At 35.3% G+C, this 72089-nt stretch overlaps 2 protein-coding genes across 2 annotated transcripts; one reads left to right on the forward strand and one right to left on the reverse strand.

The window, feature by feature from the left end:
* Positions 1–16737: 16737 nt before the first annotated feature.
* On the forward strand, positions 16738–26674 carry LOC145108808 (uncharacterized). The gene is made up of 15 exons (XM_079045899.1): positions 16738–17045; positions 17163–17280; positions 20757–20829; positions 21090–21211; positions 21293–21346; positions 21591–21710; positions 23554–23673; positions 23784–23919; positions 24012–24182; positions 24387–24542; positions 24645–24830; positions 25525–25666; positions 25752–25911; positions 25994–26237; positions 26316–26674. Exons 2-15 carry the CDS (start codon positions 17177–17179, stop codon positions 26559–26561), a joined length of 2034 nt encoding a protein of 677 aa, XP_078902025.1. The 5' UTR covers positions 16738–17045; positions 17163–17176; the 3' UTR covers positions 26562–26674.
* Positions 26675–54627: 27953 nt separating this feature from the next.
* On the reverse strand, positions 54628–55490 carry LOC145106389 (uncharacterized). The gene is made up of 2 exons (XM_079043383.1): positions 54836–55490; positions 54628–54686 (listed from the first exon to the last, which is right to left on the reverse strand). The coding sequence occupies exons 1-2, from the start codon at positions 55488–55490 to the stop codon at positions 54628–54630; spliced, it is 714 nt and encodes a 237-aa protein (XP_078899509.1).
* Positions 55491–72089: the final 16599 nt, after the last annotated feature.

A 72089-nucleotide genomic window follows, 5' to 3' on the forward strand; every position in this document is an offset into this window, starting at 1 on the left:
AGAATAAAACATAAGGCAGCATAACATAATACTCAATGTAAGCACATAAGACCCTCCGGTCACACATAAGTACCACTCTAGGTAAAGTATAGTGAGAAGACTCACCTCGCAAGCAAGTGAGCAAATAACCTCGCGCTCGGATCTCGAACTAGCCTCCGCCTAACACAAGGATGAACATCTCTAATTAATAATCTTTTCACGAATCAGATAACCGAAGGCTATTCTTTCTCTCTCTAAATCTTTGAAGTGGGTAAAAGACCATTTTACCCATCCATGGTCTCTATTACTCATGTTGACCAAAACCCCAAAGTCAACAGAAGTCAAACTCGAGTCAACAGCCCATGTTTGACCCGACTCGCCGAGTGCACCCTTGTGACTCGTCGAGTCCCATCGTTTTCCATATAAATCTCGTGAAGGTTGACTCATCTCGTCGAGTTGACTCCCAACTCCCCAAGTGATCGCATGATTCAGCTCTACGGGACAAAACCCTAATCGACTCGTCGAGTCGGCTCATTGACTCGACGAGTTCATTCAGACCCAAAGCTCACTCAGACGATTTAAAACAGATCTATCACTCCAAACACTAGATCTGTCCTCTCAAGGCTCAATAGTCACGTAAAGCTTCAATCTTTACGTTCATGCATGATGTTATTGCTCCAAAATGCTAATACATGACCTTCATGAATGATTAAGCCCAAAAACCCTCATGTGGATGAATAAAGCTGGGACACCTAGACTCTAAGGACCTCAGAAGGTCCATATCTGAGGTCTAGACTTCTTAATAACTCATGCTACTCAAAAACCCAAACAAAAGATGGCAAAAAGCCCTAAAACTCCATAGATATGAAATCTATCCAAAATAAGAAGAAAGGTAAAGACTTCTTACCTTTCTCAGGAGCTCTGGACAGGAAATCATTGGATCCAACAGCCTCACCTCCAGCTCCCTGCTTGATAACCTCCTCCTCTTCCTCAAATGATGCACAATAACCACAATATGAACTTCTCTCTCACTCTCTAGCTCCATTAGCAATTAGGGTTTGATCTCAGGGGAAGGTAGCCGCAAATGAGGCTATAAGTGCCTTTAAATAGGTCCCAAACCCGGGAAATTAGGGTTTCTCTGCCCAGCACCTACTCGGCGAGTCCCTCCTCTGACTCGTCAAGTCCACTCATTAAATCCACGCGAGCAACTCGACTCGACTCGGCGATTTCGACCCTCAACTCGTCGAGTCTCTCCTTCAACCTCAAGATTAACATTCACAATAATATCCCTGAAAAATCCGGATGTTACAATTCTCCCCCACTTGAATTAGATTTCGCCCTCGAAATCGCTCCTCAACAAAATATAGATCTAATCCAATAACCGAACAGTACCATTAAAAGGATCTCATACCACACAACTATTTTCCTCTCTGGACACCTGAATCCAAACAGGAACTCCTCCCTAGAAAAAGGACAGACCCATCTGCCACTACGCTACCCCTTCTAACTCTCTAGAATCTGGAAACTCTAGTGGCCTGTCACACAGCCAGACCTCCCGCTCAAGATGCTCCTCGAATAACAAACCCTGATAACTCACTGCCCCTCTGATTCTCTAGTTGGGACCGATAAAACAAGTCCATGCCCAAAACTGGCTACCGATCACTCATCCCAAACATGATAACCAATCCAGATCATATACCAAGGAATGAAAGGGTCACATCACACCATGGACCCATCCACTGTACTGCAATCAAGACCCATCTGAATAAAGAATCCTCAACACCCTGACCTCAGACACGGAAAATGATCATGCTTGTTCATAAGCGTCCTCTGTCATCTAACAAACATAAACCTCAGCTCCCTTCTCAAAACTGAGCACTGGGTCATCTCCCGACCCAACAGTTGAACCTACAAAGGTTACCCATTGCATGTCCCAAAACGTCTCGCCGACTTCCTTTCATAACAACTATCTCGGCCCAGTGTGACACACACAAGTCACGAAGTTCACTTTATCCCAAGTGAATACTACAATCCCAACTAAAATCGTCTCACCCTCGACCTCTGTCGTCTACTACTCATTAGTTCCATGCATCTTGCGGTCTGTCCCATACAATCGAACTGACCCACTCAGGTCTAAGACATCATAAGACACACAATACCCCGAAAAATGAAACCCTTCTCTGAATCTGGAATCTCATTCGCCTACTCAATACACCACCAAAGCCAAATACTCGAGAGTCTGGTCCGATACAGAATTAGAACCACTCGTCCCAATGGAGCACCCAACTCATGACCCATGACCCGGAACTCACGCGTACATCATTTCTCCAAGTCCTTTCGATTGCGATAACCACAACTTAACTAAGAATATAACGATTCCCGACACATATGGAGACCCCAGTCTCGCCCCTGGTCCGACCACCAGGTCCCCGAACTTAAAGATTAAGGCTACCCAAGCCTAAAATCTCTTCTGCATCATGCTCTGACTAGCGAATAATACGGTTCCCCGTAGCACCACGACACTCTCTCGCTGTCTAGTGAATACTACGGCTCCCTGCAGTATCACAGCACTCCCCCAATGACTGGTGAGTACTACGGCTCCTCGCAGTATCACAACACTCCCCCAATGGCTGGTGAGTACTACGGCTCCCCGCAGTATCACAACACCCTCTCTCTGACTAGTGAGTATTACGGCTCCCCGCAGTATCACAACACCCTCTCTCTGAATAGTGAGTACTACGGCTCCCCGCAGTATCACAACACCCTCTCACTGACTAGTGAGTACTACGGCTTCCCGCAGTATCACAACACCCTCTCTCTGACTAGTGAGTACTACGGCTCCCCGCAGTATCACAACACCCTCACTTATCGCCCCACAATCTCATCCTCAGGTCATTACCTCACTGCGTTGACTAACTCACGCTTCGCGGCCCAACATAGATAGGTGCACACACCCACCCAAGCTAAGCATCACTACTCCTGACGACCGCCGTCGACAAAAACACTTTTTCTCGCTGCAATTCACATTCTCAGATAATCCCGCTTGATGTCAATTAGCTGAAAGGGCTCCCACCGGAACCATAGACACCTGATACACCACTCGCCATCTCATAACTCAAGTCTCACAATGATCTGAAATTTAGGACATCATACTCGGATACCTCGGTACATCTTCACAGAACCTCATAACGTCTTCCCTCATCCACTGATCTTCCACTAGCACAGCTCGCAACCTCAAAATACTCCAACTCACAACTTGAAACACGGAGGAATCGTCAATGTCAAGAACACGTTGACGACCATCCGAAACCCCATCCTCTATGGCTCAAACCCATGCGAGAATACTCGTACCGACTCAGAAATTAACTGCCAACAACTGTTGCCCTTCCCAAAGTGAACATAACAACCCATACATCAAACTGGAAACTCTCCACCGTCGAAACTATCCTTACGAGCCAACCACCTCGAATTCGACCATTACAACCTCGAAGAGTTTCTCATCGCCCTAAGGCGCCTGCCCAACGGCTACTCGTTGTGGAAACAATCCTCCTTCCCTGAGCACGTACAACACGCATTATCTCGCCCTACACCTCGCCTTGATCACCAATAACAATTATCTTATTCTCTCAGTAAATAATCTAGTTCTCCCCCACTCAGGGTTTGAACCATCACCATTTGGTATACCACAGTCTACTCCACAGACTGGCTCGCCAGATGCACCCATTTCCACCTCATGGGATATACCACACCGCGCTCGATGATCTTCCGGATAATAACCACATAACTCCAATTATCCCGAAATCCACCAATCTCATAAACCTCCTCACGTGACTGCCTCCAGCCATCTCGAAATCTCAGACCAACACACCGCCGGATATCCCATCTGTCCCTAATTAGTCTCGTCTCTCAATCTGGAAATAATCCACTATCACACCTCTCGTCTCCAATCCTTCCCCCAACGTCCCATCGTGTGGATTATCATAGAAACAAGAGACTCCGCTCTCACAACGATACACAACATAAGCAACGAGGGCCACTGCCCCGGTATACTCCTCGAAATCTCCTCGAACTGCTGCCAAAAAGTATGCCTCACCCAGAAAGCTACTTCCTTGTTCTCCTACATCTCAGTCCCCACTAATAACTCTCTCATGGAATGGGACATACTTCGCAGTAGACATGCTGCTCAAATACTCTGGTGAAAAGATCACAACCATATGCTACCCCACAGGGTTTACCTCCAACTCTGAAACCGGAAGCTCAATATCTCTTCTGCCCATCACAAGAAACCGAAATAGCACAACTCTGATCACAGAAAGTGACATCTCCTCTATCGGTCGACTGCTCGATTCAGACCGTAACCCTCCATAAATTACCATCTTCTACTCATCCCTGAGTCTTGCGACTCCAACTGGCATTTCACCAAAAATCCCTTGGAAACTAACTCGGTTTTTTTTTCTCAAGGTATGCTCCATTGAAACTCGTTCCACATGGCCCTCTGGCCCCATACTCTTTCACATCTGATCTCATTTTAACCAATCACAACGGAATAACTGGTAAAACCAGAAGCACTAACCGTCACGAGTCATGGTACTCGAACCATGTGGCCACCTCTCGATCCGCTATGAATCATGGTACTCGAACCATGTTATCTCTTCTCAATCCGCTACGAATCATGGTACTCGAACCATGTTCTCTCTTCTCAATCAGCTATGAATCATGGTACTCGAACCATGTTCTCTCTTCTCAATCCGCTACTTAGAACTTCTGGAATTCTCCCTGTTTCGAGTATGGGTCCTCTGCTTTCAGTAGTACGGGCCCATACTGTTGGGTTTTAGGTATAATACAACATCCTATGGTGCACATACAACCCTAAATACCTTGGATTTATGTTTTCACTAATTATACATGCAAATGGTTTCCAAGGAATTAAACCTATAACTAGCATACATTTGTCATAAACCATATAAGATACTAGTTAGGATAACATACCTTTTGATGGAGCTTGAAGTCTTGGTGTATTTGGCCTTAAAGAGCTTAGCCCCAATAGTGTGGAAGCCTCAAATGAAGTCACAACACATCATGGAAAAAGGTAGAACTTGAGAGAGAATTCCATGCACCCAAAAACACCCATGAACTCCAAGAATGACTCAAGTGGCGTTTTTTAGGCTAAGAGAATGTATTTATATGTGTGGATTCCAAGGGTCATGTGTATACCCAAATCCATACCTATGGGTTTTATGATCCATGGTTCATGTGGCCCAACTCTTTATGTATCCATACATAAACTTGGTCCAAGATGGATCATAAGCCCAACACATATAAATATAACTAATTATCATAATTAGTCCCCATAGATTTAATTAGTCTCTTTTGATCACTAAATTAATTCCAAATTAATTTTTGATCAATACTAATTAAAACATATGATTTCATATTAATATATTATAACTTATAATATATTAATAAACCATAAATTACCTTCTCTCAAAAGTCCATCCTAACAAATTGTCCTAATGATATGCAACCCAAATGGACCATGCTACACTCGGGTCGAGTACATACCAATAATAGTTATGGGCTTAGACATCTAATTCAACAATATCCCACTTGGATAAGTCTAAAACTATTATTGCAAGTACGACTTCATAACCCGACTAGCAATCGTAGCTCTTAAAGCCGCTGTCGAACTCTGAACAAATCAATGACGCGTCCATTAGATAAGGGATCATATATTCCTCCATTCTAGATATCATATGGATTGAGACATGGATTATAATCATTCTCTCTGTCCATTTGTTGTTTCCCGATTTCCGATTTATGACGACAGACTAATTGAACAAATCACATTAGTCCTGGCTTGGCCAAGCACTTCGGGGTGTCATCACTAAATCATCGAGGGGCCCACAGATATCGCTTTTATCCCTTCAAGGGTAAAAGGAATGGATAAACTTCGACTCATATGGCTTGTTCTACTACTTGTTGAATCATACACAAAGGCACGTTTTATAACATCGAGTTACCAATGCGTTTTCGTGCAATCAATGTATAACCAACTCATAGTAACAACTCATATCTCTAGGTTTGAAGAATATAGGATATTATCGTCTCATGATCACTCGTGATAAAATCCATGAAGTGATTCCAATGAGCGTGGGTTGAATCCATTACTCAGAACTTATGAGCACTCATGAGTGTTGTAGCACCACTTTTTCCAACATCTTAGACCTCTACAAGCTAACCCATGACAGTCTTGATTCATATCTACTTCCAACATATGACCAACTGTGGATGGTTTGAATAACTTAGTTATTCGGGAAGAACGACCTAGTTATTCTGGAAGTCAAAACATGCAAAGTGAAACACAAGAATAATCGAATCCAATATGGTCTCAGAACTTATGAATATAAATAAAACACCTTTTATTTATCACCATATTGATTACACATTATTCATTGCATACTGTTTCAAACTATCAACTTTATACTTGAATTAAAACAATAGTTGTCCCATGCTCCAAGCATGTACACTATGTTTTCTAAACACTAGTCATGCCATACACCAAGTATGCATACTAAGTTTTTCTATGATCTTTACTTTGTGAAATAGATCGATTGAACATGATTCCAATGATTCTCATTTCACAGTCCTAAATCCTTACTGTAAATGCAAGAATTCCAAATTCCTGCCATTTACCGAAATCCTTTTAGATATTAAACATATATGCACTGATGCTCTTATAATGATTATGCACAAAGTCACAAAGACTTGTCAACAGACATTACAGAGTATTCCAATGGAAACATCCTTCTTGCATTAAGTTTTTCTAATCTTACACAAATTGAATAACTTCCACCAATGGAAACATTTCCATATTCCCATTTTGACTATCACTTCTGAACAAGAGTTGCCTCTTTTCAGAATATGTCAATATGGTCTTTCCAAAATTAACACTATACTTCCAACTGTCCCTGAGCGACCAATCTTTGGTAAACCTTAGATTGTCCTCGACAATTGCTTAATCATTTTAGTCATATCCAATTCTAGACTTTTCCTCTCTTAATGCCCTGAGCATTTGGAAAATTTAGAAAGGATGAATATTATAGCACATGCAATCGATCCTATATTCGAAGCATATTGGACACGATTCATGATGTCTCACATAAAGACATGATACTAGACCAATCTCTTGCTATAATATTTTTATTTCTATTTGCCATGTTCTCAAAATTCAGATTATGAAAAGGGATGCCGTAATCATAATCGAATTTTAGAACGCAAATATTGTTCCCATATATAGAATTTCCTTATGTTGAACCATTCCAACATAACATTCATATATATACTTGACTAAATTTGATTAAAAACTCACGATCTAAGCTTTTAGATTTGAAATGAAGTATAATTTCCTCTCCCTTAATTATAGCAAAACAATCTTTCCCAATTGAACTTTTTTTGTTTTTCTATAATTAACACTTATCATAATTATCATGCTCCCACTAACATGATGATTATTAGCATAACACTTATGCTCCCACTAGCTTTGACATGTACTCAGAAATCAGCTGGACTTCTAGAAATCAATACTTTACTGACTTTCTTACCAAAGTTCAGACTTCTGATACGAGATGCTTTGATAAAATTTTATCAAAATCATACACCTTTCCTTAGATAGCACACATGTGTGTCTAAACAATTTCAGAACTATGAAAAGGGATGCCATAATCATAGTCTCAATTGTTTAGACCTTTGCCATTTCTCACAAGTCTATGTTAGTGTGCCGGTTAACCACACACGCTCCACCAACGACTTTGAGAATGCAAATATCACAATTTCTATCTACTTAAAATCTACTTAGTGAAAGCGTTTCCTCACCATCATTTTCATGAATCGGAGAGAAACCTTATGACACTTAGATTTTATGGTGTATGAGTTCCTATCCATATGAATTTGTCAAAACCATAATCACAAGACAAGGTTAGTGACAAATCCAAACTCATATGGATTGAACTTGTGCAATCTTAAATTCTTTCCACCTGACAGCACAAGGGCCTGCCATTGCTTCCAAGTAGTTGTGCAAACAATTGAGAACTCTCAGAACTCATATGCAAAGCCAACTTTAACTGGAATAGGCACAAAAATGTCAACAAGGTAGGTTATAAACTATACGTTTTATTCTTGATTAGATCTTGAAACTCTTTCAGGATCTTTTAGACTCCCACTGTCCTCTTGACATATAAGACTCTCTTGCCAAATAGTCAAGAGTTAGTGCGGATTCTTTATCAAGACAAACACTTCACACAATTGGCCTAGTTGGTCTCTGTTTTATCCAAAACATCACAACTTACCAATTTCAAATGTACAAGAGTAGAAAACATTTTACTCTTACATTTGATAAGTGTTATAAACCTTCTTAAGATGTGTCACTCAAGTTACAATCTAAGACTTGCTTTGGAACGAAGTATGACTCATCTTCTTGATTTAACCATTTCAACAATTCATGACTCCTCTTCTTAGCCATAAGAATGCACTAAGGTGTCCTTAGAGAATGAATTGTGATATGGTCTCACAATCATTAAGATGATCATAAAACATGATACTAAAGTACTCTCCCATCTTTTCAGATTTGAGAAAATTTTATCTTCCTGCCTAATTTGATTCTTCTTATTCGTTCTGCCTTACATTGAAACTTTTCCAATGTTTCAGAATTACACTTAAACTTGTAAGCATAACCATATTTACTAAACTTTAGTAAATCATGACGAATAGTCTTTGTGGTGGATCTGATCAGTGCACACCCAAGTGTACCCGATCCCTTTGTCCTTCACTTGACTCACATATACATGTGAACAAGGAATTAGTCTTAATTTTCCAAAGATGGAAGTTCTCATTCTTCATACAACTTGCATGATTCCAAGTTTCGGTCCAATTGAAACTTGGGTGATGAGAATCTTTCCTTATTTGCAAATTATGACTCTACCACAAACGAAAGAATCAAATCAATTTTCCAATATTGTTATCAATGGAATCATATAAACAACCATTTTTCACAAATGCCACTGTAAGGATATTTAAAATAAATAAAATTAAAACGCTTTTTTTTATTTTAAAACTTGCGGAAAAACTTATCCTTACAATGCAAATGCATATGAAAACTTGTTGTTATCTATTCCCAAGCAATATATCATAACTCTTAAGCAACTGCTCAAAATTCTTATCACCGAACCATGCGATCGAAAACCATCTTCACGATCAGAATCAACATATACTTCCTTTAAGCTTCCTCTTTTCTTTGATTCTTAAAATATCAACATGTGAACTAGTCACATCATGTATAAGAATCTCAAATAGGAACTTAATAGAGTTAGATTAATAGAGTTAGATAGTGGACTTTACCCGAAGTAGAGTCAAACTCTTTGACTTTACCAACCTTATGATCCTTCAGGTAAATATGGCAGCTTCGCAAACAATGCCCCTTTTGGGAAGTTGATCTTCTAATAAAATTTGCTTTACTAGTCCTCCAAATCGTTTTTGATTTAGCAGCACCAAGCAACTAGATAAGATCATTAAGGGTCATGTCATAGTCTGTTTCATAGTAGTCCTAAAGGGACTCACTATGTGACTTAGAAAGTGATTGAACGTCCAACTTTCTCAAGACTTTGACACCCAACTCTCCCGGCTTGTCAATATGTGACTTCATCTCCAAGATGTGATCACACATAGACCTTGCTTGCCAATAGGGCTTGAGTGACCTTGAACTTGTGGGTTAGGGAGAATAATTTGAGGAGGTGGTGGAAGTGAAGTTCCAAGAGATTTTGGAAGATCATAGATGTCTGAACTAGACATTTTTTGGGAGATATTCAAGATAGTTGATCTAAAGTCCTTAATATAACACCCAATATGAAATATTAAGGCTAGGACCCAACGCAATACTTTTATAACTTGGAAGAGGGATGCCGTAATCCAAGCTATAAAATATTTGAAGATAGGCGAATGCCGATTCACCAATTTCGACCATGAAAACGAAATAATTTAATTAGGTTTTACTTGGATTTGAAACTCCTAGATCTTTTGAGATTCATTGAACTGTTCAATGGCATGTTTCAATCTCGATTGTGCCCTCTCAAATTTTGTGACTGGGAAGCCGAGGATCACAAAACAAGGTGTGAATAACCATGCAAATATACTTGGTACCCTTAATATTTATCCCTCAATCGATGTACCGGTTAACCACACGCGCTCCAACGATACTATGATAAACATTAAGTTACCCTTTGCCTACCTTGTTAAATCCAGGTTAGTGTGCCGGTTACCCACACGTGCTCCACTAACGACTTAAGCAAAGTGCAAAGTGTAATTTCATGGGTTAGCACCAAATTAACATTTTCCTAAGTAACTAGGATTGGTAATTTATAAAAAGTTTAGTTACTTAGTATTTATCATTAATACTTTTAATGAAGGGAGAATTATAGTCCTTGTCCTACCCGTTCGGCTAACGACCCTCCACCAGTCAAGGAAACGGTGGGTGAGAGTGGACACCCATTAAGCTGCCATTTTATAGGCAGTAACCTTATACCCCCTTATAGACTGGCTTCGTGAATGAGGCCTACTAACGGTAAGACGACTTGCTCTTATACATATAATATATTAAACTTTTAATATTATAATAGTATAAGGGTGTATTTTAGACATTTAACATACTTGGTGGTTTAATCTATTAATTAAACTAAACTTTTAATTAAATTAAACTCAAACCATATCTTTATTTATGGATTTAATAATACTCTTTTAATTAAACGCTTTAATTAACTATTAATAAAGTCCATAAGAGTTAATTTGAACTATTCAACAAAACATCATAATTCCAATTATTAAATTCAAAATTAAAACCATTTAATTAATTGTTTAAGTTATGAACCCAAGAGTCTTAGAATTCAATTCTTTTTTTTTCATAAAAAACTTTATTCAAATTCGAAAACTTGAGGGCAAGTTTTGTAACTCTTGAAAACCTTTGGATTCCATAACTTATGGAATTAATGGTGTTTTATGATGAAACTTTCCATGTTCCATAACTTAAGAACAAGTTATGGAATTCTTTAAAACATTAACACCAAGTTTTGTAACTCCATAAAAACTTTGAATCAATTTTTTTTATTAAAAAAAAACTTTCATATCCATAACTTATGGAAGTTTCAAAACTCTTAAGATCACAACTTTAAAAAAGAAAACTTTTGAGCTCCAAAATTTTATGAAAAAATTTGTAACTCCTTAAAACATTTAGATCAAACTTTTAAAACTAATAAAATAATCATATCATTTTATCTTTTACTAAATTTGACATAATTCAACTCATATAGCAAATGATTCAAATTTTACAAATAATTAGTTTTTCACAAAACAAGTAATTATCTTAAAATTTGACAAACTTCATGTTTTTTTCTCCTTTTTTTTCAACTTTCACATTCAAACATTTGCATGAATATGATAGAAAACAACCCATGACTCTGATACCACTGTTGGGTTTTAGGTATAATACAACATCCTATGGTGCACATACAACCCTAAATACCTTGGATCTATGTTTTCACTAATTATACATGCAAATGGTTTCCAAGGAATTAAACCTATAACTAGCATACATTTGTCATAAACCATATAAGATACTAGTTAGGATAACATACCTTTTGATGGAGCTTGAAGTCTTGGTGTATTTGGCCTTAAAGAGCTTAGCCCCAATAGTGTGGAAGCCTCAAATGAAGTCACAACACATCATGGAAAAAGGTAGAAGTTGAGAGAGAATTCCATGCACCCAAAAACACCCATGAACTCCAAGAATGACTTAAGTGGCGTTTTTTAGGCTAAGAGAATGTATTTATATGTGTGGATTCCAAGGGTCATGGGTATAACCCAAATCCATACCCATGGGTTTTATGATCCATGGTTCATGTGGCCCAACTCTTTATGTATCCATACATAAACTTGGTCCAAGATGGATCATAAGCCCAACACATATAAATATAACGAATTATCATAATTAGTCCCCATATATTTAATTAGTCTCTTTTGATCACTAAATTAATTCCAAATTAATTTTTGATCAATACTAATTAAAACATATGATTTCATATTAATATATTATAACTTATAATATATTAATAAACCATAAATTACCTTCTCTCAAAAGTCCATCCTAACAAATTGTCCTAATGATATGCAACCCAAATGGACCATGCTACACTCGGGTCGAGTACATACCAATAATAGTTATGGGCTTAGACATCTAATTCAACACATACTACCTGCCACATCTACCCATACTTTCCACACGGATCGTCCCAGATTTCCTAAGTAGCTGTTCAACCTTCTCGATCACCAATCCTGTTACGCAAGTTCTCCCTCCAGCAAATACTCTCCTCCGTCAGCGTACTCATCTGACTAAGTTCACTCCCTAGGCTCTTCCTAGGTTCTCACACTTCTCTGCCATCAGCTGCTGAAGAACTCCTCATGATGCCAACCATCTACCTCCTAAATATCGTCATATTCACTTAGTAGTTGTCTCCCATCATCAAGAGTTCAACAAAGCACGAAGCAAGTAGCATTCGGGCATCGAATGATCCCCACTAAGACATAAAGCCACTCTGGCATATACTTCCTCTTGCTCTATTCCCAACTCAAAAGATATTGCCGACTTAGGCGATCCTACCTTTCGAGGTATCTACTACTCTACTCAGCACATACTCAAAAGCACATCACAGATAGCACAATTCCTAGGCTAAGGCATCACAAATCAGGCCACTCTAGTCCTAAATTATGAAATACCTAGCCTATCTCTAGCATGCATAATATTCCATAAAATATCTCATAAATATCTCATAAATATCTCATAACACAAAAGTAAGGGTATTTTGGGAAATCACCGTTCGGGCTCTGGCTGATTGTACACACTGCTCCAACTCGTTTTCTCTTAAACAATCTCTCATTTTTAGAAAAATTTATCTCTTTTGAAAATCTTTCTCAAATCCTCAGTTTGAGTTCAAAAACACCCGAAGGTGCATCCGAATCCCTCAAACCAAGGCTCTGATACCAACTTGTAACGACGTAAATTTTCAACCAAATTTTCATTTTTAAAAACACAATAAACCACATGTCACATTTTCTTAAAACTCACAAGTAACAAATTATCAACACATTTTAAAAATCGTTTATCACAAATCCAGGATCCTCCAAAGACATATCTCTAACTCGGATGTGTGTACAATCAAGCCAGCGCCTTCCCGCGATCCTGATAAGAACTTGAAACACATAACACATAACACGGTAAGCACGAAGCTTAGTGAGTTCCCCAAAATACCACACACAAAATAATTAGCCATTCGAGGCTACAGCTCTGTAAGACCCTCCGGTCAATGTGTCTCACTAGGACCCTCCAGTCCCACGGCTCGTTGGACCCTCTTGCCCGGTCTATGTGAGGACCCTCTGGTCTCACTGCTCGTTGGACCCTTCGGTCCGGTCTTAGTGAGGACCTTCCGGTCTCATGGCTCGTTGGACCCTCTGGTCCGGTCTGTAAAGCTCCGCATAGCATAAATCACAAAGACATAATGCACATCATAAAACATAAGGCAGGATAACATAATACTCAATGTAAGCACATAAGACCCTCCGGTCACACATAAGTACCACTCTAGGTAAAGTATAGTGAGAAGACTCACCTCGCAAGCAGGTGAGAAAATAACCTCGCGCTCGGATCTTGAACTAGCCTCCGCCTAACACAAGGATGAACATCTCTAATTAATACTCTTTTCACGACTCAGATAACCGAATGCTATTCTTTCTCTTTCTAAATCTTTGAAGTGGGTAAAAGACCATTTTACCCATCCATGGTCTCTATTACTCATGTTGACCAAAACCCCAAAGTCAACAGAAGTCAAACTCGAGTCAACAGTCCATGTTTGACCCGACTCGCCGAGTGCACCCTTGTGACTCGTCGAGTCCCATTGTTTTCCACATAAATCTCGTGAAGGTTGACTCAGCTCGTCGATTTGACTCCCAACTCCCCGAGTGATCGCATGATTCAGCTCTATGGGACAAAACCCTAATCGACTCGTCGGGTCGGCTCATTGACTCGGCGAGTTCATTCAGACCCAAAGCTCATTCAGACGATTTAAAACAGATCTATCACTCCAAACACTAGATCTGTCCTCTCAAGGCTCAATAGTTACGTAAAGCTTCAATCTTTACGTTCATGCATGATGTTATTGCTCCAAAATGCTAATACATGACCTTCATGAATGATTAAGCCCAAAAACCCTCATGTGGATGAATAAAGCTGGGACACCTAGACTCTAAGGACCTCACAAGGTCCATATCTGAGGTCTAGACTTCTTAATAACTCATGCTACTCAAAAACCCAAACAAAAGATGGCAAAAGCCCTAAAACTCCATAGATATGAGATCTATCCAAACTAAGAAGAAAGGTAAAGACTTCTTACCTTTCTCAGGAGCTCTGGACAGGAAATCATTGGATCCAACAGCCTCACCTCCAGCTCCCTGCTTGATAACCTCCTCCTCTTCCTCAAATGATGCACAAGAACCGCATTATGAGCTTCTCTCTCACTCTCTAGCTCCATTAGCAATTAGGGTTTGCTCTCAGGGGAAGGTAGCACAAATGAGGCTATAAGTGCCTTTAAATAGGTCCCAAACCCGGGAAATTAGGGTTTCTATGCCCAGCACCTACTCGGCGAGTCCCTCCTCTGACTCGTCGAGTCCACTCATTAAATCCACGCGAGCAACTCGACTCAACTCTGCGAGTTCGACCCTCAACTCGTCGAGTCTCTCCTTCAACCTTAAGATTAACATTCACAATAATATCCCTGAAAAATCCGGATGTTACACTAACATTGCTCAACGACAGAAAACTTCAAATGGCCTCTCAACCTTTGGCTACAATCTTCTTTTTTTTTTTTTTTTAATATTTTTTTACCTATAAATACATAACATTCTCCTCATTTTTATTCATACCATTCTTTTTCTTTCTCTATATTTTATACAATTTCAATACCTCTTTAACAAACAAATGGAACAAAACCCAAAACACTCCTCCATTAAAACCAAACCTACAATTGAACACAACCTCCCCTGTCAGATTTACCTTATACAAGAACTATATTAACCTACTAAACTCCCAACGTTTGTTGCAAATACCATACCAAAAAACATATTTTAATCCTACTTCACCTCCAGTGCAATTACGATTCCCACCCTACTTCCAACAAAATGTTTTTGGACAACACCCAAATTTACGAAAAAATCTTTTTGGTGCTTCATCTTCGATACCAAATCTTCAAACCAAACAACCTTGGAACCACCACCTACACAACCACTATCCTACACAACCATTGGTTGTATTCGTAAACAAAACACAAACCGGAAGTAATAGGATATGGAAAGGGAAATGGAAAGGAAAACAATTACCATAGAAAATAAACACATTTCACAATGGTGGACACTAGAGGAGTACGCTTTAGTGGTAGTATAGTGTGGGACATCAATAAATGATACTTAAGGAAATGATTTGAAGAAACAAGATTTTTGGGAAACGACACTCGTCAAATTTCACACTTTCTTGAAAAAACCTATACTACAATGTCGATATGTTAAGTAGTAAATAACGAGAATTGAATAAGAGGTGCATCAAATTCAACCTGGTCTACAATAAGCTTTAATCGGAAAATGAGAACGATTTTAACGACTTTGATTTGTTTAAAGCCGCAAAAGCACAATATGGAGTCAAGTTGGGTTATACGTTCGAGTTTGAGAGATCATGAGAGATGCTGAGTTCGGTCGACGTTTCCGACGGATAGGCTCACATTGACCTTAACATTGAAACCGATGAGATTTCGGACGACATCGAAGAGATCTCCCCTCCACGAAGACTGGTATGACGCCACGAAACAAAGCGTGCGATAAAACATGCAGATGTAGTTGACCGAAAAACAAAGCATGTGATGAAAATTGAAGCGAAGTGCCAACATCACATACAACTGCAACAAGAAAAAATGATTTGCTACATGAACATTTGAAAATACTTTGTAGATAAGAAGGGCTGATAAGGAGCGATGCGAGCAGAAAAATATTTACGAACAACTTAACAATTCTTAGGAGTAGCACCGAATGTATGATGCCCGAAGATGAGGAATTGATACGAGTGCTAAAGTCAAAAATATGAGACAAACTTAAGAACAAAAATTAAATTTTATGATCGTTTTATGGTTTTTAATTTGTTGTATCTTTTTTGTGATATTGTAATTTTTTATTTTAAATATAAATATTATGGTTTTATTTAAACAGTATGTTTTATAAATTATACTTATTTTTATAATTATTAAAAAAACTCCAAAAAAAATGATGACATCAAAATTATATTAGTGTTGATGTAAATGATGTGTGGAAATGATGTGACATATAAGACTACAAAAAAATAATATTATAAAATAAACTTATTAGTCATTATATTTTTTATAACTATCAAACAATTTCTACATTTTTTTAAGACATCCGAATACAAGAAACGGTCTGAATAAGAAAAAGAATGTTAAATACTAATAATGTAAAGTCACCCCAACAATAAAGAATGTAATTTACTCCAATTTTTTCATATCGAATAGATAGTCTCATCCAAAAAGTTAAACCTTCAATTGCGCGTTTACCAAAACATTTTCCATTTTTTAGTCCTCAGTCAACCTTGAAAATTGGATTTTTCATTTTTGTAAAGGCAGCATACCTAATAAATAAAAACCTACCTAAACTCACCATAATACATTTCATTATAAATATACAAAACCCTTTGAGGGAATAAAGTGTTATTGGGATTATAATCATACCAAGTTTATTTGTAACGCTTGGTATTTACTGTCTCTCCTTTCACCCACCCACCCTTCCGACCCACAGAATACGCTTTGGTCTGCTCTCTCGCTAGATTCGCAAACAGGTTTTGTGTTCTTTTACAACTGCTACAGAAGAAGCTGAAACGACATTAAGACAATAATCTTCTTTCCTATTCACTAATCAAGGTTATTGTTGTCATTAACTATATACATATATATCATCCAGTCATTCTACATTTTCTTTATTGTTGTTTTATAAATATTGTATTCATTTATTGAATCCAACACTGTATAGTGGGATAGGTTGCAGGTTTTAAATGGGAAAGAAGAAGGAAATGTTGTTAGCAACAACAATATTAGTTTTTGCTGTTCTTCAGTTCTTCATCTATACTGCTGACTGCAAACGCTCAGTCACTACAAAGTTAGTTTCTTTCTTTCTTTCTCTTTCTCGAATTCACAACAACAGTAAGACCACCATCGATCTTTTTTTGTTTTTGTTTTTATTCCATTGTTTTTATCCTGTGTTTTGTTATTGATCGAAAATAAAGGCACTGAGAACCGATTCCCGAAATTCCATGAATTTTGATCTGAGGGCTTACCGGAAGCTAAGAAATTGCGATTTCTAATGCATGCAATAAAATAAATGAAAGATATTAGTTTCTATATCTATTTAATTATATAGTATATATTCTTTTCTTATTATTGTTATTTATGTGTCATATATTTTAAATATTTTATTTTTTCTTGGATTTTGTTTCCTTTGTAAATGGCAATCTTTTTTACATGGGTAACTTTAAAAATTGAGCACTCATAATTCATGAATTTATTAAAAAAATTATAAATTATCTTCCTTTTTTCTCGAGAAGGCAAACATATTTAAAAGGAAGAAAATCGGGATATATAATCTATTTAATTAAATCATTAAATTTTTACAAATTATGGTTTCAAGTACAGATTGTTATTTGGACGTGTGTATCATCTTTGTTTGATTTTATTTCATTCAATTAAAGCTTTGGATTCCTTTTACCGTCTTCTTTATTAAATGATCGATACTCATAGTTTTGATTTTTATATGATAAGTATATATTATTGAATTTAACCCGTTTTGATAGTTATAAGAATTTAATTTATTAAACAAAAAACTTGATATCTTTGTATTAATTAAAAAATATCCAAAAAGAAAAAACTACTTAAACAAAGACAATCATATACATCTATGTTTTGGAGTTTTCTTCCTTTGTACTCATACCCTCACAGATTTCTTTTGACTTTTTATTGCTTTTTAATTTGTTGGATTTGTTGACCTATTATTTTGACTTTATGACTTATACTACAAGTCATTAACTTGACATATTTACAACTACTAACAAAATAATTCATCTCATAAGTATTAAATACATATGAGTTTTTTTTGGTATGATTTGGTATGAGAACATTGAAATGGTTAAAATATATACATTTTGTTAACAATAAGTTTTAAACACATAGTTAGTGCTTTAAAATAGACACTAGTTACGATAAGAAAGCCAAAAAATTTGAATTATATAAAGAACAAAATTTAATTAACTTATAGCTTAAAAGAAGTGCCTATGTTTGGTGGTAAATGACTTATTTATATATACCATTTTCTACTAAATTCTTTATCAGTGTACGCATTTATTTTCCAAGTTCTACGAATCTTAACTATTCCAATGTTTTTTAAGGGGAAATCTAATTTACTTTAAAACTATTAATAATTATATATATATATTTTAAAATAAATATCAATAATATATATTTTTCTTTTGAAGTTATTTATTTTTTAAATGTATTTAATAGACCAAAATAAATAATTTTGGTTATTATTACATCATAAGAGTGTTAACATCTTTTTGTCATAAAAGAACACCAAAATGGTTCTAGTCCATCCTTATTAGGTGTTGTCTCCCTCCTTGAGGTCGAAGATTCAAATGTCGTCGTCGACATTGATGAAATTAAAAAGTAGTTTATAAGTAACTTCGATTTGTTGTTAAAAAACCAAATAAATATTAGTGAAGAAATAAACGAAGAAATAAACGGGTTTATATATATACACACACGATGATTGTATTTTGGTGGTGGAAGGAATAATTTTTTTTTCCAATTGAAATTATTTTATTCTTTTAATAGGAAACCACTTTTTTAGATATCCTTATTAACATACAGCACTTCCTTTGGTCGGTCGAATTTTTCCTATTTTTTCCACTAATACTATTGAGTTGATAATATAACTATTTGTGCATGATAATGTAGAAAACAATTTCATAAAATGTTTTAATATATAAGCTGTTATATATATATATATATATATATATATATATATATATATATATATATATATTAAACAATGTTTAACATTCAAATATTAAGAAACATGTTTAACATGCGTTAAACAATGTTTCAATAAACATTTACTTATAATTATATTAATAAAATATTTTCTAATAACTGAATGATGCAAGTAACCCATAACATAACTTGTTAGTACTTAGTAACCAATACCTTTAAACATGAAAATTTTATTTTATGAGAAAGAATGATGTAATAATTACTGAGAATAATTTTACTGTGAGCATGTCATTTCGTGAGTATTCTCAATGTAACCTTTTCACATGTCTCAACACAATCTTGTGATCTTTCTTTTGTCCGTTCTTTAATCATCTCCTGCGGTGTGTTCTTCCTTAAGTTTACGTGGACCACTTTTCTGTTATTTTAATGTCATGCCCTTCTTCTTTAACATATTTAATATAAAGCCCCCCTTATTTCAATTTTTTTTATAAAGATGCTAAAAGTTAATTCACTTAATTTTTTTTAATCTATTGGTTTTAGTTAGATAATAAATTTGGATTTTATTATGGTCCACTACTCCACTAGTTTTCTTTAAATTCTTTTTTTCATAAAAGCCTATTTTTAATATTTGATTGATCATTTTTTTTTTGTTGAATCTGATGTCATATTGTATTGTTATACAAGAACAATATTAGTTGAATCCCATATAAATAAGATAAATGAGAGGTAGGATATCCATGCATATATATACTTTATTTTGTTATTAATTTATTACTTAATTTTTATCAATTCTTATAAACATACATATTATTTTTTATATTTTTTACAAGAAAATTGAATGTACTAAAAATATAAAGTAGTATTCAATGAATATTCATGTAATCTTATTTTAATATTCTAGTATTTATATAGCAATATTGAATTTTAATTAATTCATTTTTAATACTATTTTAAATTTTTAGCTTATAATAGACTAGTCATAACCTATTTACGGGTTTGTCAAATATTAAAATATAATAAAATTAATCAAAAAGCTAGTGACAGACAAACATAATATTAATTTCTTTAGAGCAATGATTTTCCTCTTTTTTCTTGTAATTTTACTATTATTCTATCTTTTTGCCTGTGTTTTTTAATATATTTATTATTCTTGTAAAAAGTATGTTTTTATATGGAATTAATGAAAATTTATTAATAAACTAATAAAAAAATTAAAATCTATATACATAAAACGCTTTGTTGAACCAAATAAACTAATATATTAGAGGGGGGTTCTCATTGTTTTGAGTTAAAGCTTGAGGGTCTTCCATTTACATGCCAAAAGTATTTTACTTCTTTCTAGAGAATTGACAAAAGCAAAACAAAACCTGTGTTATGTTGTCACAAAAAGTCAAAATTCTATATATACTTGTGTAATCTCCCCGTGATGTTTCCACTCACCTTGTTCTTCACCAACACACAAAAAATTATATTATCATTGGTCGTATTATTTTTGTAAGTGTTTGTTTTTTAACATGCAAAAAGATAAGTAGTTACTTGAAACTAAATTAGTGTTTAATTCACGTCTTTTATGGTATTGTATATTTGCAGAAAGGCTTTAAGGAGCAATTCAGAAGGTTCGGTATTATATCCTCCGGTGCAATTGCATATCAACGATGATCAAGTAAACATTTTACATAAGTATTGTTATTTATAATTGTTTATATATTTATACTTTTCTTTTTATTATGATAATATAAGAGCTGATTTGCACACAACAATGTTTATCTATATAAACAACAATTTATATTTTAAAATATTGTAGTGTAAAATCCTATAAGATATACATTGTTGTGTATGGAAGAAACTGTTGTTTGCGAAGCACTACAAAAATTGTTCATATACAAACTACTAATTAGATATAAAAATTTATGATGGTTTTAGGTGGTTGTTGACAATGGCATTTTTAGCATCACCATTTTGAGTCCTCAAGGCACAGTCACCGGTATAAACTATAATGGAATTGACAATATCTTAAATGATCACAATGGAGTCAATGATCGAGGGTATGAAAAAAATCTACTATAATAACTCAAATTACAACAAAATTATTGAATATAGTTGTGTAATTTTGTCTGATATTACAGATATTGGGATGTGAATTGGAGTGATCCATTTGATTCGAAGGATAATTTGGACAAGTAAGTTGTGTCACAATCCTTTTGTTATCTATCTCATTTGTAAAAATATTCGTTGTTATTTGTTGTATTATTTTTTTGTACAAGATTGATGTTTTAACATTCAATTTGCATGATTCCTACAAATGGTTTGTAATAGTTTTTGTAGTTTTTCTACCAAATGACAAGAAAGCCAAAAGATTGTTGATGAATAATATTTGGAGTCATGCTGATTGTGTTTTTATTCATTGGTACGAATGTTTTGTAGACTTGCAGGCGATGAGTTAGATGTTGTAGTGAACAACGAGAATCAAGTGGAACTATCATTCAAACGACATTGGATGTTTTCTCGGAAAAACAGCCATGTTTCCTTGAATGTTGACAAAAGGTGTGTTGCACGTTTCACTATTCGCTACCAACTTGAGAATGTTAATTTTATCAATAATAGCAATGTACTTTTTCTTGATATATATATATATATATATATATATATATATATATATATATATATATATATATATATATATATATATATCATAAAATAGAGCATAAATCTATGTCCGCGAAGAAAAAAAATTGAATAAAAAAATTTTGCATCATTAAAATTGATCCATGATTCAATTTTAATTTTTTATTTTGCATCATTATAGTCCATGATTCTATTTTAATAATCCAATTTTTTTTTCTTCCGGACATAGATCTATGCTCGATTTTATGATTTGTATTATTTTTTAGATTTTGTTTCAATTTTTCATAAGGTGTCCTCACGAGTCTTCATTTTAAAATCAGTACTCACCCGATCATGTATATATATATATATATATATATATATATATATATATATATATATATATATATATATATATATATATATATATAGGGTTAGGTTCATGTGAGACGACCTAATTTTGTGAGATCGTGAGACGCAATCCTAGCCACTCATTTAGTAGATAAAAAAACATTTTTAAAACGCAAAATAAATGAAAATTTTCGAAATTTTTTTTTTCAAATATTATTTTCGGAATTCATATTTTCCAAAAAAAAAAATACCAAAAAAAATAAAAAAAATACATTTTTTTACATATTCTAGTAGAATATTAGAATATTCTACATATCTGAAAAATCTAATACAATATTCTAAAATTTTAAAAATCACATTAGAATATTTACAATGTAATATTATATTAGAATATTTCACGTATTTTTCAAAAAAAAAAACGTTACTTTTTTTATTATTTTTATTATTTTTTATTTTTTTTAGATAATTAAAGTTCCGAAAATAATACTAATTAAAAAAAGATTTTTTTGATTTTTCCTTTTATTTTGCACTTTAAAATTATTTTTAGATTTGGTCTCACGGTCTCACAAAATTAACATGGTCTCAAATGAACCTGAACGTGTGTGTGTGTGTGTGTGTGTATATATATATATATATATATATATATATATATATATATATATATATATATATATATACACACACACACACAAGTTCAGGTTCATTTGAAACCATGTTTTATATATATATATATATATATATATATATATATATATATATATATATATATATATATATATATATATATTGAAAGTGTTTAACCATAACTAGACTGTTTGGTGCTGTAATGTGTTCCTTGTCTTTTTGGCATTCTAGTTTTGTTTCGATAACATTTGTTACAGCTAGGGAAAAAAAATCTTTATTATTATATTATAGGTAAATCGATATAAAGTTATATTTGACATACCACAACTAATTTATAAGTTAATTTATTTTTCTAATTTTTTTAGGTTGCTATCCATAGACCAACGTTTCATTGAACTTAGTGATTTTTTAAAATTCTTCAAAATATATTAATTCTTAATAATAAAAAATTCAATTTTCTAAATCCCTTTTTAAATCATTTTACATATTCTAACTATCATTTTTTATCATCTACTTTTTCAATCACTTAGGATTTTTTTTTTTTTTTAAATGTCTCAAAAACATCCTAAATTTCAAGAAATCGAAAGTATATATTGCTACTCTGCATAAAGAAATATAAGTACATTCATAATTCATATTACATATTTCTATAATCATGCAACTACTTTGCTATCATGGATAATAAAATAGTACATTTTATAGAAAAAAAATATATAGTGCTCTTTCTTGCAATTTATCTACCAAACAATTGATTTCCCATTACTTTTTTTTTTTTTTCGGATTTGATTGAAATTTATGACGTTTTTAGGTTTATTATCCTACGAGGAACAAGCGGCTTCTACTCTTATGGGATTTTCGATCGTCCAAAAGGATGGCCCGATGTCGATGTCTACCAAGGTCGGATCGTATTCAAGCTTCAAGAAATATTGTAAGAAGAAATAATAATTCAATTCCGCTCTATTATTATTCAAATCTTAGAATATAAAACGTTACAAAATAACCACTTATTTGATTTATTGAATTGTTGGATAAAAAAAGGTTTCGATATATGGCTGTTTCGGATGAAAGGCAAAGGGTTATGCCTACATCTGAAGATCGAAAGAGGGGTGAACCTCTAGACTACCCTGAAGCTGTACTTTTGACCCATCCTTCTAATTCTCTTCTCAAGGGAGAGGTAGGTTTCCCATTATTTTTTTTTGATATATTATCAAAAAAATTAAGACAAATAATAATTATGGGTTCAATATTCTAAAACAAAAAATACAGGTGGACGACAAATACCAATACTCAACTGAAAATAAAGACAACCGGGTTCACGGTTGGATGTGTTCCGACCCGCCTGTTGGGTTTTGGATGATCACTCCAAGTAATGAGTTCCGTACAGCTGGCCCGGTCAAGCAAGATCTCACATCTCATGCGGGGCCCGTTACTCTATCGGTAAGTACCCACATTTTTTACCTCATATACTCCATAAAGATGCATCATGTTCTTAATTGAATTGTTTGGTGTTGTCTTAGTAAAACTTTTATAGAAAAGAGTTAATTAGAAGCTTCAATAGTATTTGATACCCAGATTTTTTTTATTTTTTATTTTTTGCGTTATGTGGGGTTCTTAATTAGTTCATGTTATATCTTATTGTAGATGTTTTTTAGCACACATTATGCCGGGATTGATTTAGGAATGAAATTTCGAGAGGGTGAGCCATGGAAAAAGGTTTTTGGACCGGTGTTTATATATCTCAACTCGGTAACAACGGAAGATAACCCCCTTTCACTTTGGTCTGATGCTAAAGAAGAGGTAACAGTCTTGTTCTTTATATGATTATACCTTTGCAAAGGTAATTATTCGATTATTAATTAACTAGTTATTTAATATCATAATTTGTATGCATTATATTAGATGCTCATACAAACCGAGAGTTGGCCATATGAATTCCCAAACTCTTTGGATTTTCTTCGTGCACAGCAACGTGGTCTAGTAACTGGAAGACTATTCGTCCGTGATGTAGAGTTGGCTCGTGCTAGCTTTGCCTACATTGGTTTGGCTCCACCTGGTACTCTAGGATCATGGCAACAAGAAAACAAGGTAGTGTTTGCTCACAACTCATCATAATTGTTAATGTAATTTTTGATATGTGATAGAAACATAGAATCGGGTATAGTTTATTAACATTTGTTAAAGATAAAGGTGTTTTTGTTCACTTTATCATAGAATTATTTGAAAACTTGCGTAACCCAATTTTATATTTGTAATCTTAATGACAGAAATCTTCTTTTTATAACATCTACAAATTTAGTTTACTTACGCAACATATATTGTTGCCATTTTAAACAAAAGTTCAATTACGTTTTATATTATTAGAATAAGTAGAAAATATATATTTTTATCATATATACCTTTTACCCATAGAAGTTTTTCTCGTGCAATTTTGGCCTTTGTTCCTAGTTAATGACTAATTTTTATATGTGGGTATGGATGTTTTTCACTTTTTTTGTCCCAAAAATATAGTAACTTTACTTGAATATGGACAAAAAATGTTAAAAACCTAAAATAATGATTAAATTTATACAAAAACACTTTTTAAATTTGAAAACATCTAAGTGCTCAAGAACCAATATTGTAACTATTTTATATGTATATGCACATGATTCTTTCATATTGGGTAAGACAAAATTCTTTCATCATAGTCGAATAATATATAAAGTATAAAATCAATCATTGTGAAAAAAACTTGTAACCATTTCTTGAGCTTAATATTGTTTCTCTTTTTCATAAATAGGGTTATCAGTTTTGGACTCAAACTGACAGCGAAGGTTACTTTGAAATCAAAAATGTCCGCCCTGGTTCCTATCACTTGTATGCTTGGGTTCCTGGGTATATCGGGGATTACATGTACAACTCCATCGTCAATGTCTTGGAAGGTTGTTTCCCTATTCAGTCTAGCTTCATCTTCACATTTCTATTTAAAGAAAGATTAACAAGATTAGGGTTTTCAACTATGCGCAGGAAGTAGAATCAGAATGGGTATACTTGTATACGAACCACCAAGAAATGGTCCTACAATCTGGGAAATTGGTGTCCCAGATCGAACAGCAGCTGAGTTCTACGTGCCTGAACCAAACCCAACCCTTATGAACAACTTATATGCGAACCAAAGAACAGAATCGTTAGTTCTTTTCTCTTGATCTACTTTAATTTCATTTTCAACACAGAAAACCCTAATGTGGATTGAACTTGATTTACTTCAGGTTTAGGCAATATGGCTTATGGGAACGTTACACGGAGCTCTACCCTTATCGGGATTTGGTCTACAGGGTTGGTGTTAACGAATATCAAACAGATTGGTTTTTTGCTCATGTAACTAGAAACGTAGGAAATAAGACCTACCTTCCGACTACTTGGACCATTTTCTTTGATCTTGAAGATGTTGGATCGACTGGGAACTATACAATTCAACTAGCATTAGCATCAGCTACAGTTTCAGAACTGCAAGTACGTAGTTATGTATTTCCTGAACCATATTGGACATTAATTACTCATACTTAATCTTTCTTTTTTGCTGTTTTTCAGGTTCGGATCAATGACCCAAGAGGGGTCTTGCCTTTCTTTACAACAGGGCTTATTGGGAAGGATAATGCGATTGCACGACATGGGATTCATGGGCTATATTGGCTGTATAGTATCAATGTTTTGCCTTCTCAACTTCGAGTAGGCAGGAACGCATTGTATTTAACACAAGCGAGAGGCTTGGGTCCTTTTAGAGGAGTCATGTATGATTATATTCGTTTAGAAGGGCCCCCTCAGTCATACAACTGAAAATATATATAGTTATTTATATATAGTTGGAGTATATATATTGCATAGTTGTTCATGTTGATCTCATTAGAATGGAAATGCAATGTTCAGTTCGTTTATGAATACATCTTCAATACATAGATAGGACGTGTAGTTTACAATGTCTGTGTAAATAATTGTTTTAAATATTGAATCAATCATTTTATTCCCTTTTTAAATAATAGACAACTTCTTAGACAGACCAATATAAATCTCGAGACTAAAGTATAATAGAAGAGTAAAATTAAAGTAGATTGCCTAAACTCGCAAGAACTTTTATTGAAGAAATATTACTCAAAACTCCAATAATATTATGGTGTTTACAGGATCCCTACATAGCATTTATGTATTAACCAAACACATTAGCATACAAGGATTCTAAACTGTAAATGCCTAAACATTTCTTATTAACCTCGCCTTATTACTCAAGGAAACTTAAATGACTTGGACACCACTCCAAGCTAGGGATGAAAGTGGGTCCGTGTCACAACCCGAAATTTCTATTTTGTAAAGTCAAATACATCAACGGAAGGTTAAACTTATAGGTTTCTACGCCTAGTATACGTAAGCGTTGTATGTGTCACACCCTCAAACCAAGGATGACGGACTTCATGTATAGTATCATAACAACGAGTATAGTAGTGACCAAAGCAAAAACAACCATCATAAATATAATTGAAAAAGTTACACCATAGTATGAGTTTATATGTTTCAAAATCAATTACACTATGATGACAAAATGAAATGTTTGACGCCTTAGCGTCCCATCCTCAAAAGCTGCGGGTTACATGTTTTACTGATTTCCTGAGAATACAAGTAGTTTCGAAAAAAAGTGTCAACAATTAAGTTGGTGAGTTCATAAGCTTTTGGATGTAGAGTTTGAAAACCTTTGTTTGTAAATGTAACGTATACTCAAGAAAAATCCAATATTTTCCTTATAAAATGTTATGTAGTCTTAAATCCCAAGACCGAATGTATGTGTGTGTTTCGTACTTGTAACGTGTTTGTAAATGTAATGTATACTCAAGAAAAATCCAATGTTTTCCTTATAAGATGTTATGTAGTCTTAAATCCCATGACCGAATGTATGTGTGTGTTTCGTACTTGTAACGTGTTCGTAAATATAATGTATACTTAAGAAAAATCCAATGTTTCCTTATAAAATGTTATGTAGTCTTAAATCCCAAGACCGAATGTATGTGTGTGTTTCGTACTTGTAATGTGTTTGTAAATGTAATGTATACTCAAGAAAAATCCAATATTTTCCTTATAAAATGTTATGTAGTCTTAAATCCTAAGACTGAATGTATGTGTGTGTTTCGTACTTGTAAAGATGTATACAGTTTTAAATAGATAAAACCCCCTTTTTCAGACGTCAGAATGTTATGACATTTGTCACCCGTAGACCTGCAGGTCCCACTGTAGCTAGCAGCAAGGTGTGGGGTGTCAATCCCAGTACAGATCTATATACAATTATCACGCTCTCCCTACAAGAGACTCTGGTTATAACTTACAGGAATTTTAACCCGTACTCTAAGAGTACAATTGAAGAATTGTCTCACAAGTCACGTTAATGAGTTTACATGTGGTTTGAATGTAAAACCTTTTCTGTGGTGGAAGTAAATCCCCTTTTATGTAGTATGTTTGAAATGTAAAATCCATAAACTATACCTATTATAGTTTATTGTACGTGTTCGAATTGAATGAAAACCCTTATCATGAATGACTAATTTCTGTTTATGATGTTAAACTAACAAGAAATACATTCAACATTTAGAAACTTATTGTTATACACTTTGCTCAACATGTTACAAAGTGTTGTTATTATTGTAAGCTGTTTAACTAGTTTTTAACTTATCAGCACTGTTTTAGAAAAATCACAGGAAAATCATACGAAGTTGAAAACTAAATTCGTAAACTCTAAGAGTTTATAAAATGTTTCTAGTTTGTTCCTAATTTTTGTTTTGATTTTTAGAAGTCTCTAACTTGTGTGAAAATGTTCAACTTCACAGACTCGTCGAAGTTGTTTCTGAAATGATAGGCATTTTTGTAAAAATCGACATAAATTGTAGAAAAATCGTATGAACATGTGCAAGTAGTCATTAGAAAGGTATAAACCTGAACTATTTGTACCTTGTACTATTTTGAAAACTAAAAAGTTTAAGATGTTCAAAACAGTCCGTGAATGGAACTAAACTTTCCTGATGAAAGCTGATGTTTGACTTAAGTTTTTGGTGTTATAACTTGTATTCCCCCCCCCCCCCCCCTTAAACTTGAAGAAAACATGAAAATATAGGGGTATGAACTCACCTTGAGTGATTTTCTAAGATGGATGTGGAAGAAAAGAGATTTCCAAGTCAAGAACAGTTGGAAGATGCTTGAAGATTTGAAGATCCTAAGAACAAATATGACGATATTTGTATGAGAGATCCACGATTCGAGTGAAGGAGAGTAGAATTTTCAAGAGTGGGATGATGATACTTACCAAAAGTGGAGGAGAAACTCAAGATCTTCCTGGGAATTTCGAGTTTTTAGAGAGAGAATGTGAGAGAGAAATGAGTTTGCTTTTTGGTGGAAGTGAATGAGATCTAAAGGATGTGAGGAGTATTGACACTTTGTGTGTGTGGGATTAAGGAAACTTGTTGAAAAAGGGTGAGATTACAATGAGTAGACTAAGGCTGATGTGAATAGTGACATAAAGCGTGAACAGTAATCTGAAAGTGTCATAACTTTATAGGAAAAGTCAAAAGCACCTTTATGTACCTTGCACTTTATCTTAATCAATAATATGAGTTATATCTTAGAAATTGCTAAGATATGGATACATTATGATTTTAGAAGGTTGAAAATAGTAAAATATGGTTTTGGGTGAAAATCCCACGTTAAAATCATGAAAAACGGGCTCAAAACGTGAATGTGGTCGAAAACCGGAAGTGAGGAGCGAACCAGCGAGGGTTCGGTTCATGTTGCTGAGGACCGAAAGTAGTTTCGGTCCGAGAAATATCGCGTGCGAAATTGTTCGAGTGGGAACCGAAGGCGGATTGAACCGAAAGCGAAATGGACCGAGAAGGCTGGAGCCGAACCGAAGAGCTTGGAGCCGAACCGAAATGCAAGGAGCCGAAACCGAAGGTGGCTTCGGTCTTAAGAGTAGGTTCAGTTCTAATGGAGGGGTTTCGGTTCTGTAAGAGGCTTCGGTCCTTAAGGGTTGTTTTTCAAATAAACTTCTTGTTTTGAGTGGTTTTTTAACTAAGTTAAAGGTCGGGATGCACCGGGTGATTATAAAAATTTGAAAGAGGTTTTGAGAGAGATTTGGGAGAGACTTTGTTTGCTACCTTTGTTAGTTTTTAGACTCTTAATGCAAGTTTATTAAACCCCGTTATGCCTCGTTATGTGTGTTATATGCCCCCGTAAGGTATGTAGTTGTGTTTTATCGAGTCGTTACATAACTTATTATGATTAGGGCTTTGATTTCCTGAACACTTGAAACCTCAAATCGATACTTTGTATTAAGATGGTGCGTTGTACAATAGAAAACATATTGTAAACCCTAATATACAAGGGTTAGATGAGTTGACCGGTTTGACTTGTTGACTTTATTTGACTTTGTCTTGACCAAAAATTAACGGCTGTCACATCATCCCCCCGTTAGAAAGAATTTCGTCCCGAAATTAAAATTTCGACTGGGACTTCATGCGTTGGGGACAAGATATGGGTATTTTTGTTTTATCTGCTCTTCGCGTTCCCAGGTGTACTCGGGTCCTCGTTTAACGTTCCAATGGACCTTCACGATGGGAATGCGACTTTGTTTCGTTCTTTTGATCTCTTGATCCATGATTTCAACTGGTTCTTCTATGAAGTGGAGGCTCTCGTTGATTTCGATTTCGTCGAGTGGTATCACAAGAGTCTCGTCAGACAGACGCTTCTTTAAATTTAACACGTGGAAGGTCGGATGTACATTATTAAGTTCTTGTGGTAGTCGAAGTTTGTATGCCACTAGACCAATCCTGGCAAGGATTTCGAATGACCCGATGTACCTTGGATTTAATTTTCCACGTTTACCAAAACGTATCATTCCTTTCTATGGTGAGACCTTCAGTAGTACCCGGTCACCAACCCGAAATTCCGAGGGTTTGTGTCGCTTATCTGTGTAGCTCTTTTGTCGATCTCGAGATGCTTTCAGTCTTTCTCGAATTTGTATGATCTTTTCCGTAGTCTCCCTTATGATTTCAGGGTCAATGAGGGTGCTGTTAGGGACTTGCCCTTTTGCTAGCTGTGTATCTCCTACTTCAGCCCAGCGCAGCGGTGATTTGCACTTGCAGCTATAGAGAGCTTCGATTGGAGCGACCTTGATGTTAGGGTGCTAGCTGTTGTATGAAAATTCAATGAGCGGTAAGTGGGTATCCCATGCTTTACCGAAGTCAATCACACAAGCTCTTTGCATATCTTCCCAGGTTTGAACAGTTCCTTCGCTCTGTCCGTTGGTTTGTAGGTGTAGGCCGTACTCATGTCTAGCCTAGTCCCTATAAGGACTGCCAGAATCGTAAAATGAATCTACTATCTCTGTCAGAGATAATGGATATTGACACACCATGCAGTCGTACAATGTCTTTGATGTACGTTCTAGTCAATTTCTCCAGCTTGTCGGTTTCTTTGATTGGTAGGAAGTGCGCGGATTTGGTCAACGTATCAACTATTACCCAAATGGTATCGAGACCACCCATTGTCTTGGGTACCTTGGTCATGAAGTCCATGGTTATCCGCTTCCACTTCCCTTCGGGTATCATTGGTTGTTGTAGGAAAATCGAAGGCTTCTGTTATTCTCCCTTGACCTTGACACAAGTCAAATACTTGCCCACTTATGTAGCGATGTCAGCTTTCCTATTCGGCCACCGATATCACTTTTTGAGGCCCAGATACATCTTGTCTGATCCTGGATGAATGGAGTAGTGAGTTTTGTGCGTTTCGTTTGTGACGACGTCTCTGAATCCACCAACTTCGGTGTCCAAATCCGGTTCATGGGATAACGTGCCCCGCCGCCCTTGCCTTCTAGGTTCTTATGATTGGTGATGATTGTACATTTCGTGTCGTAGAGATAGTGCCTCAGATCTCTAGGGCGAATACTAATGCTCCTAGTTCGAGGTCATGAGTAACCTAGCCGACCCCGTACGTCTTTAGCCGTCTAGAGGCATAAGTAATGACTTCTCCTCGGAGTGCTGCATAGAGCCTGCTTTAGTGTTTGGAAGGCGGTTTCTTGCTTCTCTCTCTAAGTGATTTTTGATTCTTGTTTGTCGTTCCAGCGGATTTTCACCATCTCGTCTGCTGTTTAGATCGGTAAGGAGCATATGGGTTTTGGTTTTCGCGACTAGACTAATTCGAATGGTAGAACATCCACTCGCACTCCTGGGTTGCCTTGTCCCGAAGCTCATAGTAGGACTCATACCTGGTCCATCTATCATTAAATCGTGCATATAGGTCGTATATAATTGAGATTGGTAAGAAAGTCGGGTGGGTGACCCTGCCCCATGTCCACAACCAGACAAGGAACAGGAAATAGGGCGGAAACACACATCCCACGTTTGTAAAATCTTAATTATATATCGTCCTCGCGTATACACTTAGTAGTGATAGGTTGACTGTATTCGTCCCAAGCCTCTGTGCTTGAACTTTATTTGCTGCATGCGTGATATTCCCAAAGGGTCTGCTGGGAATACTTCAGAAAGGTTTCGGATAGCATAATACTCCTCTCTTGAGTACTTCGAGGTTTCGTAATGAGAGATGACCTGGAGGTCCGTGTCTGTTAACACGTTGTCGCGCACGTATTAAACAAATAAATTTATCACTGCTGGTTGCACTAAAAATATAGCACAGGGAAGCAGGGTCGAATCCTCAGGGACACAGCCTAAAAGTCAATGCCTTTTTGCATCAGACACATCTAGTCAAGAAACAAAATATAAAAGGGGGGATTTTAAATTTAACTAAAAACTAAAATTTGCAGTGATGTTAAATTGAATGAAAGTCAATAATAAAAAAAACAATTCCAGTTCTGCTGCGACTTTCCTAATCTTGCAACTGATCCAGATCTGATTATTTGAGATGCGTTCTATCTAAGCTGGTACTGAGAAAAACTAACAAGCTCTAGTAATTTCTCTTTTACCTTATTTAGTTAATCAAAACAAGATCTTCAATTAACCCTAACTTTTTACTGTCTAACAAACAAGCTCTTAATTAAGATCAGAAAAGTTGCATTAAGTTCTTTGTAAAATTCCCAGCAATACCCAATACTTCTCACAAGCTCGGAAGCGTAAAGGTATGATTTTTACAGTTTATAATAAAGTCAAATCCCAAACACGGAACCGATTTATTACTTGTTACTTATTACCAATTAATTAGAACAATTACGGATTCTATAACTGATTAACTAGAATGATAAAACCCTAGCTAGGTGATCAGACTAACAAGAATTCAAATCAAACATTCATTAAGCTCAAAACTGAAGAATCTAGATAGAAACAAAAATCAAAAACCAGATCTAATGATCAATCACATGAAAAGTACTTGTCTTTGCAAAACTGAAAACTAGGGTTTAGCCAGACATGGCTAAAATCTGATCTAAAACAATAAAAAGAAACATTAAACTACTAAATCTTACTAAACTAAACGTAGGAGATGATCCACAGTCTTCAGATCTTCATAAATCATTGAAATCGGAGAAGAAACACCTCCAAAGTTGTATTTTCGTCGTCTGGTACCTCTGGAATCGCCAACTTTTGTTACTGGAAGGTTATAAGGTCTATTTATACGTCCAGCAGCAAAAACGACGTACCTGCGATCACATGTACACAACCTGCGATCGCAAGTTTTGAAGTAAATGCGTCTCGTGCCTTTTTAATGAAGTAGGATGTTATTCTGGAACTTTTTGGCCAACCTGCGATCGCATGTACACAACCTGCGATCGCAGGTATTGAGTTTTCACTTCCGGATGAATTTTGGGCACAAAAGAACCTTGAAGACAAGTTGCGACCTAACCTGCGATCGCAAGGGCATACCTGCGATCGCATGAAGGCAACCTGCGATCGCAGGTTATGCCTAAGACGTCCGAAATTTCGTCTACTTTTCAGATCATTTTGAATCGCCTCAATCGGCGTTACGGTTGTCGAGATATGGTCAAAATACTGACAGGGGGTCAAAGCTGCCAGCAACATCCTTTAACTTTAGATTGCATATTATATCTTCGTGTGATCAATTCAATCAAATGTTTCTTGACTAAAGCATCTTGCAAACATTCCGCAACATACTCCATAAGTTCCAAGCTCCACTTTAAGCTCCAAACACGCATCCAACTGCTCCCAAAGCACTGCTCCACTCGAACTATCTGAAATTGACATAAAAACATGAGCAGTACGGGAATTCTAACGAAAGACATGAGCTGAACATTATTTAAATAAATGACATGCAAATGTACAAAATATGATACTAAATAATAATGAAAACTACCCTAAAAGATGCATAAAATGACATCTAAGAGTGTCAGATTTGTGTTTATGAGAGACGAGGGTTTCGATATTCAGTGGGTTAGGTAAAGGGTCTTTTCGTAGCACATTCAATTGGGAAGGTGAGGACTAAACCAATCCAAATCAAATGACGACATCAGATCTTCCTAGTAAAACATGTGTTAAGTTGTATTCGTACGAAATATTTGTTAGGGAGATAGAGCATCCTGTGCTTCTTGTTAGTACTCTTTGTGTTGGTCGGTGTTATTATTACTGTAGATGAGTCACATTGCAGCAACTAGTACTGATAGTAAATGTGTTCTGCTAGCTAGCGATGATACTTCATATTATGATCCTTAGAAGGTTTCTCTATGATCGCTCGATGTATATAAGTGTTTTGATTTGTTTGAACGAGAGAGTATTTTTAACTATTCTTTAAAATACGTTTATCTTAGCAACAGACTACGTACATTACAAACACATGGTACTTAAATGTTCTTAATCGTTACTGCGGTTAGTATTGCCGACACCGCCTTCGTCTCCGTTGGCGTTGTTAGCATTGAGTTGCGCCATGACGGCTGTCACAGCTGCCGTGACTGCAACTTGAAAAGTAGCAGAGTCTATCTGCAGGATTTGTGCCTTGCTAGTTGGCTGGTTACCCCCTTGTGAAGACATAACTCTGTTGCATGGTGAGAAACGATTTCGTGAGTGGGGATGACTATCTCTAGTTAACTCCTTACAATTTATATACACATATATAAAATTTTGCACTTTACTGAACTATTCTCGATGTTCCTGCTAAACATTCTTGCGACGTAGTTATGTTAATGGGTAGAAGCAGGTGTTGTACGAATGTTAAATTTACCCATCCCAGTTACTATCTTTGCCCAAACACACTTAGCTGAGGAGTTCTGATGGGATCCGGTGCATTAATGCTGGTATGATCGCACCCTATAGGTCTACGAAGAAGGCACCTTTCAACCATAATGTTTAAAAGGTGAGATGATAATGAGTCTTTAGAAAGGGCTATACGTCGTGAGTTATCTAACTAAGTTTATCTTAGTTCTAAGTGTATCGTATTTCGATTTTTATGGTGTTCTGAAAACAAATCATAATGAAAGTCTATATATAATAAACTTATGAATTTTTAGCAGTACTGTTCCAAATGAAATCTTGTAACTTGATCCATACTAGGTCCTTCCTACCACCAATTGATGTACACTTAGTTATATATAATTAAGACTTAATAGACCTTCGAATCTAATGGGTCTGCCCTAAGCCCATTTTGTTAATATGATTCTAGTATATATAGTTTCAGAGAAAATTTTAACCTTGATGCAGGTCTACCAACATCATTGCAAGGAAACGTTCGGACAACAAATAAATCCCTCGACTAGTGTAATCACCAAAATCGCAGGGTCGAGTCTATACGTAGAAAAGAGTAGCACCAACTCATATTTATGAACCTAATCTACAAGGTCTTGTGAGTAGCATGAACTCTACTTACGACGATCCATCCCCCGTGGTGCTTGAGGCGAGGTCGATGTGCCCCGTAGTTCTGCCAACCTCCGCTCGGCTGCGACCACTCTCTCTTCGAGCGTCGAGTGTCTTTTCTGATACTCTTTTACCTCTGCCCGAGCGGCGATAAGGTCCTTAATGAGTTGGTTTCTGAAATAGCAGTCTCTTTTCAAGTCTTTTGGTACGTGAGACGGTAGTGTCCGTAGCAACATGCAGCTCCCGAACTCGATTTGCAGCCTCCCTGATTTGATCCCTGATGTTTGTGATGAGCTAGGTCATCACTGGGAGGGATCTGTCAGCCGGTCCCCCATGGTTGAGGTCATTGCAACCTTGTTGGTCTCCAAATGGTGATCGCTGTCGCTGATGGCGACTCCACCCCTCGATCAATGTTGCCCAACGGGGCATAGGTCCGATGTAGTCGAAACGGTTCGCGAGAACCCTGGCTATGTACAGAGAGTTAATGACCTCTGGATCCACTTCCAACTCTTCCCCTTCGTCTTCTTCGGGCTCTTTCCTCGAACACCTCTTTGGGATCCTCTTTTGGTTCTTCTCCTAACCATCCACCCTTTCTCGGGTTCGGAAAGTAGGGGTTGCCTGGTAAGTATAATCTTGCCACGATGTCCGTGCGAGAATAGAAGGGGTAAGAGGCATATAATAGTCGTATTCCTAGAAATACTTATAGGGGTTTGATCCTCCTTAGTTACTTCTATAATTACATAGTGCATACCAGATATATATCTAACAAAAGATATGATAGACCTTCGAATAAGTGATCATACTCTAAGATCATAACCAAACAAGGAACAGGAAGTAAAGCAATGATCACAAATTCTAAGTCTATGACATCCAAGTTATATATAACTTTAGCGTATCCACTTAGTTATTACAGACCCCTTAGCAAGAATCTGTTTAGTTTTCACATAAGTTATAGTACCACAAAATACTCCTATAGTATTTTAAATGTAATGTTTGGTTCTTAACGATTTTCTTGTATGGGAAGTTTTTAGGCTTGTTGCTCACTGCGACCATTCCCCAGCATACATTAGTCACACCTCAGATAAATATAGTTGATCAGGCTATATTCATCCCAAGTCTGGTTACATATCCCAAGGTCTACTCATAGTGTCCAACTCCTCATTTTACTTTTGTATCGTCCTAGATATGACACTATACTAGCATGTCCGCATGTATTCATACTTTTTAACAAGAAACTATTTCGTTTCTGAAAGTATAGTTATTTGAAAATGTTAAATCAGAGACTTTTAGTCCCAATGCATTTATAGTTTGTATATCTTATGTGGTTTGATATTCTTAGTTCACTATAAACAATGCTCTGATACCAATCTGTCACACCCCCAAACCAAGGATGGCGGAAATGTCGGGGGGTGGCGGACTTCATGTATGGTATCATAACAACGGGTATAGTAGTGACTAAAGCAAAAACAACCATCATAAATATAATTGAAAAAGTTACACCATAGTATAAGTTTACATGTTTCAAAATCAATTACACTATGATGACAAAATGAAATGTTTGACGCCTTAGCGTCTCATCCTCAAAAGCTGCGGGTTACCTGTTTTACTGATTTCCTGAGAATACAAGTAGTTTCGAAAAAAAGTGTCAACAATTAAGTTGGTGAGTTCATAAGCTTTTGGATGTAGAGTTTGAAAACCTTTGTTTGTAAATGTAACGTATACTAAAAAAAAATCCAATATTTTCCTTATAAAATGTTATGTAGTCTTAAATCCCAAGACCGAATGTATGAGTATGTTTCATACTTGTAATGTGTTTGTAAATGTAATGTATACTCAAGAAAAATCCAATGTTTTCCTTATAAGATGTTATGTAGTCTTAAATCCCAAGACCGAATGTATGTGTGTGTTTCGTACTTGTAACGTGTTCGTAAATGTAATGTATACTTAAGAAAAATCCAATGTTTTCCTTATAAAATGTTATGTAGTCTTAAATCCCAAGACCGAATGTATGTGTGTGTTTCGTACTTGTAATGTGTTTGTAAATGTAATGTATACTCAAGAAAAATCCAATATTTTCCTTATAAAATGTTATGTAGTCTTAAATCCCAAGACCGAATGTATGTGTGTGTTTCGTACTTGTAAAGATGTATATAGTTTTTAATAGATAAACCCCCTTTTTAAGGTAGAACTTCCCGTACACTTGAAATGTCGTTAACTCCCTATGTGAGTCGCTTTAACCATACTACAACTGGATGAACCTGCTACAACATTTTTCAAACATCAGAATGTTATGTCATTTGTCACCCGTAGACCTGCAGGTCCCACTGTAGCTAGCAGAAAGGTGTGGGGTGTCAATCCCAATATAGATCGATATACAATTATCACGCTCTCCCTACAAGAGACTCTGGTTATAACTTACAAGAATTTTAACCCGTACTCTAAGAGTACAATTGAAGAATTGTCTCACAACTTACGTTAACGAGTTTACGTGTGGTTTGAATTTAAAACCTTTTCTGTGGTGGAAGTAAATCCCCTTTTATGTAGTATATTTGAAATGTAAAATCCATAAACTATACCTATTATAGTTTATTGTACGTGTTCGAATTGAACGAAAACCCTTATCATGAATGACTAATTTCTGTTTATGATGTTAAACTAACAAGAAATACATTCAACATTTAGAAACTTATTGTTAGACACTTTGCTCAACATGTTGCAAAGTGTTATTAATATTGTAAGCTGTTTAACTAGTTTTTAACTTATCTGCACTGTTTTAGAAAACTCACAGAAAAATCATACGAAGTTGAAAACTGAATCCGTAAACTCTGAGAGTTTAGAAAATGCGTCTAGTTTGTTCATAATTTTTGTTTTGATTTTTAGAAGTCTCTAACTTGTGTGAAAATGTTGAACTTCACAGACTGGTCCGAAGTTGTTTCTGAAATGATAGGCAGTTTTGAAAAAATCGCCATAAATTGTAGAAAAATAGTATGAACATGTGCAAGTGGTCATTAGAAAGGTAAAAACCTGAAATATTTGTTACTTGTACAGTTTTGAAAACTAAAAAGCTTAAGATGTTCAAAACAGTCCGTGAATGGAACTAAAATTTCATGATGAAAGCTGATGTTTGAGTTTAGTTAAGTTTTTGGTGTTATAACTTGTATTTCCCCCCTAAAACTTGAAGAAAACATGAAAATGTAGGGGTATGAACTCACCTTGAGTGATTTTCTGAGATGGATGTGGAAGAAAAGAGGTTTCTAAGTCAAGAACACTTGGAAGATGCTTGAAGATTTGAAGATCCTAAGAACAAATATGACGATATTTGTATGAGAGATCCACGATTCGAGTGAAGGAGAGTAAAATTTTCAAGAGTAGGATGATGATAATTACCAAAAGTGGAGGAGAAACTCAAGATCTTCCTGGGAATTTCGAGTTTTTAGAGAGAGAATGTGAGAGAGAAATGAGTTTGCTTTTTGGTAGAAGTGAAGGAGATCTAAAGGATGTGAGGAGTGTTGACACTTTGTGTGTGTGGGATTAAGGAAACTTGTTGAAGAAGGGTGAGAGTACAATGAGTAGACTGAGGCTGATGTGAATAGTGACATAAAGCGTGAACAGTAATCTGAAAGTGTCATAACTTTATGGGAAAAGTCAAAAGCACATTTATGTACCTTGCACTTTATCTTAATCAATAATATGAGTTATATCTTAGAAATTGCTAAGATATGGATACATTATGATTTTAGAAGGTTGAAAATAGTAAAATATGGTTTTGGGTGAAAATCTCACGTTAAAATCATGAAAAACGGGCTCAAAACGTGAATGTGGTCGAAAACCGGAAGTGAGGAGCGAACCTGCGAGGGTTCGGTTCATGTTGCTGAGGACCGAAAGTAGTTTCGGTCCGAGAAGTCTCGCGTGCGAAATTGTTCGAGTGGGAACCGAAGGCGGATTGAACCGAAATCGAAATGGACCGAAAGCAAAATGGACCGAGAGGGCTGGAGCCGAACTGAAGAGCTTGGAGCCGAACCGAAATGCAAGGAGCCGAAACCGAAGGTGGCTTCGACTTAAGAGTAGGTTCGGTTCTAATGGAGGGGTTTCGGTTCTATAAGAGACTTCGGTCCTTAAGGGCTGTTTTTCAAGTAAACTTCTCGTTTTGAGTGGTTTTTGACTAAGTTAAGGGTCGGGATGCCCCGAGTGATTATAAAAAGTTGAAAGAAGTTTTGAGAGAGAGTTGGGAGAGACTTTGTTTGCGACCTTTATTTGTGTTTAGACTCTTAATGCAAGTTTTGTAAACCCCGTTATGCCTCGTTATGAGTGTTATATGCCACCGTAAGGTATGTAGTTGTGTTTTATCGAGTCGTTACATCACTTATTCTGATTAGGGCTTTGATTTCCTGAACACATGAAACCTCAAAGCGATACTTTGTATTAAATTTGTGCGTTGTACATTAGAAAACAAATTGTAAACCCTAATATACAAGGGTTAGATGAGTTGACCGGTTTGACTTGTTGACTTTATTTGACTTTGTCTTGACCATAAACCTCAACAAGTGAGGTTCATGGCTGCAAACCATGTTCACGGCCGTGAACCCTCCTTAGGTCGTGAACTCTATGTATATATATGAGTTTGGTTCATTATTTATTCACCTTTTCATCTCTTGGCCGCAAACATCCATTTCTCTCTCAAGTATCATCTATCAAGAACACCAATTTCGCTCTTAAACATTCCTTTTCTTTGTATCTCCTTAGAATACAACTTAGGATCTTCAAAGACTTGCCAAAAAACAAGATCTTCTAGTGTTCTTCCCTGAAGTTGGGTCGTGAACCACTCATAAGGGCCGTGAACCACTCATAAGGGTCGTGAACCCTTCATGAGGCCGTGAACCCTTCTAGCTTGGCCATGAACTCCCTTTTAGCCTCCTAACTTGCTTCCAACACTCCTTTGGTGAGTTATTCTTGCATCCTAGGTTGTTTCCTAATCGCCTTTGTAGTTAGATTCACTAATTTCATGCCTATATGTATCATTACATGCTATTTAGGACTCATTTGCGCTACAGGACTTTGTTCGTGAGTATAGCATCCTTATTCCAATCTTCAATCGAATCACTCACATAAGGTGAGTTCATACCCCCGTATTTTTATAGTTTTTATAGTTTTTAGGGAGGTGGGGGGGGGGGGGTGGAATACAAGTCTAACACAAGGATTTTGTGTTACAAACAAATGGTTTCGAATTTATTGTTAAAATGACATCAAGTCATCATAAGTATTTCAAAATTGTTAAACTCTTTAAAATAATTTTATAAACTTATATTTTCCTCAAAAACCTATATATATATATATATATATATATATATATATATATATATATATATATAAGATTTAAAAGGCTTAGGACTGATAACTCGCTTTATTTTCTTTTCCTTGTTTTGATGTGGACTTAGGGTATGGGTTATTTGTCCGACTGTCGTTTAAATTTTACTTATATATATATATATTTATATATGTATATAAATATAAAAGTTATTTCATTCAGTTTCAATACTCTTGTGTAACATGTCGAGAAAAGGGTTACATTCATGAACAGTTAGTATCAATATAGAAAGTACATATAAATTGTAATAGGTATAATTTATGATTCAAGAACACTAACTCACGAGTCAAGTATAGAAGAGTACACTATTTTACAAGAACAAGGATTTGATTCAAAACTAAACAAGGGTATACAACTTACAAATACATTTCAAGTATACTAAAGAAGGAGCATACTATCAATCATTTATTTCAAGATGATTGGGTTTTCATTACTATTATACATGTAACGTCTATATGATTTTTATGAGACAATGTTCAGGTTGTTTAATTATTTAAACAAAATAGTTAAAGTCCTGATATTATAACCAGAATCTTCAGTCGGGGATTGAAACAAGTGTGTATAGATCTATATGGGATTAACAATCCCGCACTTAGACTGCTAGGTACAGCCGAGCATACACGCCTACGAGTGACAATTGTTATCAACAGTTCTGACGCGTTCAAAGCGTTGTTTCAGGCCATCTAGTCATAGTATGGTTATAATAACTCATTAAAAAGATATTAACAATACGGTTAGAGTATAATTAACTAAACATGAGTACAAATTTCAAAGTACCAGTTTTACAAAGGAATACAAACATAGAACACTAGTTTACAAACAGAGAGCGTACAATACATAAAACATTCATCTTATAGTTTTAATAGGATTTAAAACTATGTTATACTATTTTATACAAGTACAACAATGCTTGCACATAAAGGTTTTATGCTTTAAAACAACATTTCATTTACATCAGAAAATATAGGATTTTCTGGATTAGTTTACATATTCAAAGAACAGAAAACAAGCTTTCAAACATAAATACTTATGCACTCACTCAACTTTATGTTGATACTCTCTTTTTGAAATTACTTGTATTCTCAGGGAATCAGTAGTCAGGTACTCCCCGAGATTTTGAGAAGACGGAACTGTTTTTGAGTCGTGTCTTCTATCTTTTTCTATAACTATTTTGGTGTCAATATACAATGTTTGAACACATGTAAAAACTTATACTTATTAATGAAATTGTTGTTTGTACTTTGATTACTATGATGCATGTGTTGTGATACTACAAATGAAGTCATCCACCCCCGGACGTTTCTGACGTCTGGTTTGGGGGTGTGACAGTCCAAACCAGACCGGATGGACCCGGACCGGGAAAACCCGAAACCGGTTAGTGAGATTTTGTAGGAACGGAAACCGGACCGGTATATAAGAACCGGTTCCGGTTCGGTTCTGGGTATGGTAGCGCCTAAAGTGGTTCTAGAACCGGAAAACCTAGAAATATCAAAGTGGGTAGGGTGGAACCGGGTAAAGTGGGTCTAGAACTGGAAAACCTAGAAAAAACAAACTTTTTTTTTGGTAATTATTTGCTACTTAGTGGGTTGAACTTTAAAAATTTTCATATTGATATCCCAACATCGTGGAACTATAAGTCATTGCATATGAACCAAAAATTGACAAAATTATTGTATAAAATCATGTAAAAACTCTAAGCTACACTCTGGAAAAAACTATATGTTAATCTGACTTTAAACGAACGAGATACACATGTTTGAACATTTTTACATAATACAAAGTACAAAAACAAATACCGGAAAAGTTGAAAATTTTCAGCTTTGATGTCCCCACTTCAGGGGATTGTAATTCATTCAATATTAAACCAAAAATGACAAAATTATAATCTAAACTCATGTACAAACTCTAAAATACAAGTTGGGAAAATCACATGTCAATTCGACTTGAAACGAATTAGATAAGCATGTTTTAAAATTTTCACAGAATACAAATAAATTGAAAAACTAAAAACTTCCAGCTTTGATATCTCGACATTGGGGGACTATAAGTCATTGAATATAAACACAAAATTGATAAAATTATAGTCTAAAATAATGTACCAACTGTAAGCTACACCCTAGAAAAAACATTATATCAATCTGACTTTAAACGAATGAGATACACATGTTTTAACATTTTCACAGAATATAAAGTACAAAAACAAATAGCTGAAAAGTTGGAAAATTTTTAACTTTGATATCCCGACTTCGGGGGATAGTAATTCATTGAATATTAAACCAAAAAAGCCAAAATTATAGTCTAAGCTCATATACAAACTCTAGACTCATGTCAATCTGATTTCAAACGAATTACATATGCATGTTTTAAAATTTTCACATAATGCAAAAAAGCTGGAAAAACTAAAAACTTCCAACTTTGATATCTTGATTTTGGGGGACTGTAAGTCAATGAATATAAAACTAAATGTAACGACCCAAAAATCACACCATAAAATTTTTTGTTTTTAGATTTATAAATCGTTAATACATGTTCTTCCCAAAAACCAAGGTAACAAAACTTTAACATAACATCATCAAATCAGAGTAGTTGGCAGAATACGAAAACATGTGGTGTGTGCTCTGCAATCATCCAAAGCTCTTCCAATTGAAAACCGAAGTACCTGAAACATAAACTGAAAACCGTAAGCACAAAGCTTAGTGAGTTCCCCAAAATACCATATGACATATAAACACAGATTATCATGCAACATACATATAGTTGCCATTAATACTTAAACACTTAACCCCAAAACACCAAAAGCTACTCGTGGCCCAAACCATGGACCAATTTTCCAAATTGGGCCCAAACCCCTTCGTGGGCCTTTCCAAAATCACTATCAGACCAATACTTGATGGCCCTATAGGGCCCAAGACAAATAAGCCCAACAGATGGCCCACACCGAAGCCCAATAAGCAAAACTTCTCCTAATTGAGTAAGTGGGGTGTAGTCAGTTGTATGCTAAGCGTACAAGCTGTTTGGCTTGTACATTACGCGTACAGACTTGTACGCCCAACGTACTCCTCCATTAAGCCAAAACCTTCATTAAGCTCTTAATGCTTGATCCCATAAGGCCAAACCACAGATCCACTTCTAAATGAACGTCTATAACCATAAAGTCACTGACTTGGCGACTTTGCATGCCCCAAAAGACCCAATCTCAAAGAGTATCATTCTACTTTCATGAAAAGGAACTAAACTCAAACATGGATGGTTTTAAACTCTAAAGGTGCCAACTTTATGGACCTTGAACCTCAGAAACACTAAGAGGGGCAACTCAAAGCTCTTGGAGTAAGACCACTAGATCTCATTTTTGGGAACAAGATGAACCAAAACTCATAAATGATAGATCTAATACATCAATGATCAAGTTCAAAGCTTTTTACCTCCAACAAGTTGGAAGTGAGACACATAAGAAAGATCCATAAGATCTTCCTTGATTTCCATCCTTGCACCAAACTCCATCTTCTTATAAATGGACCAAACACACCAAAAATGGACACCATAAGCTAAAAATGCCACCATGAAGGCTTAAGGACGATTTCTAGGGTTTTAGAGGGTGGGGGCTGGCTTAGAGAATGAGGAAAGAGGCTAACGTTATGCTTATATAGGGTACAACCCTAAAATTAGGGTTTTCAACCTGCCGCTCGTACGCCCAACATACCACCTCGTACGCCCATCGTACGAGGTCTCGCACCCCGACCCAACCTCGTACCTACGATGCGCGTTCCTCCAGCTCCGCCTCGTGTAATTCCCTTTGCCTCGGTACGCCCTGCGTACCTCCTTTGTACGCCCCGCGTACTAGGGTTTTCCCGAACGAGAATTCCTCCAAACCCTAATTCATGAGAAGACCATAACTTTCTCAATACAATTCCGTATCCGACAATACTTATCTCCATGAAAAGATATCGAGACACTCAACACTATTCTCAACTCATACTCACCATAGGATATCCCAAACGAGAATCCACTTTCTATAAAAGCCCGAGCGGACAAATTACCAAATGCCCTTTGATTCCAAAACACAAACCGAATACCTGAACCATCTGAAATACCTTATGCAACCCCAACTAAGTCTGAATCTCAATTACCCAAGGGTCCGAAGCCTACTAATACCCAATCCCTAATTACCATCCCCAACATGGGAACAATTCGAAACAAGGCGTTACACTAAAAATGACAAATTTATAGTCTAAAGTCATGTACAAACTCTAAACTACATGTTGGAAAAAGCGTCATGTTATTCCAACTTGAAATGAATGAGATATGCAAATTTTAAACTTTTCATAGAAATTGGTTCAGACCCCTAAAAATGGTTCTGGTTCCTTACACCGATTATAGTTCTTAGACCTGGTTTATCGGGACCCGATGGACCCAATACCAGATTACCCGGAACCCGGATAAAGTCATTTTTTAAACCCGGAACCGGAACTAGTTGTATATATTCCGGTCGTAACGTTTCTGGTTTCAATCTGGTTTTCCGGTTTTAAATCTCATCCTTACTTCAAGCTAACAATATTTGAACCTGATCCACACCTACGTGCCACAATTGATTCTCAGATAATTTGGTAACAATCACCCCCTGAATTTATAAGTGAAGGGTAGCTCTTGTACTTCAAACAAAATTTTCATTTATGTAAACCTTATTCGTGCTAAGGCTTTAGTTAGAGGGTCTGCTCTTTGTTTGTCTATGGAAACATGTTAACTATGACATGTTTATTTTCAAAACGTTCTCGAATAAAGTGATATTGAGTGTGGATGTATTTGCTCCTACCATGACAAACTAGATTCCTTGTACTAGTACAAAACTGGTCTTTGGCCATGCAAAAAACCTGTCATTATAGACATCTTATGACGTTTTTTTTCATTCAATGTGAAAGGAAATGTCGCATCATTAAAGGTAAGTTAAGGTGATGTTTAATTATGTTGACTATAACCCATAAAAACCGTTACTTTAGGTAAAAACTATCACTATAGGGTACCGATTTTTGTAGTTTTTTCAATCTTTATTTGATAACCGTCACCATATGCTACTTTCCTTCACAAGTTGTTTTGTTTTCATGACTATTGCTGACTTTTAGTGATACATAGTAGATTAAAGTGTGTTCATAAACTACATTTAGTCACACGTTTTTTCGTTTGTCATGACTATTGTTGACTTTTAATAACACATAATATATTAAACCGTGACCATAAACTACTATTAGTAACACGTTTTTTCGTTTGTCATTACTATTATTGACTTTTCCTGACACGTAATATATTACAATGTGACCATAAACTACTATTAGTCACATGTTTTTTTCATTTGTCATGGATATTATTGACTTTTAGTGACATGTAATATATTTAACTATGACCATAAACTACTTTTAGTCACATGTTTTTTCGTTTTTCATTACTATTATCGACTTTTAGTGACACAATAAATTGAATGGTGACTGTTATTGACATTTTAATCACACTTTTTTTGTTTGTAATGACTACTGTTGAACAACTTATAATCATTTATATGCCAAATACTGATTAACTAACATCATGTACTTTATTCTGATAAACAACTAAAATTAATAAACATATTATACAAATAGTTTAATATATTAAAAATGTCTAATACAATTACGATTTCTCAAAGTATAATGTTAAAATAGGAAAATCTGGAAAGTATATGATACTACAATGACCGAAACACCATTAGTACTTGATTTGTTTTATAAGTTCTTGCCATTTTACCTGCAAGGCTGCAGCAAGCAACATGTTTTCACCAATTGGTAAACTTTCTCAAAGTAAAATTTAAAATAGGAAAATCTAGAAAGTATGATACTTTAATGACCAAAAAAACCATCAGGACTTGATTTGTTTTATAATTTCTTGCCATTTACCTCCAAAGGAACACATTTATGTTTCTGTAAATAAACAATACATTACACTGGTGACTTACATTACAATTTTCATCAAACTATAAAATTTTATCGAAATTTGATCCAAAATGAAGGACCAAAACGAAATACATACCTTGATGTACTCTATTGAAATTTCTCCTTTCCTTTTCTCGAACTCTAAGGCTACAACTTCCTCTTCTTTCTCCTTTCTGGCCTCAACTTCCTCATACTTTATCAACAATTCCAATTTATTTAGCAAAAACTCAAATCATGAGAAACTAAATACGTAAAAAGTAAAATATATAAAGTGATTGTCTTTGCATTATAATATTCACCTTCAACATCTTCTTCACCATTTCGATCTTTAGGTTCTAGGGTTAATAACCTAGAAAGGTAACGAACTTTGTTCTTTGTCCACATTTAGGTAAACATGTTTTTTCTGTTCACATTTAACCATTAAACTTGTTTGACCTGCTCAAAATAGGGTAACATGATTGGTAATTACAGTAATATTACCTTATTATGAACAGATCAAACAAGTTTATTGGTCAAATGTGTACGAAAAGAACATGGTTACCTATATATGGACAGAAACCAAAGTTTCTTACCCATTTTGGTAATATTGGACAAGAACCGTCTCAGGGACTGTGCCCTGGGATCAGGCTCAGATAGTCAATGAAAAATTAGGGTTGGCTTGGTCTAACCCAGTTGTAACATCTCGATGTCAAGGTAATTTCAATTTCAACCCTATGTTTGAATAATATAGTATTTTAGCCATTGGGATTGAAAAGGATTGCAAAATGACCCATTGTGGCAATATGGTAATTTGGTCCAAATGTAGTACACTGAGCGTACGTTGTGTTCGCTAGGCATACTAGGGTGTACCCTAGTACGCTGGGCGTACACCTCATACGCACGGTGTATGTGGAGGATGTGCAAACCTTAAATTTTAGGGTTTGGTCCATATTTAAACCTCATTATAGCCTCATGTTTCATTTCTTCATTAGTCTCCCACTTTGAAAAACGACCTCAAGCAAACCCTAAGTGAGAAGAGTGCATTTTGAGCCCACTAGACTCTTTTGGAAAGAAGAAGGTGGTGAGAAGAGCTTGGAGCTTGGAAGCATCTTTGATCTGAGATTTCCTTTTTGTTAGCAACCTCTAGGAGGATTGGATGAGACAATATTTGGGAATTGAGTATTGATCAGCTATTCATTAGACTGTAAGGTGAATTTTCCTCACTGTACTTACGGGTCGAAGACACCAAGGCCGTCCCATTGGATTGATGATATGCGGGGTATGGGATAGATCTGTAGGATTATATGATAGTTGCTGATATACGTAGACCGGTAGATGTGTAGGCCTACCTGTGATTTCTGGCTGCATGATTATCTGCCTGTTGATTTTGTTTGTTATCTGTTATATGTCGACAAATTATGTTGGGTTGAGACTTTACTGCTTTCTGTGTGAGTCAATAGACCGGGGATATTCCAGCCCGATGGCTAAGTGGACCCGAGGTTATTCCACTCCGATGACTGAGTAGGCTCGGTGGGGGAACTCAACATGCTTGTTTGTATAGGATATGTGTGTTGTGTGGTGGTAGTTTGGGGGAACTCACTATGATTTGGCTTAAAGTTTTTGGTTATGGTTTCAGGTACTTCTAAGGATCGTGGGAAGATGAAGGCGTGACCATATACATCCTGATTATATATTGTTGATCGTGGGAGACTCTGTTTTGAACAATGTTCTGAAAACAATGGTTTTGTAAACACTTTTATTAATAAATGGGTTGATTTTAAAAGTTTAAATTGGTTGTGATTTTTGAGATGTTATACCAGTTCAGTCCCAGCAAGTCATGGGATAGGCTGTGTTGTTAGGTCTTTAAAGCACATACAACCTAGCTCCTTAAGCGTATACAACCTAACCCTAACTGGTTGGACCTAAACTGGGTTAGCCCTAGACTTGGCCATCTCCTCATACACAAAGACCGGATAACCCAATTTTATGCCACATCAATGAGTCTTATGACTATTTGCACTAACAATAAAGAACCTAATATTACCAAAACAGGTAAGGAACTTTGGTTTTTGTCCATATTTAGGTAACCATGTTTTTTTCGTACACATTTGACCAGTAAACTTGTTTGACATCTTCATATTAAGGTAATGTTACCGCTAATTACCAGTCGTATTACCTTATTTTGAACATGTCAAACAAGTTCAATGGTCAAATGTACAAGAAAAAACATGGTTACCTTATTGGGAACAAAGAACAAAGTTCGTTACCTTTCTAGTTCATTAACCCTAGTTTCTACTTCAATCCATAATTGTTATTGTTATTATTCTTATCATTGTAATATTGCTAAAGTGACTGGATCACAAAGCTTATACAGCTTGAGGTGGAGCAGAAGACGTGCTTGCTGCATAAGTATTCCTTCAATGCATCCTATTATGAGCATCAATAGGTCGCACAATAGTTTCGTTTTGCTGAATCTGTTTATGTTTAAAGAAATTGACCCTTCTCTACTCTACCTATTCAACATTCATTGTTGCATCACCCAAATCAATAACATAGTCATGTTAAGTTTCAAAACTAAAGCATTAAAAACATTTATCAAAAAAGAAAAGAAAAAGAAACATGAAAATTAAAAGAACCATAAAGACATCAGACCTCCACATCTTTTATTCCATATGTAACTCGAGGTGATTGCAATCAATGGATGATGGAGAAGCGAGGGAGAGGTTTTGTTGGTGTTGGTCAAGAAGGTTTAGAAAATCAAAATACATACCTGAAACTCGAAATACATACCTGACACTAAGTTTAACCACCAAAAGCCCTAAACATTAAAATTGCATAAACAAATTGCAAGGTACACTACGAATTTGTTGATGAAGAAGTGCAATCGGAAGGAGATGAGAGACAATGAAGCAGGGTAGAGGCACAATGGGGGCATAGATTGTTATGGTATGGTGGAGGTGCTGCTGACGGCGGTGCTGCTCGAGATTAAAATCGCGTATAGGGGGGATCATTGGGTTGGAGAATTTCAAAATTTTCACGAATTAGGTGTTTGAAAACGTAAAATTTTAACAGGTTGGAAAAAATTAGACTCCTTCCAAATAATGGTTTCATTTTTGAAAACTGTCACCATAATACGCTTACAATCATATGTTTTTTTTTCTTTTATTGTTATAATTTTTTACTTTTAGATACACATAAAAAAATAAAACGTGATTATAAATTACTTTTAGTTACATGTTTATTTCTGTATAAATGTCATAATAAATTACTTACAATTATATGTTGCTATTCTTTAATATTCAAAATCATTACATACGAAATTAAATTGCTATCATAAAACACTTATAGTAACATGTTTTTTTAATGTCATAATAAAATACTTACAATCACAATGATCTAACGTGACTATTGGCTACTATTTGTCACATTTTTTTTTATGTAAAACAGTGACAAAATGTGAAAGATAACTTGCAATGGTGACGATATTTAGCTAATATGTGACTAAAACATTACTGAAATTTTATTAATGATTTTTAGTGAGGAAATTAACCAAATCCATGACAACCCTGTTTCCAAAAGACACGACCATAGGTTATTTGTGTACTAGTGTTGATAGAGCAAGTGCTTGTTTGTTATCTATGCTAATAAACACTTTCTGTTTCTTCATCCCTGTCAGCTCAGCTAATAACTCTGTTAGCCAAATTGTTTGGCACGTAGCTGTTGTGGCTGCCATAAATTTAGCTTCACATGAAGATAAGGCCATAATGTCTTGCTTTTGAGAACACCAAGTGATAGGTGATTCTCCAAGACAAAAAACATATCCTGTTGTACTTAGTGCATCATCTATATCAACATTATTGTTGCTATCGAGGTATCCTAGAAGTTTCATATCATCACATCATTTGTATTTTATCCTATAGGAGGTTATTCCACGGAGATAATGGAGAATTTGTTTAATGGATCATGCATGAGATTCTCTTGGGCTTTGCATGTAACAGCTAACTACCGCAATTGAGTATGCTAAATCTGGATGTGTATGCAAGAGAAAACTTAAGCAACCCACTAGTTTTCAATAATGGGTAGCTTCAACTTCTGGTTCATCTTAAAATTTTGACAACTTTAGTCCTCGCACCATGGGATATTAAGTTTCATCACTGTTTTGGTCAAAAATTACACAAGTATTGATCAACCAAATTGAATGAGAGGCTGTGATGTTCGAATTATGGAATATAGAAAGGTAACGAGAATGACATGATTGTTTACAAGGAAAGCCCTTGATCATTGCTACGATCTCCGACACAAAAAATTGGGAGGTGATAATGATCACCTGCCTTGTTGATTTTATTATTATAAAATGATGATTATAGAGAGTATTTCAGTAAGAACAAGTGAAAAAGTTTATAGAATAAGCTAAGAGTAAGCAGAGTGTGTCGTGTGCGAGATACATGTGTCAATTTACACTACTATAAAACTGCCCTTTAATGACACGCAAATAATGACATGCAGTGATTTACGATACACATTTTTTGTGTGTACTAAAAATAACGTCCATTTTAAAAAAATGAAGGATAGAGGAAACACATTTTTGCGTGCCCTAAAACTAATGTCCGATAAAAAAAATTAAAAACACGGAGGGCACCTATGTTAAAATGAGTGTCGTGTAGAGATGTCGCTTTATATTTTTATGAAACACGGATTTTCTTCTTTGTTGGGGGGAATGAAAGTCCAAAAAGATTGAAAGGCCGCCATTTTATCCTCTACCTTATTTCCATCGTTCTCCTCTCTCAATCAATACCCAAAAAAACCCTAATATCATCACCACTCCTCGCCAACCACCGCCTCGACCGTGTCCTCGGGCGACCGATGGAAGATGTTCGCACAACCTACACAATCGTTAAAGAGCTAGGCCGTGACCAATTTGGCGTGACGTATCTTGTCACTCATAAAACCACGCACCAACAGTTCACTTACAAGTTAATCGCGATGTAGAAGCTGATTAACAAGGATGGCATCGACGATGTACGTCGAGAGGTCCAGATCATGCATCACCTCACCAGACACTGTAACATTGTCGAGCTCCATGGCACCTACGAGGATCAGCAATCTGTTAACCTAATCATGGAGTTGTGCGCTGGTGGGGAGCTATTTGATCAGAGTATACCTTATGATTTTCTATTTCTCTGTCCCAAATAAAATCTTGATTTTGATCGTTTCTCTCTCACACACATATAAACACATTCCCTTTTTCGCGGATGGGTTGCATGTTCTTTCTTTCTCTCTCCATACTTTTCTTAAATCCTCTGCAATCTCACGTCTTATTCACCAAATTCCTCTCTTTACAGCAAAACCCATATTAATAACACCCTCTCTTATCTTTCTCACTGTGAATTCACCCTAATTACCAGCTAAAAGACTAGGGTTTTCACTTTTGCTATAGAAGAAAGGAATCTAGGAACTTCGGAGTTGCGAGGTTGATGAGGAACAAAGTTACGAAAGAGCTTGTTGCTATGAAGTATATAGAAAGAGGACACAAGGTATATACGATTTTCCCCATAGCAATAGTCTTAATTTTACTCAGTTTTAATGTTATCTTATTCCAAATAAAAAGCTATATATGCATGATCTCATTCAGGAAATAGGATTTCAAATAGTTCGTGAGAGTTCCCCAAATACCAGGCTATGGCAACATGAACAAATTCGTGATTTAATCAAGGGAAACAAGGTAAATTTAATCATTATGTTTATAAAGTTCTTTTTTTGGCTTCTAATTTTTGTTTTCCGATTTAGTAGAATATATCACTGTTTACTTCTTTGTAGCAGAATCTAGACGCAATTGAAGCCATAATGTCAGACAGTGAATACCACATTTATGACTATGATGCAAAGTAGGGTTTAAGTGCTGATGTTTTTGAAAGCATGAAAAAGCTCCGACTACTCGATATTGACGAGAATTTCACTTCTTCCCAACCTACATATCTACTTGATGAGCTGCGATGACTTTGTTGGAATGAGTACCCATTCTTTTTTTCTGCCAATAACAGATATGTGTAAGCTTGTTGGGCTGGAAATGGCCGAAGGAAACATTAAACATCTATGGGAGGGGCGAAAGGTGTTTAGTTAATAAAGTTAGAATCTTGTTGTCCATAGTTATTCTTTTTTCTGCCAATACCAGATATGTGTAAGCTTGTTGGGCTGGAAATGGCCCTGAGCTTCTCTATTAAGTCACTCTATCTGTATTAAGTAAAAGAAAGAACACGCATACATAGCTTACCTGATTAAGTCTTGCTATCAAATTTACACTTGCCATTGGATCATATGTCACTTGACTACACAAGATATATATATATATATATAATTATATATATATATATATATATATATATATATATATATACACACATATATATATATATATATATATATATATATATATATATATATATATATATATATATATAATTTCACAACTACTTGCATGTTTGTTTTTCAGGTATCAATGGCTATAAGAACACTTGGTAGTATTGGAGTTCAGATTACTTGATAAGATGATCTGAATCTGATTATGTTAATTGGGCTACATAGTTCCAAAACTAAGTTTAGTGATTGCTTATGTTTAACGCGTTATTTATCATTATTGATTATATAGGGGTTAAAACTTAAAAGCAAGAAATAAGATTGTACTTTCACCTAATTTAACTCTAGATGACTATATCTATCGATCTGTATCATATTAATTTGTAAACAACTTCTTTTTCCGGAACTTGGTTCCTATTTTCATGTTTCTTTTAACAAGTAGACCATTTTATCTTTTTTTTTTTAGCTGGTCATATATTTTTATACATTATGCCCTCCTTATTGCTATGTGGCTCGTTCATCAGACATCTTGACTAATGCCCTTCGCATTCCAGTGTATGATTTAATCTCTCATAAACAATTTTGCATTCATATAATCTTCATGCTTTTGGATGAGATCTTTGATCTAATAACAACAGATGTTTCTTAATTCTCTACTTGATGCATATTAACAGAACACGTGATTCTTAGATTGATATTATTATTTTACATATTTATTATGCTACAAATTATATCATCATGATTTCTCATTTGTGGGTGATATTAAATTCTGTGAAATCATACAAAGAGGTCCTTCCTGTATGATGTTTGATTTTTAATGAGTACCATTATGATTGCACTGCAAATGGGAATATACATCTCTATTTTCAATTCTATTGGGCAACATTTGCTACTTTGGAAGGTGGTTATTGCCTTATCTTCATCTCTCTTCTTTTACCATATCTATACAAACAAATCATATTTGATTTAATTTGTTAACTTTTTCATTTAGCTTTCATATAATAAGGTTAAATGCAAAAATAGAAACATGCTTTCATGAAATGGTTATACAAAATATATGCAAAAAAAGCTCACCCTTTTTATATTTTGATGTAGCCACCGAGTTATTGGGCCAGTTAATGGAGTTTTAATATCTGGCATCATAATTTCCTTTTCAGCTCTTGTGGTAATTTTAATATTTTTTTTTGGTAAATTCATGGTAATAAGAATGCTGATAATGAGATTTTTCATAATTTGTTGATTGTTGATATATTAGGAAGTTGCAGGTGGAGATTTGCAGTGGGATGCTCTTTTTAAAACTAATTTGCAAGCTATTCCCACAAGTATACTTATAATAGCACTCTCTTTTGTTTATCAAGTAATAATTTCATTTCTTACTTGAGTTCATAGAATGTTGTTTCCATCATAATCAATTAAACCATGTTCTTTTCAAAATGTAGTACCTGTTCTTTGTACAAATATGGAAGAAGACCTGTCAAAAATAAGGTGATTATTTATATTTTTAATGCTAGCATGGTATCAACTTTGGAGTTGCATCTGATTTCTGTCTAAGAAAGAACACCCAGGTAAATCTAGAAAAATCGTCAACAATAACAAGAATATATTTATTTCCACCAATACTTTCGATGGCTGATGGACCACAAAGAGCAATGTGCAACAATTCCAGTAGCTCAATAATTTTCGTATTGATGATGGTTGAGTGACTCTTCCTGCTTTGTTTTCCAAGCTGACAGCCAGCACATAAATGTTCCTTCTCGAATTTCAGAAAGGGTAGTCCACGAAAAAGATCACCAATGACGAGCTTGTTGATATCCTTGATGTTCAGATGGGAAAGCCTTATGTGCCATAGCCAACTATCATCTGAAGATGCTTTCGTAAGCAAGCAAACGGATGTTTTCCCTTTGATTGAATTCAAATTCAGAGGAAACATCTCTCCTTTCCTTTTAGACATTAGAAGCACTACCTTAGATTTTTTTTCGATTATTTCCGAACCTTCTTCATTAAGCAAAACCTTCAGTCCTGTACCTAAAACTATTTGCGAAACACTTATTAAACTGTGTTGTAGGCCCTCGACGTATGCAACCTTCCTTATTGAGAATTCACCATTCGTAATCATTCCATAGCCCTTTATCTCTCCAGCAGCATTGTTTCCAAACTTTACTCTACCAACATCCTTTAAAGATCTAGACTCTCGTAATTCTTTTCTTCTACTAGTCATGTGAAGAGAACAACTTCTATCGATATACCATTCCGAATCGTTTTGTTCGTCATGCATAACTTGCAAAAATTAGAGAGATTTAGGTACCCAAACCATCTTGCGTCCTTGTGAGGATTTCTTTTGAACATGAAATATCTTAGTTTTATCAACCCAAAATGGTTTTCTTTTCAAAACATGATTCTTCCCTTTTTCTATTTTGTAAAGTTCCGTTTTGTTATCAAAAAGATTAATTTCAACAAAATTAGATTTTCTTTGAATATATTCTTTGATTTTTGGTGACATTCTTTTTGAAAACGCCTTTTCCTCCCTGTTCGTATTTACTTCGTATTCATTGAGAGTAATCTCTGGTTCCGAAACAACTTTGCTTTTACCCTTATAATCTTTTGATTTTTTGAGATGATTAGAAAACTGAGTTTTTAGAGAACACTTTGATTTAGGCTTTTCAATTTGTTTCGAAACTTGTGATTTTGGAGAAAAATTTGACTTTGGTTTCGGAATTTGAGAGGAATTAACTTTTTGATTAAAAGATCATTCTGAATTGACGGAGTTTTGATTTGAACTCTTATCTTTCCAAAAACTTTTTCTTTCTTTTAAATTCTTCCTATATCTAGCATTCATTTGTCTTTTCTTAGCAATAAGTTCTTCAGCAGACTTATGAATGTTAGATTTTGGTTTTTCTTTTCTGACTGGCTTTTCATGCTATTCGGAAGAGGTTTCACTGCAAACATCTTTTGAGCCACATGGTCCAGCCTGATCGTAACATAGGTCCACACGATTCAACGGTTCTGAAACATATTTCCCTTTTGTTTTCCATGAGGTCATTTATGAAAGACCTTTCGTATCATTTCCATTATCAATCAGCTTCGACCAGAAGAATTCATCGCATCCATTTGTATTATCCTCAACAACCAGGGACATAAGTTCAGATGTGTCATTTTTGTTCAGTCCTATCTTAACAAAAACTTGACTCATAACAGTTTGGACTTTCGGAAAATCAGTTGCTTTTTCTTTCAAAACATTTGAACCTTTGTTTTCAACAATTCGAACGAATTCGATTGAGTTTTCAGAAATCAAATTTTTCTTAGGTTCATTAACATTTTTCACGAAAACAAAATAATCAATTTCATCATCTACAAAAATTTTACTCATATCACTTTTATCAAATTCAGAAACGTTTTCGGAATCGAAAGTATTTTCTGAAATTAATTTCTTGCATAGTGAGTAATATTTTTGCATAGTACTTAATTTGATTTGTTCCTTATCTTTTTCATTCAACATTTCTTTTAACATGTTTTCGTGGTCTTTGGACTATATGTCTTCCTCGATTTTCTCAAGTCCAACCCTATATAAATCAGAAACATCATCTAATGAAACAATAGATTCACATTTATAGCAATCAGCATCGATTGCATCCTCTTTCAATTCAAGAAAGGATAAAATCATTTTGGGCAGACCTTTCCCTATTTAACAATCCAAATGCAATTGAGTAATATTGAAATATAAATGCTTAGCAATTAAATAAAAAATATTCCTTTGTTTCAAAAGTGCACAACTATCTCTTTTAAGATAAATGACATCATCACGTGACCTAGTAAGCTCTAATTACAAAGCTCTATTCTGAATCTTCTCTCTTCCATTTTAAATGTTACACTGTTAAGTTGATAAATTAGATTAGAATTACTGATACAAGTTCGTTTTAAACTATCACTAAAATTAGAAATAGTATATTTTAAATCGTCTAGTCCAGAATCATAATGAGAGAAGAGAATGTTAAGAGATTTGAGTATAGAATGTACCTTATCTACCACCTTCTTGCATTCTTTCACTTGCTCCGAAACTGTCTTCGCAGCAATGTAACTTTCCAAAGCTCGACCACCATCAGTAGCATACCCTCTTTGTTCCGAAACTCCGTTCTGAACCATTAAGCACCTGCCTTCGTATCCATGCAATTCTGACTTTGCTACAAAGCACTTGCCATGTGTGGGTTTCCTGACCTCATCGTCTTCCGAGTCTGTAGACACCTCGACTCATCCATCATCATCACTGCCTTCCTATACGATCAACACCGGCTTCACATTTGATTTATTCTTTTTCTGAAGCTCCTCTATCTTCTGAAAAAATAATAGGCTTCGTCCTTTTCATTTTCACTCTTCTCATTTTGCTTCCTTAACATACACTTCTACACAAAGTGATTCTTGGCATGACAGTAATTACAATCATAACCTGAATCACCCAATAATTTCTTTTCTTTCTTCTCGTCCTCGTTCTCAGAGTTCTTGAAAAACTCATCCCTAGGCTTCTCTGAACTTGAATTACTTTTCCTGAACTTGTTTCTATAATAGGAAAAGTTCTTCTTATAGAACTTCTTGGGATTAGACACCAAAAGAGCCTTTTCTTCTTTTTAGATTTTGCTTTCCGTAAGGTCTGATTCAGAATCTTCTTCAGGAGTCTTCTTTCCCTTCTCAACCAACGCCAAGGATTCCATGCTTGAAACAAGCTTCACTTCCTTTGTTACTTCTTCTTCTTGAGATCTCAGAATGCCTACAAGTTTGGCCAACGAATAGTTTTTAAATTGTTCATGTGCCTTAACTGTGGAAACAACAGCTTTCCATTCGGATCTAAGTCCATTCATAAATGTGACCTTTTATATAATTATTTCACGCTTGAGATTGTTCTTGAGCATCCTACTTAGCAAATGACTGAAGCGATTGAATGTCTGATCCAAATTCTCATCAGGCTTTTGTACAAACGCTTCAAACTCTGATAAGACCAATGTTTGCACGGAATGTTACAAATCAGCATCACTAGAATATAACTCCTTCAACCTATCCTAGATACCTTTAGTAGTATCGCATATACTTACAAGACGAAAAGTGTCTGTAGGAAGAGCAGATTGAATGGTTCTCATTGCTTTTATATTACTCATCAGTTTATCCTTCTCATATTGTGCAACGGTGTGTTCAACAAGAAGTATGTTGTAGTCAGCCAAGGTCTGATTTCCTTTTTGGTATTTGTATGCGTGTACGTCTCTTGCATAATCTCATGCCATATTATGGAACCAGGTTCTTCTATTCCAAGAACATAATCTTCAAAGTGGAGTGCCCAAACTTCATAATCATCTGGAAAGAGACTTGGAATCCTTGTCGTGGATCCAATATTGCTCGAGAGATTAAACGAAAGAGAGTGAGGGTCTTCGTGAGCCATCTTATCAAGAATTCAACGAAAAAAATAGATCCAGACGTGTAAGATGTGAATGGAGTTCAAGGGTAAAATTTGAGATCTAGATTTAGAATCTACAATCGATTGAGACAACTTAGATAGGAAGAACAAATCAAAGTAAAAAGACAAACCCTAGAAAAACTCGACAAAAGAATAGAGAATTAATTACACTATCTCCTACTCTGATACCAATTGTGAAAACAATAAATAAGATCAATAGATTATATAGTAATGATGTGAATTAAAGACAAGAACAATGAAGATCAAAAGGGTGCCTAATGCTTTGATTAATCGACTCAAGAAGAGTTCTCAAGAACTTCTCTATAAGAGCGTACAAACGAAAATTAGGGTTTCATGATGTTAACCCTAATGTTACATGCATGCACTATATATATAGTCTGAGCTACAAAGCAGATCCTAGAATAGACATGCCCAAACCGGAATAAAACAAACTATACTATACATACATTTGACAGAATACAATTAAATCCAACAGTTGGGTTTGGGTACCAGATTTTCGCAGGATCACGTAGACTGTACTGGAGGAGGCACATAAGTCCATATTTTCGATACACCCTAGGGACACCAAAATGTACCAAGATTCGAGGCTTAGTTTCTGGTGGCCATAAATTAAGAGGGAGATATCCTGGTATATTGTGAGGTGCTTCACCCATTGGATGGTCAAAGCCAAGCACCAGAGGCCTCACGGCGAGCTTCAGCCTTTGGAGATTTCCATATGGAAATAGGAATAGATCACCATGGATTTAATCATCAAGTTACCTCGTACAACTAAGGGGTTTGACGCGATATGGGTTATTGTGGACCGTCTGACCAAGAGTGCTCACTTTCTAGCTATTTGGGAGAGCTCTTCGGCCGAGAAATTGGTTGATGTGTATGTGTGCGATATTTTCACTCGACATGGTGTTTCGGTTGTTGGATTAGATGTCTAAGGTGCTGTTTGTTTTTTTGAAGCAAAAATTCATAAAGTCTGCGGACCACCTCTGCAGCCCTCTGCAGTAGAAGAGGTGGACCAAACGGCTGCAGACTGTAATAAGAAGCGTGTTTGTTTTTTTAACATATGCATACTGCTGCAGATATTAAAAAATTAAAATAAACTGATTTTATAATCCGAATATAGTTTTTTAATACCGAAAATTTAATAATGTATGACATTTCGGCAATAATTTGTGATATTTCAGCAAAAAAATAATGATATTTTAACACAAAATAAAGATATTTTAGCATAAAATAATGATATTTCATCAACAAATTATTATTATTCAATATAAAAAAAAAAAAAAAAAAAATTCAACAAGAATAAACAAAAAAAAAACGAAAAAAAATATGAAATAAGATTTCAATAATATATAATCAATATTTTATCAAGAAAAGAAGAAGAAGAAGAAGAGGTTGGAAGAGGTAGGAAGAGGCAAAACAAGTGCTGCGCCAAGAAGAGCACGCACAGAGGTTTTTTAATCCGAACACTTCTGAAAAACAAACATCTGTGAGATGAAAAGTGTTGCGCGTGTGCTGCGCCGCGCAACAATAAGAGGTGTGAAGAGGTTTTTTCCAAAAAACAAACAGCACCTAAGCCCATAACTATTATTGGTATGTACTCGACCCGAGAGTAGCATGGTCCATTTGGGTTGCATATCATCAGGACAATTTGCTAGGATGGACTCTTGAGAGAAGGTTATATATGATTTATTAATATATTATAAGTTATAATATATTAATATGAAATCATATGTTTTAATTAGTATTGATCAAGAATTAATTTGGAATTAATTTAGTGATCAAAGGAGACTAATTAAATCTATGGGGACTAATTATGTTAATTAGTTATATTTATATGTGTTGGGCTTATGATCCATGTTGGACCAAGTTTATATATGGATACATAAAGAGTTGGGCCACATGAACCATTGATCATATCACCCATGGGTATGATTTGGGTTATCCCCATGACCCTTGGAATCCTACATATAAATATGTCCATTCATAGCCAAAAAACGCCTAGACTTGTACTTGGAGTTCATGGAGGTGTTTTTGGTGCATGGAGATTCTCTCTCAAGTTCCACCTTTGTTCATGATGTGTTGTGACTTCATTTGAGGCTTCCACACTATTGTGGCTAAGCTCTTAAGGCCAAATACATCAAGACTTCAAGCTACTTAAAATGTATGTTACCCTAACTAGTATCTTGTACGGTATATGACAATTGCATGCTAGTCATAGGCTTAATACCTTAGAAACATCATTGCATGTATAATTAGTGAAAACATAGATCCAAGGTATTTAGGGTTGTATGTGCACCATAGGATGTTGTAGTATACAAAACCCAACATCAGTTTCCATCGTACTTGATCGAGATTTTTGTTCATTTCTCAATTTTGGTAGAGGTTTCACGAGAATCTGAGTACGGGATTGCATTTTAGCATAACTTATCATCCGCAGACTAATGACCAGAGCGAGCGGACCATCATGACACTCGAGGATATGTTGAGAGCCTGTGTTATCAATTTTGGTGGGAGTTGGGATTCATGTTTTCCTCTGGCTGAATTTTCTTACAATAAAAACTATCACTCCAGTATCAGTGCAACACCATTTTAGTTTCTTTATGGGAAGAAGTGTCATACCCCAGTCTATTAATGAGAGGTTGATCACATTTTCATGGGAAGGACCGAGGTTATGCTCCAGACGATAAAGCATATCCAACAGATCAGGCAGAGGTTGTAGATAGTTAAGAGTCGGCAGAAGAGTTATGTCGACAAACGTCGATAAGAGTTGGAGTTCCAGGTCAGAGATATGGTTATACTGAAGGTATGACCCTTGATGGGTGTAATATGCTTTAGAGAGAGGGGAAAGTCAGGGCTCTGATTCATTAGGCCATTTCGAGTAGTTGCCAGGGTAGGCAGGGTGGCCTATTGACTGGATCTGCCTGAGGAGCCCAATCAGATTCACAACACCTTCCATGTTTCTCAGCTTCGGAAGTGTGTGGTTGATGATTCAGTAGTGATACCTTTTGATGATATTCAGGTTGATTATCGCCTAAACTATGTTGGGAGGCCGGTGGTGATTTTGGATAGGAAGACGAAGGACTTGCGTAATAAGGTGTTATCTTTGGTCAAGGTACAGTGACGCCATTGGAAGGGTTACGAATGGACTTGGGAACCTGAGGTAGACATGATAGAACACTATCCTGAGTTATACGCAACATCGGACATCGAGGACGAAGTCTGATTCAAGCGGCGGAGAATTGTATCACCCAGTTGTTATGTATTTTCGATTTTGAACCTAAGTATTTAGTTTGTTGCAAAGCTGGTCCCTACGCTAAGCGTACTTGGGGCGTACACTTGGTGTAGCTCTTATTTTGTGAGCAAACCTAAATTTTAGGGTTTGAGCACTATTTAAACCTCCTTAAATCCTCAAAACCCTTTCCCTCATCAGCCTCAATCCCCCAAATAATCCTTTGTTAACCCTAATCCGTTGTGTGATCATTTTGAGCTTGAGAGTGTGTATTTTGTGTTCTTGAAGGAAGGAGAAGATAGTGAAATCATCTTGGAAGGTTAGGGCAACCGAGATCCAGAAGTATCACACCATTAAGCATCCCTTGAAGGTATGAAGTTTGAAACTTAATGAGTTATTTGTTTAGATCTTGCTAGCCTAGAGTTTAAGATCATTTTAGGACCCTTAAGCTTGGTGTTCATGAGTATGGCTTAATCTAGAAATAAGAGTTATCCTTTCAGACGTTTTTAGGTGCTTAGAATCATAAAAATGTGATCTTGGTCCCTTTCCTTTCTTCATGCGTGAGTTATGATGATTTGGTTGGAATAATAAGTTAGGGTTTTAGTTTTTGGACTACTTCTAGTAATGGAAAGTCATAAAGTTGGAAACATTATAATTTAGAATGACATTTTGGGTCTAGATGTGAGCTATGGATGTGAGGTATGTAGGGAATAAGCACTTAATGGGGAGGAGGAACTTAGGCAAGTACGTTGGGCGTAGTAGGGGGTACGATACACATACTTGGCTGAAGCCTCGATATTTGCATGAGTCGCGACTACACATGGCATAGTTACTGAGTACGCTTAGCATACTCAGTCTATGGTGACTTTCATTGAATTTTGACTTTCTGAACTTGACCATTGAACAAGGGATTGGAAATCTTCAACTTTGGGGCATTTTGGGTATTTTGGGTGGTAGATTTAGTTTACGTCACTGTACTTGTGGGTCGAAGGCACCAATTCCGGTCCACTCGATTATGTGTCCTGGTATATTAGATTGATGTTATGCTGGTTATATGCTAGACTAGTAAATTTATATGAGTACATGTGTTCACTGAGTACGTGTTAGATTGGTAGATCTGTATGATTACCTATACTTGTTGGTTATTGATTGTTATTGTATATGTGGACTTGTTATGGTTTGTTGGGTTGAGGTGGTATTGCTTTGTGTTGAAGGCCAAGATACCTGGGGCGATCCAGATAGGCTGAAGGTCCAAGAGGCGGTCCAGTCAGGCCAAAGGCCCGGAGAGTGGTACAGATAGGGTGTCAACCCTGCGTGGCTGTCCATTCAGGTAGAAGGCTCGTATATGCATGTTGTTATCTGTATTATTGTGTGTGGTACTTTGGGGGGACTCAGTAAGCTTTTGCTTACAGTTTGATTGCTATGGTTTCAGGTACTTCAGAGGATAGGGGCAAGACAAAGGCTTGGTCGTACACATCCTTCGAATTTTATGAGATTTGATTTTGGGATACTCTAAGTTGTGAATTGAATTTTTGTAACTATGATTTGTAAACATTTATGGTTTTTGGGTTGGTTTTGAAAATGAAAACATTACCTTGATTTTTAGGATGTTACATTTTAACGACTCTTGACATTATAATGAACTGTGGAAATTTAGAAATATCCTTCCACCATTTCATAGACTAAACATGTTAATATATAACACACAAAAATGAATGAGAAGAATTATACACATGCACATTAATTTATAGTAAAAATAGAATTCATTATCGCTCTAATAGAAAAATACAAAAATTCTTAATGTAATTAGCCCCCATGCTTTTAGCAATCTCATGTTCTGTGGAGAAAGGTAGGTCTAAAGTCACATATTAGTGGTTTAATCTAAGTTAATATTATAGGAACCACTAACTTCATTCAGTCTTAGTCATCATGAATACCATAATGAAAAAGTATTGGATTTATTGAAAATCCATTGCCAATATGAAAGTATTTTCAAACAAAATGCAAGCACTATCTAAATATGTCTTTAGATATTTGATTTCTTATAAAAGTTGTTTTCTTAGAACATCGACATACCAATTTCATGTGGTTTCCAAAATTGAGTATGAAAGTTAAGAAATATTTTCAAATGTCTTATGTCATAATGGTTATATTGCTCTTCTATAGAGTGATTTTAGTCTGTCTAGTATTTCACAATTTTTGAGAAGATACACATACAAAGATTTGTCAATAAACATCTTGAAAAATAAAGTGTTGCATCTATATCACTACTTCTACCTAATCTAGGTATCTGTTAACTACATTATTCTTAGATCTTACATAATTAGAGAATACTCTCAATTAAATACAATTTATATTTAGGTAGCAATGCTTATAGATTAAACTTTAGGGAGAAAAAGAAGAAACAATTAGAAGAAAGTTAATGAATATCATTCATCAAAGGAGGCCTCCTTAAATAGACACTGAAGTACAACATGAACTAAAAGATAAAGACTTGGTAAAATAATAAAATAATAAAGATTTCTCTACAAACCAGAACATATTGAACTACCATAGTACTAAACATGTGATCAGATAACCTAGGCATGAGGGCAAGAATAAACCTATAAACCCTAATTTAATATAACTATAAAAACAAGTTCGATTTCCATTTTTCTTCTAACTTCAAAATTTCCTGAATGGATCCACAAACAAAGGTTTCATGTCATCCGCATGCTCTTGTGATCCATAAAATCCTAATTTAATTGTTCCATTTTGAATAAGTTCTGTGAGAAAGAGAAATATCACTTCCATGTATGTGTTTCTCCCATATATCATTAGGTTATTTGAAAAAAATTATTGCCAAACTATTATCTTAAAACAATATAGTTTGTTTTCGTTCATCCCATCACAGTTTCTTTGTAACTTATATGTGCCAAAATGTTTGATTTGAATATCTTTCTGGTGCCACATATTTGGCTCTCGTTGTTGAGAGTGTAACAATTGACTAACATTCAAGAGACTACACCTTCACTAAACATAAAAACATAACCAAACATCTTCTTCTATTATTTAAGTCCCAAGCATAATCGCTATTAGTGAAGCTATACAAATCTATCTTCCTTTATTATACATGATCCCATTATCCAAAGTTCCTTTTAAATACCTCAAGATTCTTTTAGATGTGATGTGTATTTTATGCACTAGTTTTAATATTTACAAATCCTAATTTATCATGGCTAAACTAATACACATTATAGGTAGTGTACCTAATCGTGTAGAAATATAGTCTTGATATGAAAATGTGTCGAACACTTGGGGAGAGTTGGTAAACTAATATTATGATTTTTTGTCACAATCCGAAAATTTTAGAGCATGCAAAGTCTGAAACCTAACCAAGTACAAGCGAAAGCACATTGCAATTCTTGTTGCATTGTACCCTCTTTTGCCTTAAGGGCATGTTTATAAGCTAATAACTAAGTATATTTTGAAACCTAAGTTGATTTATGTTAGTATAAATTGATATAAGCAAAAGTTTAAAGCTTAAACCATAGAATAACACCCCACATTGGAGTTTTCGGTCAAAGGATTAGGAATCAAATGGAGTCTTCAGTTGAAGAATCAAAGAGCAAAGGGTTTTCGGTCACATATGACCGAAATCACCCTTTAAAGGACTGAAAACACAAGTGAAGCCCACATTAGAATCGAAAACACATTTGTGCATGCCCATTAAGGCCGAAATTTAATTGCTATATATATATATATATATATATATATATATATATATATATATATATATATATATATATATATATATATATATATATAAGTTTAGTCGTGAACTCAATTCATTTCTCACATTTCACACCGCAAACAGTTGCCATTTTGCTCTCAAGTATCATCCGTAAACCCCATATCTTCAAGAGATTTCTACCCAGATCTTCTTATTTCCACCAAGAATACCAAGAACATTCATCAATATCTTCAAATCTTCAAGCCTCCAACCGAAACAGCCCCCCCCCCCCCCCCCCAAGCACACTGAAAACACTTAGAACTATTCAAAACAATTCCTAAGGCTTTTGTAAGTATTTATTACATAATTAAAGTGTTGTCTAACACTTTAATTATTATTTAAACCATTACTAAATTTATTATTTAATTTAATATCTTATTAATTTATATACGATATCGTTTATAAATATTATTAGGATACGATTACTTCACATATTATAATCTGAGGATCATCGTTAGCACTTCGCGACTCAACCGAGCTCACACATTCTAGGTGAGTTCATACCCCCATATTTTTCCAAGCTTTTTCAATGTTTTAGGGGGGGGGGGGGGGAGGATACAAGTAAAAAACAAGTAATCTTGTTTTCAAAAATATAAATTTCTTATTATGTTTTCTTACCGTTAATATGTATTTAAACGTGAAATTTATTAAATACGCCAAACATCGTTACTATTAAATTTACAAACAATTACAAAACATGTTAAGCCGCGAAGATTTTTACATCAACGGAAACGAACTTATAAACTATAATAGGTATAGTTTATGGAACAAATGGACTATTTTTATAAAGTTACATGTTATTTACTAAAAGGTTTTTCACTTTATTACTAGTAAACTCGTTTAAGCAATTTGTGAGACGCCTTTATGTACTTAACTAAGTACCAACCAAGTCCTGACTTTTAACCAGAGTCTCTTGTAGGGAGATAGAGATATTTGTGTATAGATATATACGAGACCGACAATCCCGCACCTTAACTGTTAGCTACAGTTAGGCCGTCAGGCCTGGGGTGACAAATGTCGTTAACATTCCGACGCCTGAAGAACATCGCGATCAGGCCATCTTAGGTTACAGTATGGTTATAAGAACTCACATGGAGAAAACAACGACACATTTACGTAGTAATATACTTTTTAAACAGTCTCGAGGGGTATTAGCTCTGTGATTACTTAGCATATACATCAGGGTTATATAAAATTAATGTCCGGTAGACAGTGGAATGTGTGATTTCCGCCTTATTTCATGTTCCTTGTTTGGTTGTGGTCTTAGGGCAGATTCACCCATTCGACTGTCTATTCAATCTCGATTATATACAATTCGTATGTACTAAGTGATCATAGAAGGGTATTAACATCACATCTAGTTTACAGGGCAGACACATCTTCAACTAGTTTTACTTATAAACAAAACTAGGTACCATCGAATCAAGTATGGCAACTATACTTGTACTTTTCTATGACAACCCAAAATCTTTATCTGTAAGTCAACGCGATCAATAGGAAGTCAGACTTGTTTCACCTTCGGTTTTACTGTGATTAGGGTCAGTTTGAGAGTCTCTAAGCCTGGTACACTTATGGATCAGATGTTGAGGAGTGTTAGCTTGGAATTTGAGGAATGCAATCGAACCAGAAAACCCTTCAAAGGGTGTTCACGGCCGCAAACTAGGTTCACGGTCGTGAAGCCATGTTGGGCAATGAACCCCCTCTCTCTATATATATATTTCCTTCATTTTTCCTCATTTCTTACCTCCTTGGCCGAAAACTCCTCAAGATTCTCTCAAGACTTATCCAACAAAAGCGCTCTTTTCACCCTACAAACGTAAGTGATTCATCCCTTTTCACTTGTTATTCAGCTTATTCATGCAAAGAGCTTCATATTCATCCATTGATTCATCATTTACATCACCATCCTTATGATCTTGAAGAGTTCACGGCCGTGAACCCTTCATAGATGGGCCATAAACCCTTCAAGTATTCATGAGTGGGCCATGAACCCTTCATGAGTTCATGGGCCGTGAACACATATTGGGCCGTAAACCCTTCATGTGTTCATGGGCCGTGAACACATCTTGGGATGTGAACCCATGGTGGTTTGGCCGTGAACTCCTTTTTATCCCTCATTCTTGGTTCTAACACTTCATTGTAAGTGTTTCCTACATCCTAAGGTTATTTCCTAGGCTTGTTAGTGGTTTTAGACACTAATTTTAGGCCTAAACATGTTAATATGTGATTAATAGGACCATATTGTGCTCGGGACATCACTTAGCTTACCAAGCATCCTATCTTTGTCATTCATCCAAGTCATTCACAATCAGGTGAGTTCATACCCCCATATTTTATAAGATTTTTAATGTTTTTAAAGGGGGGGAATACAAGTAAAAGCACAAGTAATCTTGTGTTTAAAAATATAATTTGGTTTATTATATTTTCCAATCATTAGTGCACATTGAACTAGAACTTACTAAACATGATAAACATAGTTACTACTAGATTTGCGGATAGTTTTATAAACATGTTAAGATACAAACGTTGCAAATACAATTTTCAAACGAGGAAACTAACTTATGAATTATGAAATAAAAGGTACTATTTTATAAGGTTCATGTTAATAACAAAAATGGTTTTCATAGTATTATTCGTGAATTCGTTGAGAGAACCACAATGTGAGACACGTCTTCTGGGAAGTCTACCCCTTGTAACCAGAGTCTCCTGGAGGGAGAGCGTGAGTTTGTGTATAGATCTATATGGGAGTGACAATCCCGCACCCTGACTATTAGCTACAGTCAACCTAGGGTGACAAATGTTATTCAGTTCACGACGTCCAAAGTACGTCGTAATGTTTATCGTCCATAGAATGGTTATAAGAACTCACAGGGGAAACAATGACTCGTTCACGTAATAATATACCTAACAAACAGTCAACAGGGTTAGTAACTATGTGATGACTTAGTATGTACACTAGGGTAATATGAAATTAACATCCGACATGAAGTGGGATGTGTGATCTTCGACTCATTTCCTGTTCCTTGTTTGGTTGTGGGCTTAGGGCAGAATCACCCAATTGACTGTCTGTTCGATCTAGATTTCTATAACTCGTATGTACTAAGTGATCACAGGAGGGTATTAACAACACTTCTAGCTTACAGAACATACTACATATTATTGGTGGTAGCCAGGGTTTTCAAACAGAACAATGCTTAAACAACATAAGTATGGTAGATACTTGTACTCTTTGGTTTGGAACAGATTATTCAATAACTTATACTTAGGGAAAATATAGGATTTTCCAGGATAAACATCAGTGCTTTACAAATAACTAGGTTATTATTCAACTAATGAATATACATTATTAATTCTATAATTCCTTAGTTTATACATCCAAGTTACGTATGAAGAATATCCGATAGGCAGTGGAATGTGTGGTTTCTGCCTCATTTCCTGTTCCTTGTTTGGTTGTGGGCTTAGGGCAAATCCGCACAATCATTTATCTGTTCGATATTGGTTTATACATAGCTAGTATGAGCTAAGTAGTTATAAAAGGAATTGGTTTAATCATGCTTTCACTAAGAAAATATTGGATTTTCTTGAGGAACACCATCAATAGATTTCAAAGGACCAATACAGTTAACTTTGTAAGTATCTAGTGAATACTTTAGGATTATGTACATAAGGATCCGAGAACCAGTGGAATGTGTGGCCTCCGCCTCATTTCCTGTTCCTTGTTTGGTTCTGGGCTTGGGGCAGAACCACACAATCGATTGGTTATTCGATCTGGATTGTATATAATTTGTATACTCTAAATACTCGCAGGAGGAACTAGTAAGAATCATTATTACTTAACATTCATTACATGAGAAAATATAAGGTTTTCTGGAGAAACACAATGCACTTTTCGAAAGAACAAAGAACCTGTTTTCTAAAACAAAACACTTATGAACTCACCAGCTTAATGTTGATACTCTTTAAAAACCTATTTGTATTCTCAGGATATTAGTAGACAGGTACACGCGCCGGATTCAAGAAGATGGAGCATAGTAGCTTCGAGTCTCTACTTTTTATTTTCTTTTGGAGTCAATCGTGTATGATACAAATGTAATGTAAACATTATACTATAAATACAATGGTTGTTGTTGCTTTGATTACTATTATTCAATGGTTGTGATATTATACATGACGTCCTCCGCCCCCGAACGTTTCCGCCGTTCCGGTTTGGGGGTGTGACATTTTCGGTCTTGGAACGTTTAAGACTACAATTCGGTTTTATGGACAATATAGAATTTTCCAGGGTAAACATCATTATTTTAGAAGCAAACAGTTTATAATTCAACTTTCTGGGAACAAATACGATTACTTATCGAAAACAATACTTTACTGTAGAGCGGGTGGAACTAGGAACACATTTACAAAAGGTTCAACACCTATTTACAAACTAGTATAACATAAAGGGCCCTTAATTGTTAATTCTATGATTCTTTAGCATATACATCAAAGTTATATATAAATAATATCCGATAGGCAGTGGAATGTGTGATTTCCGCCTTACTTCCTGTTACTTGTTTGGTTGTGGGCTTAGGGCAGATCCACACATTCAACTGTTTATTCGATATTAGTTTATATATAGCTAGTATAAACTAAGTGATCATAGAAGGAATTAGTATGGTCACATTTCTTACTAAGAAAATATAGGATTTTCAAGAGGAACACACGACAATTTTCAAAGAACAAAGAATATACTTTCTATAAGAAAAATGCTTATGAACTCACCAACTTTAATGTCAACAATTTTTCAAACCACTTGTATTCTCAGGAAAATTAGTAGACAGGTACCCTCTCAGGCGTTACGAAGACGAAGCATAGTAGTATTACGTCTTATCTTTTACTATAGTTTTAATGTTAATCAGGCAATGTTTTGAATACAATGTAAATTATATATATGATCAATACAATGGTTGTGGTTGCTTTGAATACTATTATACAATTGTTTTAAAACTGTACATGACGTCATCCACCCCCGAACGTTTCTGCCGTCTCGGTTTGGGGGTGTGATAGATTGGTATCAAAGCATTGTTTATAGTGAACTAAGTATATCAACCTATAAAATATATACAACTATAATCACAATGGGATAAAAACACTCTGACCAAGAATTATACTTTTAAAATATATTAATATTTTTATAAAAGTATACATACGTGCATATATATATATATATATATATATATATATATATATATATATATATAATAGGACAAGTATCACAAGAAGAACAAAACAAAAGTATTTAGATGTTGGACAATACAGTCAAACCTAGACAGTTACGTAATCATATCTGGGATAAATATAGTCTGATCAACTATATTTATTTGAGATACGACCAACATATGTTTGGGAGTAATAGTGGTGTTGCAACAAGTCTAAAACTTACCAACTCCATATACAAAGGAATACTATAACCAAACATAACGTTTAAAATACTATAGGAGTATTTTATGATACTATACAATAACCACAAGTCTAAAAACTTATCAACTTCGTATATCAAGAAGCTCTAGAATCAAATATACAATTAAGATACCATAGGAGTATTTTAGGTACTATAAATAACTTATGTGAAAACTAAAAGACCCTTACTGGTAGGTCTATAATTACTGAGGGTATACGTTAAGGTTATATATAATTGAGATCTTATAGACTTAGAATTTGTGATTTTCGCTCTATATCCTGTTCCTTGTTTTGTTGTGGTCTTAGAGTAGGATCACTTGTTCGAAGGTCTATTTGATCTTGGTTATATATAATCTGTATACACTACGTGATTATAGGAGGACCCGATAAGGATCATAATAAAAAGCTCAATAGATATACTTTTGTTAATGTCATATATTCTTTAGACACTCCTATTCTCACACGAACGATATATCTAGACATTATAACCCCACTACAACAGCCAAGCAAATGAACGGAGGAAGAACCAAAAGAGGGTTCATGAGGAAGATTCCGAGAAAGGATCAGACGAAGAGAAAGGCACTAGAGAGATCGTTAACGAACCTTACCCTATCAGGAAAAAACTAGAGAGCCCGCTCGGACATTTGGGTCCAGATTAGGGAAATCATAGGAACGATAACACCATAGGAATTCCAGGAGAAAACCAATCCTTACAGCTGAAACTAGGGCAATCATAGCTAGGGCAGAGAGCAGAAGAAACTATTCGCGAATCATGTGAGGAAGCCGAGCTCCTTATGCGTCACACTAAAGTTATAAACTAATATAACTTAGTGAGTTAGTGATTACACTACTCGCACTATGTGTTAAGTTTACCATACCTTTCGTCACAACTAGTAACAGTAAAACCAAGAGAGATACTCCCTTCCAAAACCCATGAAACCCGATCAACTTAAGATTTTCAACATCTATACTATATTTT

This window comes from Lactuca virosa, chromosome 4, assembly GCF_052849685.1.
Source record: "Lactuca virosa cultivar CGN04683 chromosome 4, Lactuca_virosa_CGN04683_v6, whole genome shotgun sequence".
In the NCBI taxonomy this organism is placed as follows: Eukaryota; Viridiplantae; Streptophyta; class Magnoliopsida; order Asterales; family Asteraceae; genus Lactuca; species Lactuca virosa.

Excerpts from the sequence above, each read along its gene's own strand:
- LOC145108808 (XM_079045899.1), top strand. The coding sequence starts at position 17,177 with ATGGGAAAGAAGAAGGAAATGTTGTTAGCAACAACAATATTAGTTTTT. Across the intron at positions 24,831-25,524 it reads CATGGCAACAAGAAAACAAG|GGTTATCAGTTTTGGACTCA; the intron begins GTAGTGTTTGCT and ends TTTCATAAATAG. Across the intron at positions 25,912-25,993 it reads GCGAACCAAAGAACAGAATC|GTTTAGGCAATATGGCTTAT; the intron begins GTTAGTTCTTTT and ends GATTTACTTCAG.
- LOC145106389 (XM_079043383.1), bottom strand. The coding sequence starts at position 55,490 with ATGCATGACGAACAAAACGATTCGGAATGGTATATCGATAGAAGTTGT. Across the intron at positions 54,687-54,835 it reads TGGTCCATCAGCCATCGAAA|GTCTTCTTCCATATTTGTAC; the intron begins GTATTGGTGGAA and ends TATTTTTGACAG.